General features: G+C 40.7%; 1 protein-coding gene across 1 annotated transcript; it reads left to right on the top strand.

Moving 5' to 3' along the window:
- The first annotated feature begins 5,592 nt into the window (after positions 1-5,592).
- ADSS2 (adenylosuccinate synthase 2) lies at positions 5,593-49,647 on the top strand. The gene is made up of 13 exons (XM_076334222.1): positions 5,593-5,819; positions 22,511-22,613; positions 28,442-28,510; positions 29,259-29,309; positions 31,556-31,622; positions 35,402-35,509; positions 35,802-35,883; positions 37,649-37,775; positions 40,613-40,767; positions 41,191-41,315; positions 42,379-42,476; positions 47,961-48,110; positions 48,862-49,647. The coding sequence occupies exons 1-13, from the start codon at positions 5,652-5,654 to the stop codon at positions 48,912-48,914; spliced, it is 1,356 nt and encodes a 451-aa protein (XP_076190337.1). The 5' UTR covers positions 5,593-5,651; the 3' UTR covers positions 48,915-49,647.
- Positions 49,648-65,508: the final 15,861 nt, after the last annotated feature.

The raw sequence follows: 65,508 nt of genomic DNA, 5'->3' as shown, positions 1-65,508 counted from the left end.
ATAATGACTTCTTTTCCTCCTAAGCTAAGCTGACAGCATTCTGGAGAGTTTGAAGTGCTACAGATGCCAATCATGTCTGGCACAGTGATTCTTAGACTTTTTTTGACTATGGCACTATGAACACCCAATATTTTTTGTGAGCCACTGTACATCTTAACATCAAATTAAACCAGGAAAATGCTCTAAAGATGCTGTAAATAATCAGGAAGTAAAATTAACTTACCTTTTATTGAATGTTTTAATGAGATTAATGTGACAAATTTCAACATTTTATTGTTTAACGCAGTTCTGTAGGACACCTGCAGATTAGCTAACCATGGCCCACAGACCACTTTTCTGCAACCACTGTTCTACTGCAGGTAAGACCTCAGTGTAAAATATCCGAGTATTACATCATTGTCACAGGCAGAACCAATTTTAACAGAAGACTCATACCACGGACCATGTGCCTTGACATTTTCATTGCCAAGGGCTATTTCTTCAATCTATACTTTTCCTGAAACTCAGAAATTGCTTACAGTAGTAGGAAAAGCAGTATTAGAAAAGTATTAACATCATTCAGTAGTCCCTCAACATAATTAAGTAGTATTAATAAGCAGAAAGAAATAGCACTCTATGACCCATCAGCCGTGCTGAGCATTAGCTAATAGTTCAGTTGGCCTTCTTGCTTGTTACAGCATTTTCCCTTCATGCTCACCCTTGATTTTTCGAACTACTGAAGTTCTTACCTAAATTCTCCTCTAAACTACTTTGTCTGTCAATTTTTTTAAAATACATAATCAGAATATGTGGGATACTTCATCAGAATAATTGAAAACATACAGATGTAACAATTCCACATCTCTTCAACACATCTGAATGAAATGCAGATCTCTCACTGCTTCCATTCAGTGTTCATCTATTAAAAATTCCTGTCTGAGTCTCTTGCAATTTATTGGAAGGCAGGAAATGCAGTCATATGAAAAGCCTGAATGTACACAAATTAGAGTGAAATTTGTGATAAATGTAACAGCCTCAGTTCTTCATATCCAGTCAGTAACATTGAATAATTCAGAAGACAAAACGACCTAAACTTTATCAGTGTACACTTCTACCATGGGTTCAGTTTTACAAAGTTAATCCCATATACCAGCTTGCTAATGCCAGAAAACGCAGCCACATTCCTTCATTCCTTGAACATAAACTCTTGCCACTTTGTGCCACCTCTAAATGCCCACCTGACCTCTCACAGAGCAGATTCAGCTTGCTCAAATAGCAAAAAAAGTTAATATAGTCCATACACGTTAGAGGGAAAAAACAATACTGTAACATTGCATGCTCTTGCTGGTTTTCTTGCTTATAGTAAATGAACCAAAATAAGTGCAATTGGGAGTTTCTGCACAGTTTTATTCTAAACACTTATACTACAGCAAATGCCTGTTTTTGACAAGGGGCACTAGACACCAGTTGTGTTTGTACTTTGGCCAAGAGCTACCATGTTTTAGAACTATACTATAAATACAGTTAGTGAATCATGTCAATAAAGAGTATTTAATATGTTTTACAGTATTAGAATGAAAGCCTCCATTTAGTTTGCAAAGAAAAGGGTGTGGAGGAATGACGGACCCATAATACCATATATTAAATAAAAGCTCTAAACCTTGCAGTACCAATCAGTATTGATTAGCTTGATCTTCATTAAATACTTACAGATTTTCTGGAAGTGAAGAGTTCATAGTTTTCTTCACTGGTTCTACACCTACCAAGAAAACATACCAAAACATAAATCTCAAAACTCTTCTACACCTAATAAAAATAGCAGAACAATGGATTCGTGTGCCTGAGACCTCTTTGGAAAGTGGCATTACAGTGATACCACATTGCTAGGACACTACCGTGACAGGCTCAAATTTATTTTGAGATTCGAGGGAATATTTGTGTTGGCAATGGCGAGGTGTTAATATGATTCGTTAAAGACAACAAAAAAAGTTTTTACAAATATATTAATGACAAGAAGAGAGCCAAGGAGAATCTCCATCCTTTATTGGATGCGGGGGGAAACATTGTCACTGAGGATGAGGAAAAGGCTGAGGTACTCAATGCCTTCTTTGCCTCAGTCTTTAACAGGCAGACCAGTTATCCTCAGGGTACTCGGCCCCCTGAGCTGGAAGACAGGGATGGCGAGCAGGATGAACCCCCCATAATCCAAGAGGAAGCAGTCAACGACCTGCTACGGCACCTGGATGCTCGCAAGTCTATGGGGCCAGATGGGATCCACCCGAGAGTGCTGAGGGAGCTGGCGGAGGAGCTCGCCAAGCTGCTCTCCATCATCTATCAGCAGTCCTGGTTAACGGGGGAGGTCCCGGATGACTGGAGGCTTGCCAATGTGACACCCATCTACAAGAAGGGCCAGAAGGAGGATCCGGGGAACTACAGGCCTGTCAGCCTGACCTCGGTGCCAGGGAAGATTATGGAGTGGTTCATCTTGAGGGCGCTCACAAGGCATGAGCGGGACAACCAGGGGATCAGGCCCAGCCAGCACGGATTCATGAGAGGCAGGTCCTGCTTGACCAACCTGATCTCCTTCTATGACCAGGTGACCCGCCTAGTGGATGAGGGAAAGGCTGTGGATGTGGTCTACCTGGACTTCAGTAAGGCCTTTGACACCGTCTCCCACAGCATTCTCCTGGAGAAGCTGGCGGCTCACGGCTTAGACAGGTGGACTCTGCGCTGGGTCAAAAACTGGCTGGACGGCCGGGCCCAGAGAGTTGTGGTGAATGGAGTTACATCCAGTTGGCAGCCAGTCACAAGCAGTGTTCCCCAGGGCTCAGTTTTGGGGCCGGTCTTGTTCAATATCTTTATTGATGATCTGGATGAGGGGATTGAGTGCACCCTCAGTAAGTTTGCAGACGACACCAAGTTGGGCGGGAGTGTTGATCTGCTCGAGGGTAGGAAGGCTCTGCAGAGGGACCTGGACAGGCTGGATCGATGGGCCCAGGCCAATTGTATGAGGTTCAACAAGGCTAAGTGTTGGGTCCTGCACTTGGGCCACAACAACCCCATGCAGCGCTACAGGCTTGGGGAAGAGTGGCTGGAAAGCTGCCTGTCGGAAAAGGACCTGGGGGTGCTGGTCGACAGCCGGCTGAACATGAGCCGGCAGTGTGCCCAGGCGGCCAAGAAGGCCAATGGCATCCTGGCCTGTATCAGAACTAGTGTGGCCAGCAGGAGTAGGGAAGTGATCGTGCCCCTGTACTCGGCACTGGTGAGGCCGCACCTCGAATACTGTGTTCAGTTTTGGGCCCCTCACTACAAGAAGGACATTGAGGTGCTGGAGCGTGTCCAGAGAAGGGCAACGAGGCTGGTGAGGGGTCTGGAGAACAAGTCTTATGAGGAGCGGCTGAGGGAACTGGGGTTGTTTAGCCTGCAGAAGAGGAGGCTGAGGGGAGACCTCATCACTCTCTACAACTACCTGAAAGGAGGTTGTAGCGAGGTGGGTGTCGGTCTCTTCTCCCAGGTAACTAGCGATAGGACGAGAGGAAATGGCCTCAAGTTGCGCCAGGGCAGGTTTAGATTGGACGTGAGGAAAAATTTCTTTACTGAAAGAGTGGTTAAACATTGGAACAGGCTGCCCAGGGAAGTGGTTGAGTCACCATCCCTGGACGTATTTAAAAGACGTGTAGATGCAGCACTTAGGGACATGGTTTAGCGGGCATGGTGGTGTTGGGTTGACGGTTGGACTCGATGATCTTAGAGGTCTCTTCCAACCTTAATGATTCTATGATTCTATGATTCAGCTATACTGGAAAATCATATGCTGAAACATTAATCTAGACCATTGTTTGGGAAGTCACGAGATGATCTACAGCCTCAGAAGTGGGTGCACTAAAACAAAGTTTGCCATTGTGTCAGCAAGACTGGAGAAATTAAATTGACTTCAGCAACTCCTTGTGGCTTTTAGTGACTTCCCACAAGCTCTGTGCAGTGATACAGAAATCATGGCTATGGCTTTTTTTAGCACAAGCAGACAAAAATATTAATATTATGGACTATACGGAGTGTTTAAAGAACTATTTGCTCTTTGAAGTGTATACACACGATTGCCTCATATAATTCGCAATTGCTCAACATCTTTGTACTGAACTGACTACTTTGTCATTGCATCTCTTTGCACTGACATTCAGGATTTAGATATTTTCAGTTGCTTTTTAAAAAAATGTTCTCTGTCAACTTCGTATTTAACTTTCTGTTACCTATCTCCTTAGCTTTACAAGACACAGTTAAACTTTTCTCCAGTGGCTTTTATAGATCCTCAAATTCTTGGTTAGAGTAAACCTGAAGGAGCGAAGAAACAACTAAAGTCAAACTCTACAACCTGCCAGACAGCTGCAGACTGTGACTGCTCAGTGACTCAGGTTTTTGAATAGCTGTCTTAGCAATAATTACATCATTCAGATCTATGTCTTTTTAATAGCTAGTTTACAAAAAAAATAATCTTCCCCCAGGGGTGTTGATTCTGTGAAGCAGGAAAGAATGAAAACAGCCACTGAGGCATCAGTTCCACTTCTAAACCCTCAAGTATGCATCGTGAAAGCATTTCTCTGCTATGGGTTTTTTCCATTATTTTTTTTTCCTCATGAATAAGCTTGGGGCCATGTTCCGGTGTCTCTGGAGAAAATGGCCTCTTACATTTAACCCCTGGTTCTACAAAGACTAATTTACATTCTTATCATTAAGTCAGCAAAACTAACCACATAGGCAAAGCCATGATATACTGCAAACACACGTTTGCAGGTTTGACATCTGTGACAGGAGCCACAGGTACGCCTTGCCCACAGCAGATGTAACCCGAGGGGAAATGGGAAGCCACACCAGCACCGAGACCCCCAGGCTGGCAGGGACGAGAAGCACCCACTCTGGTTCAGCAGCTGTCTGGGGACACCTGTAGGACGTCAGGCCGCGGGCTGCTGCGTCCCAGAGAGCCGGCTCTGGGGAACGGACACAGGATCTGCGGCCACCAAACCCGAGGCCGCTGCTTGAGTATATATCGAGCCCAGGCCAGATCCGACGCACAAAGGCCTCCCCCCACGGCTCCCCTTAGCGCCCCTGGCCCCCTCCTTCCACCTCCACAAGGCGCAGCCGCCATCCAGCCACAGCAGGACCAGCAGTGCCCGGTGGAACGCCGCGGCCGCTCCTCCGCAGCCGGCCCCTTACCGACACGGTCTCGCGCCGCCGCGGGGGCGCATGGGGCAACCGACGAGGAACCGTCCTGCCACAGGTGCGGCCCCCGAGGACTACGCGCCCCAGTATGCACCGCGCCCGGCTCCGCGCGGCGCCCTGCGCGGGGGAGGCCGCGCAGCGCGCTGGGTAATGTAGTCCGGGCTGCAAGGCGCGGGGGAGCGGCGCAAGGGCAAGGGAGGAAAAAAGCCGCCGGGAGCGGCGACGGCAGCTCCGGTTTTCCGCGGGGGAGCGGGGCGAGGCGGGGCTCCGCCTGAGGGCAGGGGTCTGCCTGGAGGGGAGCGGCGGGGGCGGCCGCGCTGGCGGGGCCGGTAGGCGGCGGCACCTTGACGCGGCAGCGGCACTACCGCCCGCCTGCGAGGAGGAGGCGGGGGGAGCGGAGCCGCCGCGCGCTGCCGCATGTGCTTGGAGCGGAGCCGGAGCGGGCAGCGCGAGCCATGGCGGAGCATGGCGCCCCGGCGCCCGCCATCCCCAACGGCGAGTGCGCCGCTCGCCTCCCCGGCAACAAGGTGACCGTCGTGCTGGGGGCCCAGTGGGGCGACGAGGGCAAAGGCAAGGTGGTGGACCTGCTGGCGCAGGACGCCGACATCGTCTGCAGGTGCCAGGTGAGGAGGCAGCCGGGGCGCGGGGGAGGCCGCGGGTGTCACCTTGAGGCGGGCGTCCCTGCCACCGGCCGCCCGCCCCGCCGCCCGGCTCCCCGCGGGCACTTGTTCTCTCCCCCGAGCGCCCGCCTCAGCGCAGGGCCGGGCGGCGGTGCTCGGTGAGGCGGCGGCGCTCCCGCCGCGCAGGGCGCGCTGCGGCGGCTGCGGGGCAGCGAAGCCTTCCCCGGCGGGGCAGGAGCCCCTGGCGAGAGCCCCCCGGCCGGGCTCTGCAGCCCTCCCGCTCCTCCTTTGTCCCAGTCCCGGCGCCGGGGGGAGGAGGAGGAGGAGGAGGATGGCGTCCTCCTCGCCGCCGAGAGCTGGCCTCCAGCAGGAGGAACGCGCCCGGGGTCGCGTCCTCCCCCTCAGGCCCGCCGCTGCAGCGCTCTTTGTCTGGGGGGCGCCGGGAAGGGGCCGCGCTCGGCGGTTCCCGCAGCATCGCTGCTGGGAGTGGGGCGAGGATCTCTCCCGAGCGGCGGCGTGGCCTAAGCCGCACCGCCTGTGAGCGTGCTCGCCTTCCCCTCTCGGAGGGGTAATGCTGGCCTCCGGCGCGAAACCAACAGTTAGTTACAGGATGCACGTGAGGGTATGCATGTAGTCCGCAACAACTTAGTGGTCTTCAGGTAAAACTAGCTTTTAAAAGACTCGCCTGCCCTTGCTTCAAGATTATTGCTGTGTCAAAGAAATCCCAGTTTTCTCTGTTTAATTTTTTTCTTTTTCTTCTCTGTTGCTATATGGAAGCTTTATTCCAGCAAAAGAGCAAAAAAAGTGAGTCTAGCCTGCAAGCAAAGCACTCTTAAATGCCTACGTTAAAACAACACAGATCTAAGGAGGTAGTGTAGTAATTCTGTAGAGCACAACATAATGAACTAAAGCTATGTATGATTTTTTTCTTGAAGTTAAGAGATACAGCAGCTTAAAATGACTACAGCATGTGCAGACATCATGTAAGTGTTGTTATCTGTATGCTTTTGTTGAATGCACAAATTAAATTTGCTCTTAAATAAATATATTTTGGAAGAGTGTACCATTTCCCGAAGAGTACGAACACTTGAAGCATTGCATTATCTAACGAGAACTGCACATAAAACTGATGTTTTCAAAGCCAAGTCAGTTGCAAAGCTGATAAATCAAAAACTTGAACTTCAGAGAGTTTAATTTTGAAGAAGCATATTCTTAAATAGCTGTTTTCACAAATGAATTACTTCTCCCCCCCTTTTTTTTTTTTAATAATAAAATCTGATGTGATGCTGTGGCATGGTTGCCTGGCTTTGTGGGTTATAGAACACAGTGACTCAGTTCGTCCTTTACAACTTTGTCCTTGAAACTTGAAGGGCATCTAGGTGAGTGTGTATGTTTAATGCTAAGAAGTTTTGGTGGGGGCAGAGAGGCAGACAGTGAATTTTTGTGTGCATGTGTTTTAATGTATTTGTTACTTCTTTCGAATCAGCTGGGTAAAGGATCAAGAAAAGGAAAAAATTATGATGCTATCTCAGGCTTGAATTTCATGGCCACTTCTGCCATTTCTAACAGCTTGTTGCTCTTGCTGAAGGAAGGAATTTTTCTTCCTTCTTTCTTCCCTTTCCTGTTGATGGCTGTGCTGTCTGGGTCTCCTCCCATGCACTGACTCTGGCAATTGAACACTGCTGTAAGTTGATTTAACTCGCCAAAATGGCAGGAAACTATTTTTCATTGGATTTACTTTCTACCATTTTAGTAAATAAAACTGAATTTAATTGGCTCAGAGGACCTTGATGAAAAGAGGAGCACAGGACAGGGTAAGCACAAAGAACAATTTCTCAGAACGAGAGGGGAAAATAGGCATATTCTCTTTCAGTGGTACTGAGCTATTAAATCATCTTGCGATGTATGCAAGCATATTCTTGATGTTTTTGTTACTGGTGGTAAATTAGAGTGTGACCCTTGTGCTTTTTGTAGTGGTACAAGTCCAGAAAGAAAGATCGTAACACACTTAGTGTGCCCCTTGCTAATACCAGCTTTCTGTAATCGGAGCTTCTGATTCTTATTTCACTGTCACAGTCTTATTCATTCTAGGATGGTTCTTTCTGTTCATCATGCCGCAGAGTTGCTAGAATGCCTGTGGATGAGATCAAATATTTCTAGCGTGTTCTTGTGAAAAATTTATTAGTACAACTGTTTTCTTGGAGGACTTGGGAAGTTGTTGTAGCAGGTCTAAGATGTCTTGGAAACTTGCGTTATATTTGCAGTGAAACACTCTTGTGTGGCTTTCATATCACTGTCCCTGGTTCTGTGCAAATGCAGAACATAAGAATGGTCCTGTCCCAGAAGCGAGAACTGACTATCGCTTACTTTTACAATGCCTGTAAAGGCATTGCAGGAAGTTGTACTCTAAAATCTATGGCCATACCTTCTTGTCTCCTAGGTAGCAGGTGTGCTAATGACTTCAGTCACTTTTTTGACTAGCTGACTATGGCATCTGGAATGAGGTTCTTACTTAGGTATGATTAGCTGAACGAGTGTGTCAGGAAATAAGTTGTATTATGGCTCTACAGTGTCTAAATACCACCCTCCAAAGTATTTTATCTTAGATTTAGAGGTTGTTGAAAGGAATCTTGTGCTCAGAGCAAGAGAATGGTATTTTCTTTTCAGGAGACAGATTCACATTTATCAGAAGTAGTATTATGGTTTCAAAAACAACTGTTTGAAGAGACTAAAATTAAAATACATCCAGGGGCTGCATGTATGTAGTTGCTAATGCAACTGCACTGGCAACTGTGATAGTTTCGTGAGGACGCTGCTAGTACAGAGGGTTCAGATGCAGTTAATACAAACGTATCTGCATGACAGGCAAAGTACGTACTTGTTGTTCCACTGTTAAATTTGAATTGGTCTTCATTTACCTCTAGGACGTATCTGGTAAAATGATACTATTGATAAAACAAATGCATTGGTGAGACTTTTGCACTTAAACCTACATCTGGTCTTCAGTGGCTTACAGAGCAAAGTCTGTTTACCTGCTATCACATAAATCGTAGTCCAGACAGTAAAATAGAGCAAGAATTGGTTTGAGATTCAGGAGTAGTTGCCAGAAAAACTTTTGTGTTTTTTGATTGACATGGTTTCCTCTTAGCAAGCAGCTAGCCTTGCTGCTGTCAAACCTGGCAATTTTTAAAAGTATACATTGTATTTTTGTCAATTGCACAGGTAATGGCAAGTTAAAGGAAAACATTTCTTGTTCTGATTAAGGGACTTCCTACCATTGCAGAATGCAACCAAATTAGAGAATTTAATTACCAGAGTCTAATTTGTCAGTGGATATAGGAATGGCAAATTAATGCAAGCAAATTATTTTAGATAATCATTTTATCAAAACAAACAGTACCAAAATATGCTATGTATCTCTTATATTAACACCATCCCCTCCACCCAATCTACCAGTGTATGCAGTACAGCAAAAAAATGTAATGTCTGCACTACATGAGTCTGTTCTCATTTATTAATTTCATCAGCAAATTTTTGGTCAGTTCCTGTTCTTACTATTGGAGGTAGCTGATTTATTCAGGGTGAATAAATTCAATTTATTCACACACAGGTAAATAAGATTTCTAAGTCTTCAAATTATTTTTAAGCCATGCTCCCTGTGCTAAATAATCCTATTTTCCTGCTTCTTCAGTTCTATTGTACATCTTGTTACTACTTCAAAACAGTATTGCAGCTTCTTACCAAATCTTCTTAGCTGATTTCAGTATGGTCTGCCCGTGACTTACCATTACTGCTCTGCCTGCTGTGGGGTCACACGATTCCTACTCCTGAACTGCTAATACATGGTAATTGCAATGTGGGGATTTGTTGTACTCCCTCTTCCTCTTCCTCCCCCCAAACAAGAGTGTGTAGAGTGATGCACCGCTGATCACTTGATATGTGGCAATTACAGTGCAACAATTAGTAGAGAATTTTTCAGTGTGCAGATTCTTGTGGTTAAGCAGTTGCCACTGATCAGCTGATAACTGCTGACTGAAGTCCTCAGACCAATGCTGCCTAATGCCTCCATATCACCAGTCTGTATGTAGCCACTTTTTTTTAAAAAAAAAACTGGAATTTTCTTATCTTCCATTCACCAAGCCCACTTTTTTTTTCTTTTTCTAAATATTCTCATTTGAAAAGGTGTTTTAGTCTAGAGCTTTTGCAGGCCATGCAGAATTAGGAATAGCAGAATCAGTAGCTGTAGCTATTGGTGCTTTTTTAGCTGCTCAGGCATTTGATACGAGATGTCTAGCTAGAGCTCTCGGTTTTTTTAAGTGCTGGGTGCACTTTTGGACCTTGTAGTGGTTGGCGGCATGCCAATAATGTGCTCTGGTGAGGAAAGAGAGGTCAGTAAAATGAGTTCTTTGGCCTGCCCCATCAGTGAGTCATATGCTTTACAGACCTGCTTTAGAGCATCACTGACAGGTGATCTCTTGTTATTGTAAACAATCACACAATGTCTAAGTTATTTTGAACAGAAGAACAGTTGAAATCTGATTTTCCAGTTCATAAAGTTTGTACAATTAACAAAGGAGATCTTAATAGCACTAAAGAGCAAATTACACCTTGATCTACTGATTTCTTATTGTTTTTTCAATCGTACTGTTACTACAAAAGCTTACTGTGTTTGGTTGATTAAGATGCAGTACTCTATAGCAGCTTATTAAGATTTCAAATACGGTTTTTTATTTCTACTGTACTACCTCACACATTTGGAAGATGTTCTCTGTAAATATTCCCAAAGTCACTTTTTGTTTTGTTCATATCCCTTCTTAAATATTCTTGTGAAATGTAGCAAACATTGGTGGGGTGTTTTGTGCACTGAAGCAACGTAGTGCTGGACCGATCTGTGCTTTCAACATTTTTCTTGTTTCTTATCTGCCTGCCTTACTTGATCTTTTATCTCTTAGGGAGAGATTGGTCTTTATTCTGGACTTAGGTAGGGAACAGGATTCATTATCCAACGTATGTAGGCATTGCAACGGTATAAGGTTCTGCAGATCAGGTGAAACTAAGCCAAAACCAGCTCTAAAGAGTCTTTCTGAATATTGCCTTTCAATAGCAGTTCCTCAGAGCAAGTTCTATCAGTATAGAGAAATGTATGGAGTTTTTTGAGATTAATAGACTTAAGTAAAATTAATGTTTTCTTTTATTTGTTAGGAGAAAACAGGTGAATGTGTAAAACATAATGTACTTATTCTGTCATATTCTGCCTCAAACCACGCTCTTGATCTTGTTCGGATGCAACAATTCTTGTACTACACATTCAAAAATTTTTAGAGTCTAGCCAAAGTTTTAGAAACTTTTATTAAGTGTGTAACATGATGGCTTATTGAACTAGGTTTAGGTCTTACAAACATGAATGGATTGTCAAGGAAGAAAATTGCTAGCTGCTGGATGTTGTTCATACTGAAATCCAGGAGTAGGTTATACAGTAGAGTTTGTTAGCTGCTAATGCATTGAGGGCAGAGGGGGGAGAAAGCAAGAAATTAATCACAAAATCTGGGATGTGAGAGAATGAATTAGTTATCAAAACCTTGCTTTTTTTTTTTTTTTTAAAGGGGATGATTTGCAATCTGAAGTTCAATATAGATTTCTGGCAATATGTATTGAAATGAGAAGCAAATAGCCTAGTAATTGCAAAGCTATGTCTAGTTAGCGTGCATCATAGGGGTTCAGATATGTCTCTTCACTAGACTGATCAACTTTTTAAGGGTGTGTTCAGCATTCCCAGAATCTGATTGTGGCAAGAAGGAGCCTTTCTTATGTTTCTTGTAAGTAATGGTAGTATCCAGCTTTCTTGATGTATTTTTGACTTTTCATCTAAGAGTTAAATGAAAATGTTTACAACTATATGATGCCAAAGCAACATTGACTTGCTTCTTGCCCAACTTGGCAGTCACTTGTATAGCTAGCTCAGAAACAACAGTGGTTGCCCTGAGCTAAAAGTGAATGCTGGAATGTGGTAGCAATAAAAGTAAACTGCAGAAAAAATTATGCACACACACATCTGATGGGGAGGGTTGAAAGGAGTGTATGGCTTCTTCCTTAACGTAGCATGAGATAACATCTCTTTAAACTAGACAACTAATTTCTATTCTAGAGGATATATCTTGAAAGACTTCTTTGCTCTACCCTGAGGCATCATATTTTTGAGATAGACAACTTGGCATGATCACGTCATAAGAAAAGGCAGTGATTGTCATAGTAGACTTTTTGGGTAGATCTCTTAAATGTATATGTCAGTATTTCAGAGCTGCTTTAAATACTTTTGTATTTAGTATCAGTACAGAGAGCCATTCATAATATGCTTTTAATAGTAATTTCAGTCTGTTTTTCTAATAAATCTTTTTTTCCTATGCACCTCCACTGTTAGGTAAAGTTGCAGTAGCATGAACCAGTCTTAGCAGTTATGAGAGTACTGCTGTAGGTGAGGCATCAGGGTTTGAACTGCTCTCTTGTCTTGATGTGTTCAAAACGGATTTAACTGTTCTGGTTATTATACTAACGTCTAGTCTGCCCTTGATTAATGAAGATATGCTCTGAAAATAAAATGCGTATTTTCAACTTATGTAGATCTAAAATGAAGAAAGATATGCTGCTGTTCCTCCAACTTAGTTTCAAATGTATTATATTTTTTATGTGTTCCTGCAGTGATTTCTTACTTGCGTGTTCTACTTATGTATGTACGCATGCCTCATACTTAAGCGTACACTTCCTTGGCTAGCACACATGGCACACATTTACTCTTGCTCTTTGTGCTCTACACAAAGGTTTTAAAAAGCAGAGAATGTCTTATTGTCTTCCCCCTCCCCCCCCCCCCCCCCCCCCCCCCCCCCGAGGAGTAGTGTTTTTTACTTTCAGTTTATGAACAAGCAATTCTGTTTTCCTTTTTGGTTTTGCTTGATTATCCAAGTGGGTACATTAATGTTTCCGATTAGACTGTTCGCACTTTTTTTCAAAAAAAGGAAGGGAAAAGCCCAAAGTTTGAAGCTAGAATGAATTTAAGATGAAGAGCAAGGGTTTTTCAGTGAATGATGGATGTATTAAGTGCGTACACTTTTTCTGGAAGAGGCCCATGTACCAGGAAAATGGAAGAACTGCAAATCCTTCTCCCTTAAACTGGAAGGACAAGCGGTCAAGTCCTTTGCATACTTTTCAGGTAAATCAGTGAGATTGGCTGCAAACCCAGGAGCATGGAACTTTTCTGAGCAAACTCACCAGAGGAAAAAGTTCTGGTTCAGGATTTGTCTATAAGCATTTGAGTATGACTTTGTGTCATTTTCAGAGTCTTTTTGGAAAATGAGATTCCATTCTCTATCGTTGGCTTCACTTGGCTTCACATGAGCTCTTAGGTTAGCAGGCATTGCATATAAAACATACTGGAGCTTGTAACTCCCAGGTTGATTTTTTTTTTTTTTTTTAAATTAAAATTTTTACATCCTTGGTAAACATTAATATTGTTGAAGTATATTTATGGAAAGCCAAATAAGTTATTCTTGAATAAATGAATTCTTAGGAAACATTCTGGTTGTACCTTCATATTTAGCAAAACCCAAAACAAAACCCCAGGCGGTGCTTATTTCAACTTCAGTGTTCTGTTAGCTGAGTTTTGGTAGTGGCTGGTTAAGCACTGGTAAACCTGAAGTCTTACCTGATAAACTTTCTTGCACTATTTTAATTCAGCAAGAAAATAATCTTTTTGTCTAAAAAGAGCATCTCTCTTTAATGCTGACAATAAAGATCATGATGCAAAAAGGTTGGTGAAGTAGTCATCAATTAGACTTTCTGAAGACAAGCATAACTCATTACTATTTTGTCAAATTAACTTCATTAAATTATCAAGACTCTGCCATAACTCCAAAAAAGATTGGTTCTTATTTGTCCAGTGAATCAGCTCAATACATGAATGTTCCTTGGGGGCTTTTGACTAGTACAGCAATGCAATTCCAGAAGAAAAATTGCTGTTAAATATTATTATGAATGCTCCTTCTCTATGCTTTATACATGATTTGGAAGCTGTTCTGCATGGACAGAATGTAATAAGCTAAAGAGCTCTTGTGCTAAGGGAAGGTTCAAAGTGAGAAGACTTGTCTTGCTTCGAGGTTGTTCATACATTCTTTTGATTTTACCAGTTTGGCTCCAGAATACACCTTTCTAAGAGTTACGCTTCTAAAAACTGTTTCAGTCTTCAGAGCTGTAAGGAAAAAAAAAAATCATAGAACTGTAGTCAGGTACTTGCATTAATATTGTTGCTAGTTCTACTCAGTTCTTTACCCAAAATACTTTAGCTGGCAGTTAAGATATTTAAAAGCTATAGAATGCAAGAGAAAATAAGCCATTTTGCATACATAGAGGAAGTATTGACATTATTTACCTTAAAATTACCGTAGATGTTCTATTAGAAATACTGTTCATTTAATATATTTAAAATGTAGTCCTCTGATACTATTGATTAGTCTTCAATATGTTTTCCAGTGATACCACAATACTGTACCATGGTCCAGACAGTAACTGGTGTGTTTGTGTTGTGTGCATGAGTGTATTGTTTGTGGTAACTATTGCCTTCCAGTGCTTTGATAGTGTTTTTTGGCTAGCAGGAGTCACTTGTTTGATTTATTGAAATTTCAAGCTTCTTTCCAGTAAAATGTCACCTAGCAGATAATGACTTTTTTCCTTCCAAATTGTATTTTCAGGCACTCAATACTATTGCAAAAAGGGTGTTTCCTAAGAACGTTTATCAAATGGCCCCCAGATGTACAATACTTGCAGCTGCCTTTGCTATCTTATGTCCCCTCTGTGCCTGTGTAGCTGATTCTGTTCACATTTGCCAGGACAGGTACGTTTTAGAATAGTAACTTGTTTTGTATGTAGTACTGACCAACCTATTTAAATTGAATATATGGATGCAGATTCTTGGGTGTGGTGCTTACACTGAGAAGGGTCTTTAGGCTACTTAATTTTCTCTAGCAAGCTGAAGAAAAAACCCTATTTTTTTGTTGTTTGCTTTAAAAAAAATAATCTTTGAGCAGTTTACCACTGTAAAAGGAATATTTCATAGGGAATGTTTTTTGGAATGAGGCTTCTAGAAAGCGGGTAAATATGGGGTTTTGTTACGAGGATTGCTGTCATTGTACCAGCACTTGTGTGATAATTTATCTATTAGTATGCACCTTTCTGTCAGAGTCCTGTATACTTAGCTGTTCTACATGTTGAATAGCTTGGATATTTCAAGATTACCAGCTAGTGGTTAGGCATCATATGCTTTTTCAAGGAAGTGATTTAAGCATACGGCACCAGTAAAATTGGAATAATATCTTTTTAAAAAGTGTATGCATTTAGTTATCTTACAACAACAGGTTTTGCTTAAAATATTATAGATTGGGTAATGATCTTGTGCCTGATCTTACTTTCACTATTCTACTTAGTGACTTAAAATACTCTAAAATAATAGTATAATTTAATAGTGTCAGGATCATGAAAGGAGAAAAACAGGCTACTGTGTCTTAATTGGATTTTAAATTGTTCATCCTTCAGAGCATCAAACTAGAAAGTCCCTAAACTAAATCCATATACTGAAATGCATAGCTTCATGCTTGTTGTTCATGATGTCTTTCACACTGTGTCTCCAAATAAATGGAAAGAAATTTTTTCGTTCCAATCCGACTGGCACCCTTTTGAGCTGGATATGTGCAGAAGTTTAAAAAAAAAAACCAACCACAACAACACAATAACCAAACCACCCCCCCAAAACAGACCAACAACTCTTTATTTAAAGAGTACTAGGAAGCTTTCATGGCTGAGGTGTTTTGTTTTGTTTCTTTTTGCACCAAGGCTATGATTAAAATAGCTGTTTCTAAGATGCCCAACTTCATAATTCCATGAATTGTTTGAACTGGTATTGTTGGGGAAAAATAGGTGTTTGGTTCTCCCTTCACTTTGAGCAAGCTCGTGTTTTTCCCCTGTTATCAGCACAAATGTTCAGTGTCACCTGGCGGCAGTTACTCCTTCAGCATTGCTGGCAGCAGTGTAGGCAGCAACTGGTAATCTGAAAACTGGAGACTGGGTCCAACCATGAAACCAACCACCCTAACTTTCCTGTGTTGTTTCAAAGTCTTGAGTGACAACAGTGGGCCTAGGTATTGACTACAAGGCAAAGTCAAAAGTTAAGGAAGGACAACATTGTATTTGTATTACTTTGTATTACAAAGTTCATGCTCCTGGCAGTTGAAAAGTTGGAGAAATTCAATTAGAGACACAATTTAACATTGTAATTTGGTAAAGCTGTGGGCTGCTGAAAGGGCTGATCCCGTGGTCAGGGAAGAGTAGTTAAGTAGAGGAGAGAACTGTTTCAAATACTGCATTGAAAGATACGAAGAGGAAAAAATAGTGCAAGGAAAGGAGAAAGGACAAACAAACTGAATGTGTTTAACTTTTTTTAATCTATCTCAAAATACAGTGCTAAGAAGATTTCTGAAAATCCAATTTTGGAAACTTCAGACTATGCTAAAACTGCAGTGCTGTGCCTTGATAGAGATGCACAAATAAATGGTGCTATATCTAAGCAAAGTATGCTTGGGACTTCAGGAGTAGTAAGCCTGTGTTAGCCTCTTGATAGGAGTATAGTGTGTTGTTGCTGGTTCTTATTGCTCTTTGTTTTGGGTAGCTGCTTTTTTGCTAGATGGAGAATCTCTTTTATGTTCTGTTCTTTAGCAAAGCATGTGCCTATTTTTCCTATATACTCAGTTTTCTGTGATCAAATGAGCCCAAGTCCAGAGGCTGTTTTCTAATGTAAAGAAAACCAAAAGAGAAATGGTTTGGCCTTTTTTTTTTTTTTTTAAATAGTGCTCTTTCTTCTAAGTGAGCTTTATTAGAACTTAAGGGAGAAGATGTTTATATTCTTACCTAGATAGCCTAGTAATAACCTAATCTAGAGAGATAGTTCAGTGTTAAATAAACAAAAGTTAAGCATTATGCGTATTAAATTTATGAAGTGCTTAGTCTCTGGTGTAATATTAACGAGCTGATTTTTTTTCCTAATAATTTCCAACAATATACTTCAGTTCACAGTATTTGAATGCTAGGTGATGCAGCCTTTTGGGCAATAAACACCTGTTTTTCTGTTGTGTTTGTTGTCTGACTTTGTGTCCTTGGTGTGTTTCAGGGATGATGCTGTACTAAGAAAATTTTCAGGTAACTAGCAGATACCTTTTGGCATGACTTCCAGAATGAAAAGACTTAAAATAAAAAATGTTGGGATATTCAAGATTGTGTCTATTGAAATGAGACACTCATGGCATGTAAAGATTCTGCTGTATGTATCCAAACTTGAAGGATGTGCGCAGGAGTATACTTAAGTATGCAAAAAATTAATCTCCTCTGTGGTAATTGTACGTTTAAGAAAATAAATATACACAGTTGTTGGTAGGATAAAAATCAGAATTAATTTTCAGTGATTAATGTTTAGAGTATTATGAATTTTTTGTTATTTTTAAAGTTATAATTTTTTTCTTAATAGCTGTTTAAACTGACAGAGACATGAGGTTTAGGGAGGAGAGAGGAAGAAGGTTCTTAAATGAGTTTTAAGAGAGACAGTCTTATTTAGGTTCAAAATTTTGATTCTGCTGTTCTGGCAGATGATCGGAGGGTTTACAATACTGTATCTGATATTGTAACATCCTGTGAGATGCAGCAGTGAAAAAAGAAAAATTTTCACAAAAATGTTTTTAGGAAGCACTTAAAGAAACACATAGGGGTTTTTTGTGTGTGTGGTTGGTTTGTTTTGTTTTTTTTTTCCTTCTTAAAAATGTTAGATGAGTGGGGTTAGATGACTTAGAGCATGGAAACCATGGAAGCAGAGGGAGAGAACACAAAACTTTATGAAGAAGGTTCAGTGGGTTTGTGTTTAGCAGGGACTTGGACCTTGAAAGCTCTCTTCTGGTCCCACCTATACTGCCTATCCTTTTTGGTCTTCTGCAAGTTTAGCTTACCGAAAAATTGCTAAAAGGATCTTTCTTTTTTTCTTAAAGGGGCTCTTACTTGTCTTTTGCATTAGGTATTTGTGTCTTTGCTGTCTTTCAGAAAGCCTCTTCTGCATAATTTTGGAATAAAATACTGCATTGCAATACTAAGCAAGTAAAGTCTTGAGTCTGTTAGACGTTCCTGACTATGTCATGCTATTTTGTCTTACTGATTACCTTTCTTTTTAATTTTTTTATTTTTTTAATTTTTTTTTTAATCCGCATGATATTATTTCCTCTTACTCTGGCAAAGCCAGCTCTGCCTTGGCTGCCTGACCTCCTCCATAGCCTGCATTCTGACTTCTGGAGGGGCTTCCTCTGCTACCATTCTGCAGAATGGGAAGAAAGCATCCCAGTGAAGAAGTTCCTTGTTCAGAGTGCCACTGGTGCCTTCTTGTACCTCTCATGTATAAGAAGTCATCTTTTCCCCCCCTCGATCCTTTTATGCGATCCATCTATTTGTAGCTGAATCCGGAGTTGCATTGCCCTAATGAGTGAGTATGTTGGCTATGGTACGCTTCTTGGCTCAGCTGAAGGACATCTTGCTGTTGTGCAGGGAGAAAGGGAAAAGGAGCCACTGCTACGTGCATGTAGTGTATTCCAGACTGAGCAAGAGCATCTTTTGGTCTTGCCGTGCACTTGGCGTCTTTGTTTCTGTTGGCCCAAGGTAGGTGTTCCAGTTTTCACATGGCTGGGAGAGAACTCTTGTAGTTTGGGTACCTAGAAGGTTACCGAGATATGGTAGACCGATTACTATATTTAGTTAACTAGGCAGTATTGCCAGCCTCAAGAAATGACTTGTATATCTTAATTTCCCTCTGGCAAAAGCTTTATACAATGCATTGAAGATCATTTGAGCATGAACTTTGTTTAACTAATAGTGAAAATAAATTCCACAGTTAGTTCTCCATTAATAATGTTTAAACATTTGAATCAAAGGAGTGTTAGCTTGAATGACCTAACTGGTCCCATTTGGTTTAGTGTGATGAGGGAGGAGGAGCGAGAAATCCAGATGGAAAGCACTGAAGCCGGGAGTGACTTCATCAGTTTATACCTTGAATTATGCCCAGAGGCAATAGTTGCCTACATTACGAAGATGTTGGCATTATCAATTTCTGGAGGAGGAAAAAAAAACCCAACAAAACAAACCCCATAACCTAAAAACAACCCACCCCTCCACCCTAGCACCACTAGAACTCTGAGTTCAGGTTTCTGTAATTAGAATTGTTTACCAAACCCATGTTGTGCAATGTCTGAGCACACAACATGTGTACGCTTTACTGCTAGTTCACTGTAAGTGTACAGTGTGAACCATTCTTTTAATATATTACAATTCCTAACTGTGTAACTATACACTTGCACTTCTGCAGTTAGGGTAGAGCTTACCTGTAAATCAACAGCAGAATTTTGAAAACGGAATTAATGAAATGCTGTTGTTTTAATGCTCTCCTAAAATATGGTTTGAAATTAAAAATATTTTTCAAAATGACACATTTTGACAGAATGACATCCAAAGCGGGATAGGGACTGACTTAATGTTCTACCAGACGGCTGCTATCAATAGCACTTTCGGGATTGAATCTTTTCATGTTGTAGGCATCATAGTATTATAAACAAGTAAATTCTGAGATTCAAATTTCACTCTAATCTGAAAACAAGCACTTGGAAACCTTGAGGTATTAGTATGGCCTATGAGTGCGTTCAGAGGGCAATTGCTCACGCACAATGTCAAGTTTTCTACTTTAGTCTCTAGCAAAATCCCTTGAAGTGTAACTGCTCACACTAAACATGCAGAAGTATATACAACTAGCTTGCTTCTAGATGAAGTATGAGCTGTGTTGTGCATGTTTTTCAAGGTTTAAAAGGTAAAATGCCATTTTTATTCTATCAGCCATGGGGTATTTTTCAGTGAGCACAGAACCAACACATCTTGGCATCATTCAGCAGTGCAAGGGGGAGAAATCTTGACACCACCAAGACCCAGCAGCTATGTTCTCATGATTAACAGAGTCTGAGTCTGCGTGCTGTACACCTTACTCAAGCAGATGGGACTGCTGAACTTTAAGTTACCATGTCTGAATGGCACCAGTAACTTGGCAAACTTTAAGAGACTAAGAATTTATTGTTAATCATGACCTAGCCTCTACAATGGCCAATTTCTCTTTATTGGACATTTATGATGCTAGAAAACCTCTTTTTTTTTTTTTTAAATAAATTGAGAAGCAAAACATGAAATTAAGTCATCCAGTTAGTAGGGGATTTCAAATGAATAGTCATTCACTAATCTTAGTGTTGCTTATGGGTTAGTCCAGTTTATTTATGCTGCTGTGGGAGAGTTTGGACTCGTCTTCCCATTTGTAAATGGGAAGTACTTCAGTGTTGTACTTAGACCTATTTATTGAATTTTCATTTAACGCGCTTCAGTGCTCATGTTAAATTTGTCTAGACTGATATTACTAGTGGATGTAATAGAAAGGAATAATTTGAAGGAATCTGATGAGGAAGAAGATAACTACCACTTTCAGCAGATGTACTTGACTGTAAATGCTACTTTAGTACACAACTGTTCTTTCTTCCCTAAGAATGGTTTTCTACTCAGTATTTGAGAACCTAAGCAAAACCTATGTCTTTTCTTACTAAAAAAAGCTTGTATATTTTATGTATAGTTCGTAGAACTTAATAGTTCGTAGAATATTACCTACTTTTGGAGTAACTTGCAGTAGCTCAGGAGTATCATCATTGCATTTCAAAAATAGTTGTAAATGATCTACCAGCTAATGTCGCTAGTTAAAATGCTTTTAAATCAAAGATACAACTGTAGAGTTGGTAGTCTGCTAAATAATCTTTCTTAACAGCTACTGTTGAATAGAAAGGATGGGAGGAGGAGGAGGAAGGTTATTCCTGAACATTTATTATTTTCTTAAAGCAAGGCTTTCAAGTTTATTCTTTTATTTATGCATTCAATATGTTTCACATGTACTGTGAATTGAAAATTTGACATTCTCTGATTAAGTCAGATCAGTTGCAGTGAAAACCATCTGCATCCAGAAATATTTACAACTTCTTCAAGGTACTGTTCACTACATGGAAAAACTCTACATTATATTACTAAATCATTTAAACTTTTCTTAAATTCAGACATTTCCTTTGTTGGATGAAGGTTTGTAAGTCTTCCCTCTGTTTCCAAAGGAGGTGGAACGGCTGTAAATCCTCAAATAAATAATGCTGAAATTATGAGAATTTTCATTGCTAACTTCACTGAGATTAGGCTTTTACCTGTGGCAGGTGTGTTTATATACTGGCACAAATGTTTGATATCTAAGAATATTCTTTATTTGTAATGTCAGATACATGGCTTTATGTATTGCATTCATGCTTTGTAAATGTTGTAGTAGTGAGTAGCTGTTGAGTCCATTGCTTAGAAAAGATCTTCTGTGATATATTATTCTGAAATATTTCAGATGTAGAATTCCATAGATTAATATTTCATATAGTTTCTTTTTTCTTCTTCTTTTCATATAATGCCTTTCTTCAGTTTGTCTTGTGCTGAAAGAAGGCTTAGATTAAAAGTCTTTCCTTTAAGGCTTTCCTTCTATGGAGCAGTTTGCTTATTTCCGGTGCAAGTTGCCTGTAAAGGATGTTCCTGTAGTTATGACAAACAGAACCATTTTGTATGTAACCTTGTCTTGCACAAATGACTCAGTCACAAGAGAGCGTAAGCTTATTTTCAAAAGTACAATGAACAAGAACTGGGGATGTTTGGTAACTATTTTGTAATCTTTTTAGTTTCATAAGCCTATCTTGACCCTCTTTAAGACTTGGTCGCAGGCTTCTTTTTGTATTTTAGACATACTTCACAGTTTAATAAATCTCTTAATACTCTCTTTGTGGTAATGAAAAAAGCTACAAATGTTGAGTGTTAGTTTGATGTAAATGGTTTCCTGTAACTTATGAAACCACAATCTCTTGGTTGCCTCTAGATTCACTCCTTAACAGCACGTTTCAGATATAAATGACTTGTACTATCACAGACCTCTCTTTTTGCTGAGGAGGTATAGAATGAACAAGTTAACTTTGGTTACTATTCATAGAAAAACACTCAAAAGAGTGGACCCAAAATTCAGAACAACAAGCCTGCACGTTGCCAAACAGCTAGACTTATCTTTCCCAATAACTATATGGTTTTATATACTCAGTTTAACTGGTGATTTTTTTTTTCTTTGCTAAGATTGCAGTTCCACTTTTTAATACTTACTCTCCATAACTGTAATAGGAACTTAGTAAAACTGATGATGGCTTTTAGAATTGTTTGCGTGTTCTAGAATATTTATGCTCCTGTCCAATAATTTTTAGAAACATTTTAATCTTATTCCAAGCTCTTGTACCTTTGATGAACCAAAATACTGTCCAAAGTCTATATGACAATACTGATGTTGAAATTGTAGAGTTTGACAAAACAAGTTTGGCTGATTTCCTGGAAGAAGATCATCTCTGAAAGATCTTTTGTCAGTAACAGAAATGAAAGCTGCAGAATTGGAGCTGGAATCAGTTTATTCCATCTCTATACTATGTGATCATTTGTCTTTAGTATCAAAACTATTAACACTTTTTTTTTTTCCTTTCCCCCCTCAGGGAGGCAATAATGCAGGGCATACAGTTGTTGTCGATTCTGTGGAGTATGACTTTCATCTTCTGCCAAGTGGGATCATCAATCCAAAAGTCACTGCATTCATTGGTAAGTGGGACTTCTCTAAAATGAGATGGTAACCACCCGATCCCTATCCCTGAGTGAGCTGTGAGATATGCGAAAAGATTTCAGTTGTCATCCAGGTGGGCACATTGTCACCTGGCTGCTCCAATGCTGGGATAATGGGGCCAGTAGCCTGGAATTAGAGGGTAGGGAAGCCAAGCAGCTGGGATCCCTTTCTAGGGAAGGGGGCATTGACAAAGTGATTCCAAAAGGGGCAGAAGCCCTCAGTCTCTGGAGGCGACTCCTGTCAGGCGTGAAGGAAAGGTATCCCTTCAAGGAAGATGTTATATGTCACCCAGGCAAGTGGACCACCATGGAGAGAGGTATCCAGTACCTGAGGGAATTAGCCGTGCTGGATTTACGATGACCTGGACAACAAGCAGTTATCCAAAGGTCTAGATGAAGTCAAGTGCACGCGACCCACGTGGCGGAAGTTTGTACGGAGTGCACCATCATTGTATGCCAACTCATTGGCAGTAATGACCTGGAAAGACAGAGAGGGACAAATGGGGGATGAATTGGCTGGCCAACTCCAGCAATATGAAGAAAGTCTCTCGTCCTCCCTGTGGACCTGCATCTCGGCTGTGGTGAAACTGTTCTGGGAGTTCCAGCAGCTCAAAGAGGATATGTTCTACTCCCCACCTGTATGGACCAGTATTTCAGCCCTTAGGAGTCAGCATTCCTCTGCTCAAGAGAGAGGATACAGTGGGTACACACCATGGGCCTCCCTGTGGTTTTACCTACATGACCATGGAGAGGACATCAGGAAGTGGGATGGAAAATCTACCTCGACCCTAGAGGCACGGGTACGTGAGTTGCAAGGAAAAACAATCACAAAAGGGGGTTCTTCCAGGAAAATTGCTGCTCCAATTTCCAGTGGGCAGTTCCCCAGACAGAGTCGAAGGGCTGATCTTACTTCTGATCTTAATGAAGGGACTTCTGATTCGTATTTATAACAAGTGAGTAACAAATACTGTGACCAGGACTAGAGGGGCCCTGCCTCCAGCCAGGTGGAGGAAAGGGACAACCGGGTTTACTGGACTGTGTGGATTTGATGGCCTGGCACATCAGACCCACAGGAGTATAAGGTTCTAGTGGACACCAGTGCACAGTGTACCCTAATGCCATCAAGCTACAAAGGGGCAGATCCCATCTGTATTTCTGGGGTGACGGGGGGATCCCAACAGCTAACTGTATTGGAAGACGAAGTGAGCCTAACTGGGAATGAGTGGCAGAAGCACCCCATTGTGACTGGCCCAGAGGCTCCGTGCATCCTTGGCATAGACTACCTCAGGAGAGGGTATTTCAAGGACCCAGAAGAGTACCAGTGGGTTTTTGGTATAGCTGCCTTGGAGACAGAGGAAATTAAACAGCTGTCCAACCCTGCCTGGTCTCTTGGAGGACCCTTCTGTTGTGAGGTTGCTGAAGGTCAAAGAACAACAGGTGCCAATCGCTACCACAACAGTGCACCGGTGGCAATATCGCACCAACCAAGACTCCCTGATTCCCATCCATGAGCTGATTTGTCGACTGGAGAGCCAAGGAGTGATCAGCAAGACTCGCTCACCCTTTAACAGTCCCATATGACCAGTGCAAAAGTCTAATGGGGAGTGGAGACTAACGGTAGACTATCGTGGCCTGAACGAAGTCACGCCACCACTGAGTGCTGCCGTGCCGGACATGCTAGAACTTCAATACGAACTGGAGTCAAAGGCAGCCAAGTGGTATGGCACAATTGATATCGCTAATGCATTTTTCTCAATCCCTTTGGCAGTAGAGTGCAGGCCACAGTTTGCTTTCACTTGGAGGGGCGTCCAGTACACCTGGAACCGACTGCCCCAGGGGTGGAAACACAGCCCCACCATTTGCCATGGACTGATCCAGACTGCACTGGAACAGGGTGAAGCTCCAGATGACCTGCAATATATTGATGACATCATTGTGTGGGGCAACACAGCAGGAGAAGTTTTTGAGAAAGGGAAGAAAATAATCCAAATCCTTCTGAAGGCCGGTTTTGCCATAAAACAAAGTAAGGTCAAGGGACGTGCACAGGAGATCCAGTTTTTAGGAATAAAATGGCGAGACGGACGTCATCAGATCCCAATGGATGTGATCAACAAACTAACAGCCATGTCTCCACCAACTACCAAAAAGGAAACCCAAGCTTTCTTAGGCGTTGTGGGTTTTTGGAGAGTGCATATTCCAAGTTACAGTCTGATCATAAACCCTCTCTATCAAGTGACCCGGAAGAAGAACGATTTCAAGTGGGGCCCTGAGCAATGACAAGCCAAGCAGTTAAAGCCTCTCTGGTATGGAAGACGATGGTTGAAATACAAATATGGGGAGGCCTGGCAGATTGATTATATCACACTCCCACAAAGCCGCCAAGGCAAGCGCCCTGTGCTTACAATGGTGGAGGCAACCACCAGATGGCTGGAAACATATCCCGTGCCCCATGCCACCGCCCGGAACACTATCCTGGGCCTTGGAAAGCAAGTCCTATGGCGACATGGCACCCCAGAAAGGAGTGAGTGAGTCAGACAAGGGGACTCATTTCTGAAACAACCTCATAGACACCTGGGCCAAAGAGCATGGCACTGAGTGGGTGTATCACATCCCCTATCATGCACCAGTCTCCGGAAAAATCGAATGATACAATGGACTGTTGAAGACTACACGGAGAGCAATGGGTGCTGGGATGTTCAAACATTGGGATACACAATTAGCAAAAGCCACCTGGTTAGTCAACACTAGGGATCTGCCAATTGAGCTGGCCCTGCCCGGTCAAAACTTTTATGTACTGTAGAAGGGGATAAAGTCCTGTAGTGCTGGGGACTGCAGTCTGGGTTATTCCTGCTTCAGGGAAAGGTAAACCCATCTGTGGGGTTGCTTTTGCTCAAGGACCTGGGTGCACTTGGTGGGTGATGCAGGAGGATGGGGAAGTCCGATGTGTACCTCAAGGGGATTTGATTTTGGGTGAGAATAGCCAATGAATTAAATTGTATGATGTTAATTGCTATATAATACTGTATATCATCACTTCTGTGGTTGCTATATGCCATATGAATGGTATTACAGTAAAAATCACCTGGATTAATCAAGAATGAACTTTGAAGCTGAGCAAAGTGCAGCGATGATATAACCGGACAAGCGCAGCAATAATGGAACCAAAACTGGCTTCAGCATGCAACAGTCCAACACCACTCACCATCTCTTCTGCCCTGAAGGACTGTAATGACAGATGGAGCCCAAAGTCATGGACTAAATGAACTCAACGAACGTTTTATAGGGATGGCCCCTAGACTAAAGGAATGGTATCTGTGTGTATATATCCCAAGACAGGAAAGGTGGTGGTGATTAATTGGACTGTATAGGAAAGTGTAGGACCTGGGCATGACATAGATGGTATAGAATAAGGGGTGGATACTGTCCTGGTTTCGGCTAGGATAGAGTTAGTTTTCTTCCTAGCAGCTGGTATAGTGCTGTGTTTTGGATTTAGTATGAGAATGATGTTTTAGTTGTTCCTAGGTAGTGCTCACACTAGTCAAGGACTTGTCAGCTTCCCAGGCTTTACCGACTGAGAAGGCTGGAGGTGCACAAGAAGCTGGGAGGGGGCACAGCCAGGACAGCTGACCCGAACCGGCCAAAGGGATATTCCATACCGTGTGACGTCATGCTCAGTACATAAACTAAGGGGAGTTGGTTGGGGGGCGGTGACTGCGGCTCAGGAACTGGCTGGGCATCGGTTGGTGGGTGGTGAGTAATCGTATTGTGCATTGCTATCACTTATTTTGTATATATTTTTAATAATAATAATTATTATTAATCATTATTTTCCCTTCCTTTTCTGTTCAATTAAACTGTCTTTATCTCAACCCACAAATTTTACTTTTTTGTTTTTTCCAATTCTTTCCGCCATCCCACTGGGGGGGTGGGGTCGGGAGTGAGAGAACGGCTGTGTGGTGTTTAGCTGCCTGCTGGGTTAAATCACAACAAGCCCTTAAAATTTCCTTCTAAAAATGAAGGTAAATATAAAACATGTCTACACAGCATTATAACTATGCATATGCTTGTGTGCTGTTTCACAAATCAGGTGAGTCTCTGGGTCACTAAAGGCTATGACCTATCAACACTTCCATCCTGCTTTTTTTGATACCCAGAACTCCTGTCCCTTACACAGTGTACTTCTCTAAATCAGGACTCTGTTGCCATGCTCTTCCTATCACTTCTTCCTGCATATCTCATTGCTTTGAGCCTGTAGTCTTGCCTCTCAGCTTGGTATGTGTGCTGAGAGAAAGTGGTCACTGACAGTTTGCTAAACAGCATAGCAACTAAAGAGCCTCTGTCACTAGTTACTTGATTCGTAAACAGTACTTGCTGAATTCTTGGGTCCAGCTTGTAGTGACTGTATACTTGCAGTCAGCATTAACTCTTTACTTGATGGGAATTGCTGGTTAATTGCCTCTTTTCAGCTGTTATAATGTGACTTGGTAGTTGGGATAGCTTTGGATCAACTTGCCTTGCCTAATGCTTCTACAGAAATTGAGCCAATGGGCATGGAAATAGATTCCCTCTGATGAAGGGGAGGTTGGGATGTTAACTGCTTCTAGTTTTGAGGGCTGTGGCAGATGATACTACTTTTATTCTCCTTTGATGTGTTACTGTATTACGTTTCTTTAAAAGTTTATTGCTTGAAAACAGTAAAAAAGGATGCCCATTTGCCATGTTTTGTTTGGTGGACTCAGGGTTGAGTAGGAAAGACCCCATCCTTTAAAAACACAGTAGGCAGGAGAGAGCTTTTTACAAATCCTCTTGTCTGTATCTGCTATCTGTTGGTCTTGTCTGTTCTGAAGTTTGTTGTTCTAGCTTCTTTTAGGTCTGCCTTGTGTTTAAAATCTTTTTTGGAAAAAAAAATTATCTGGCTTAGGATTCCACTGAAAGGGCTTATAGGTTCAAAAAAAGGGCAAAAATTATTGGAGTATTATGAGAGATTATTACTATTGATTAGGACTGTACCATGAAGGTCATATTGAAGAAGTATACTTTGTATTTTGCTGTTTAGAATGCTTTTATCTATATGAAATTAGGTTATATGCAAATAGTTTCAAATGGCAGGTCCCTTCATTCTTTAGCTAGATGTTATCATAGTGATAGCTTTGCATTTACTGAGTTTGGTATGACCTTAAGATGGTTCAGTTTTGCTATATGGAAATGCTCCTTCTTAGGCACTCAGTGATGCTGGTTAATTGTATGAGCTAGTAGTCTCTTTCTGAGCAATGTGACAGCTGTAGGAAAGCCAGCTTGCTTTTGATAGAGCTTTGTCCTCTGTTATTTTTGCTCATCTGTTAACAACCCCAACTCTATTTACGGAATATTTTGTGTCTGTTTACAGCAGAAGAGTGCCGGAGGGGATGCTAGTGTTTATAATGATGATAGAAATGTGCTAAGCTTTTGAAAAACAATGGGGTTATTAAAATGAAGTACAAAGAGGGAAGTTAATTTTAGATATGAGGAAGAGGAAGCTGCATTCTGGACTGTCCCACAATGCTGTTACTGTTTGTTCTGATCTAAACTGAAAGTTTGTTGAGTTTATTAAAATGATTCAATGCATGTAGTTAGAAACACATACTTTAGGTGTAAATCAGTCTTTTACAGACAAATTCCTAAGAATAGAAATTGCAATGTCTTGAAAGTTTAAAAACTTAAATAAAATACTCTATATACAATACATGAAGTGTCTTTGAATTGTTTGGAATATTTTTTCCATGCTCAAAGTAACTCATTAAATTTTGTGTAATGGTTGTTTTCTTTAGGAAATGGTGTTGTAATTCATTTGCCAGGACTCTTTGAAGAAGCTGAAAAAAACTTAAAGAAAGGAAAAGGTGAGAAAATTTTAAGATACTACTCTTAAAATAGTTCGCAGGACTCTCCTCAAAAGATTCAGGTAGATGCCGCCTCTGTAGAGGTTACATACAATGTGTTTTTCCAGAACTCCATTTAGCTGCTAGTTTCTGACAGGAGTCTTGCTAGAAGTCCCAGGGCCCTCATGGGAAGACAGACAAAAGGAGTCTCTGTACAGTTTCAGAAGAGGACATGTTCTAAATATGAATTATCTGCAGACATTTTTCTTTGCTTAAAGCAGTGAATTTAAGAAGTGAAACAACTTGTTTAAGTGTGTTACCTGTTCATAGTTGTTTTACCTCTTACAATATTAGTGTACAGTTTGATGTGTGTTAATGTAAACAAATGCTGTGGTAATCACTTCTTGATTCAGAACTCAGTTTTTGGATACTTTCTGTTATGTCTGTGGCCATGCTTGGCAGCAGTCTACTTATAAGTGAGGTAAATCAATGGTCTAGATTATTCAAAACCAAAAAGCTACTAATTGATTGCTGAAATTGAGGAACTAGTAGAATAGCTAGAATTCTTCCTCAGAATAAGCCTGACTTTCTCAGCTTTATAGGCTGATGCCAAGTTTTAATTATTGAGATCTACTTTTATTCCTCTGGAACATTATCGCTCAATCTTTAAATAGATTGACTGAAGTCTAAACATGAAAAGTATTTATACATCAGAATACAAAAATGCTATACAAAACATAATTTGAACTATTTCATTTTGTCTTTTAAGGGCTAGAAGGCTGGGAAAAAAGACTAATAATTTCTGACAGGGCTCATATTGGTAAGTTCCTGTTTGTGGTTTGGTTTTTTGTTGATTTTTTTTGTTAATCTTTGTTTTCTCTGAACTTTTCATGGCAGTAAAAGCGTGACGATTTTTAGCCATCTCTTTTTATAGGTATGTACTCTTCTTTGGATTAAGTGTCCATATGCTGCTTTGGTTTATTGAAGATCCTAGAAAAAAAATGACCACTCAGGACCCTCCCAGGTTTATATTCTAGTGACTCTTTAATCCTATTCCATAAGCATAACCTAGTGAGGAAAGCAGGTTCACTTTCCAAACCAAAGATTAGAGGTGCAAAGCAGTCAAAAAGCAGTTGAGAAGTTAATTGACTGAAGGATTCATTTCACCCTGTGGTGTAAAAGCAGTGTGGCTTATAGCAACTTTTCTGCTGGGAAACTATGTGACTGGGCATGACTTCCAAACGAACAGGCTCCCTATGAAGTAAATTGCCACATACTTCAGAAAGGAGACTTTATGGGAAGGACTCTATAGGGGTGGAGAGAATGGCTGCCCTTTTCGCAGGGATCTCATCAGTCAAGCGTTGATTCCAGCCTATGTTCCAGACAACTCTGGAGTTTGGAGCCTGGAGTAAAATAGTGTTTAGAGTCTAAATCGCCAACACAGAGCTTCAGAGGCTCTTCCTGTATCAGTCCTAGGACATCTTTATTACATAAATTCATCCTTTAAATTAGATCTTTAGATATTGTAACATAATAGTTACGTAACTGCATGTATTAGGAAATGGGCTTATTGCTGCTCTGGTAGTCATCTTCTGAAGATGCAAACATTTTAGGACTTTATCAGATAAGAGCTTGTAACACCGGAAAAAAGGTTTTGCTTTTGGTTCTGCTATTTTTTTTTTTTTTTTAAAACTATCTGGAATAGCTTAGTGAGTAAACATGTTATTTCAGAATAAATACGTTTTTACTTTAGAGTAACTACTGAGTTTGATGTAGCTGAGTAACTGTTCCTAAGTTACTAAAATCCCTTTTGAGAGTAGAATCACTGTCGGTGAATTACTTGGAAATGACTAGATTATTAGAAAAACTGTTCTGCGATGATTATATTGCAATGGCAGTACTGTGAAGTTTTCATAGCTAAATGGGTCCTGAGTAGAAAGGACTGGTTATTGACTGTCACTCATAATCATTCAACCTCATAATATAAATGAACTTTCAGAATGCTTCTGTTTAGAAAGTTTTGATGACAGTCTGGAGATCTGTTACCATGATAAATATGCCTTCTCTAAAATGGGTATTGGCGATCTGTGAATGATTAATCTGTAACAAAAGATCAACCAAAAATAGGTTCAAGCTGCTGGGGATAATCTAATCCTTTAAATTAGGGGGATGTGTGGAAATAAGCGCAAAGATAAATTGGTAAGGCAAACAAGGAAAACCACTCTTGTTCTAGAGAGACTAGAGTACATATTAAATTAGTCTGTTTCTTGCAAGTTTTCAGTCTTTCTTGTGTAATGTATAGATTAGTCGTTTAACTTTCGGGAGATAGTACTTAAGAAAAATAAGCTGGCTTCTGTTAACCTGCAAACTGTTGCACCGCTGTTTGTATTTGACATGAGTCTTGTCAGATTTTTTTTTTTTTTTTTTGCTTTTATGGTAGACAAAGAATTGGTGCAAGGAATACTTTGCATAATCTTTGTCAATAATATGTAATGCTTTAAAAAAAATAATCAGGGCTTGTGGAGATGACTTCTGTTTACATAACAGACGGTGGGAGCTTTTGTATTTCCAAATGTATTTTAATTGATGTTGTCTAAAACGTAAAAATAAAATGGTTTAAGAAATCTTTAGAATGAATGGGAATGTTTACTTAAAGTTCCCACCTTAAATTTCAGCAGTATGATGTTTTTTACTATAACCTGTTTTCCAGGATTTTTTTCAACTGCATGTTTTCTTTGCTTGTTGTCCATACATTCTTTTGGGCCACTAGAAAGCTGAAATGTCTTAGTTATTCTGTGGGAGGTGTATACACAGTCTGCAAGTATTCTACAAAATAAACACTTAAAAAAAAGTCTCTGAAAAACCTCAGAACTTTTTTCCTGTGGAAAAATGTAGCTTGTAAAAGAGGAGAAAAAACTGTTTGTCATTTTATTTGCTTCTCTTCAGTGTGTATATTTTTGTTTTCAACATTGATAAACAGGGCTAGGGTTGGTTTGAAGAAATCATTACTGATATGGTAATATGTTTCACACAAATTTTCTACTTAAGTTATTTTTATTTTCTTAGTATTTGATTTCCACCAAGCTGCTGATGGCATCCAAGAACAGCAGAGACAAGAACAAGCGGGAAAGAAGTAGGTAGTTTTATTTTTGTCAAACATAGGATGACTTAGTACAAACATATGACTTAATACATTGGATTTCTGTTACTGTTTGTCATCGAGTTTAAAAAAGTATTCATTATCCTTGTAACGTTTCAATGTGGAGTATGCAGGGATCATTTCTTACACTTTTGTCCTCCAGTGGCTAGCAAAAGATTACATGCTTAATGAAAAGGTTATATCTTGATATTTTTGCCTTATGAAAAAGCTCCTAGTTCCTAATTTGCTTTATAAAAAGGGTTCCTGCTTCTTAATGTTTTAATTGTTTACTGGAGGTATTAGTTTCTGTAAAAATATATTTCTGTTTATGAAGATTGAAGGACCCCTTTGTCATCTCCAAATAACTGAAAGGTCTGATATGACTAATTTTGGTATATCATGATGCTTCATTGTCAGAAGCGCATGTAAATTTTTCACATTGTCTACTACATCCTGCTACTGACTTTCTGAAGCTTTTGAAACTTCTAGAAACTAGCTGCTATGTTTCTAACTTGTGATTTCCAAGTAGCTCGCTAGTTCTTGGGGATGGGGAAGAAGCTGGCAGAATTAACTGTGACATGTCTACAGCTGGAAAGTGTTGCAGCACTATAGACTTCTGAGATACCAGTAAACTTAATCTCTCTTCTTGGAAGTTTGTCTGTGTGGAGGAAAAGCAATTCAGTCTTCCTTACTGAGACCTGTAAAAGGTATCATCCATGACAATAACCTTTAAGAGAGTTTCTGATTTGGGCATATCTTGCTTCACACAGGTTGCTATTGAGTGATAACTTGTCAATTATTCTTACACTGGGTCATTTTCACACTTGACTGTGCTGTACCAGCTGTCTCATTACCTGTTGTTTTAGGAATTAAAAAGTAAACAGGAAGAACATACATACATATATATATATGGAAGACTAGACATATATTTTTTTATGAGCCAGTATGTGTATATCAGCTATTCTTGAATGTTTATGGAGTGCAAGCTAAAATTTTTATATAAAAATATTTGAGATTCAAAACACTGTCAGTCACTCAGCTACTTGTGAGAAGGAACCACTTTATTAGTTAGTGTTAAAGATTGTAAGGGAAAGCCCAAGGAAGAAATAACCACTTTTCTCCAATTAATTTGTTTTAAAGAAACGCAGGAAAAAAAGTTACTTTCAAAGCTAAAAAAAAGTTACATTCAAAGCTAAAAAACTGAAGTCACTCTTAAAAGTGCTGTATTTCTTCTTTCTGCGGGGTTCTTGAAATTCTGCAACAATCATACGGTTTTCAAGCTTGTTAAAACTGCTGATGGATAGAAAGTACTAAGCTATCTATTTCCTCCTAAATTTTAAGGCTAAGTGACTGTAATGGGGGAAGTACTACTACAGGCTGGCTAAGAACAGGCTATCATAAACTGATTATCAAAAGACTGTTTCCTGTTTGTTGAGGGTGGGATGGGGAATTGAAATAGCCTGCTAGCATGTCTAACTGTAGATTTGACTGCCTAGCATATTTGGTATTAAAATTCTTTTGGGTCTAACACTGCAAAGTTGATCATTATAAATAGTAAGTTTATTTTTTATTTTAACTGAATGCTTTTATCTGTTCAAATGTAGCTCAAAAACAGTCACAAGTAAGGCTCATGTAGCTTCCCTTGCAGAAAGGTTATAGAAAAGGTAATCTAATATAGTATATTATGCTTATACAATTGTTTTAACTTCTATAAATACAACCTTCCGACCACTTAACTCTTTTATAAATTGGCATGTCTTAATGAAACAAAATAAATGGAAACCAACTCCTCCTCAAAAAAATTCTCTGTGGAATGTATGAATTGGGGTGGAGGCTAGAGTCAGTTATTTAAGCCACAATGTCCTGGTCTGGTTAAATGATACTGTGTGATGCAAAGTTGATTAGAATGTCTAATTCTGTCTAGAGGCAAACATATCACTCCCTGAGATTACTCAGTATTGAGTATAATTTGTTTTTTTCCAAGATTATTGTTTTGAATCTACTCCAAACTACAAATGACCTAACTAAAATGAATTACATACTGATTATGAACTGTGTTTCAGTTCATTCACGTATCAATTGGTACCCTTTAACATAAAGTTTAGTTACGACGTGTGTGTACCTTCTACTTGAAATGGAGTCCCTCTTGAACTGAGTTATGGTATGGTACTATCCTGGTTTCGGCTGGGATAGAGTTAATTTTCTCCTGAGTAGCTGGCATAGTGCTGTGTTTTGGATTTAGGATGAGAATAGTGTTGATAACACACCGATGTGTTAGTTGTTGCTAAGTAGTGCTTACACTAAGTGAAGGACTTTTCAGCTTCCCATGCTCTACCGACTGAGAAGGCTGGAGGTGCACAAGGAGCTGGGAGGGGGCACAGCCAGGACAGCTGACCCAAACTGGCCACAGGGACATTCCATACCATGTGACGTCATGCTCAGTACATCAACTGGGGGAAAGCTGGCCAGGGGGGGCCGCTGCTTGGGGGACTGGCTGGGCATCGGTCGGTGGGTGGTGAGCAATTGCATCATGCATCACTTGCTTTGTATATTCTTTTATTTTTATTATTAGTACTACTATTACTATTTTATTTTATTTCAATTATTAAACTGTTGTTATCTCAACCCACGAGTTTTCTCACTTTTCCAATTCTCTTCCTCATCCCACCAGGGGGGAGAGTGAGCCAGTGGCTGTGTGGTGCTCAGTTGCTGGCTGGGGTTAAACCACAACAGATACCTTCAAGGCAGGTTGAAGAAATCTGGGCCACTCTGCACATGCAGAATTTATAATTGAAGTAGATAAGGATTTGTGTGTCTGCTCAGGGGGGAAAAAAAAAACCCCAAACAAAAAACAACAAAAACCCAAACCAGTTAAAACTAAGTTCAAAACTAAGCTTAGCAATGTACAGCACACTTCTGAAAATGCTGTGCACCTGTTCACTTCTTAAAAAGTGACTTAATCTTTTGAGAGCGATGGGGATGATGTTTGATAATCTGCCTGTGATGAGTGCAGTTTGGCTCCATTTTGGTAACTACTTAGCAAGACTCTGGCAGAAAACACTTTCTGAACTAGCTGTACTTCTCTGACAGTGAAGTCAGTGCAAGCAAGTTGTATCTTATGATGTCACTGACTTAAGCTGAAAAAGGCTTTTCAGGCAGAGTGAGTAGGTAAGGGTAAGAAAAAGAACAGGTTTTCAGAATCAGCTACAGTGGAAAATCTATTCCTGAACCCTTTCTAACGTACAGCATTTTGAGTATCCTTGTCACTCTTAGATGCTCAGCAGTGTTTTCTGTTTTCCTGGCTCCAACTGAGGCATTTAGAATTAAATGAAATATTTATTACATACAAACTTGAAATCCATACTGTTTGTGCTGTTGCTTTATGGAGGACTTTCTTTAGGTCTTCAGGACAGTTTTTTAAGAAGGTGTTTAGTTAGTTTCAGTTCATAGTTCTGAAGGATGTCTTGGCATTGAGTTCCTTAAGTATAAAAGTTGGGAATCGTGTACAAATAAATACATAAGAGTTCACTAAAGTATGAAAAGGTATTGGTTTAAAAACAAGTATGTAGAAGATTAATATATTAATGTCTATAAACAGTGATATTCTGAAACTATGTTGCATACTAAAAGTACCTCGTGTTTTAAATGCTTAAAACAAGGTTCTAAATGCTTGCAATTAACAGCACTTCATTTTATGCCAAGGATGTATTAGCTTTAAAGAAAAAACCCTTAGTTTTATATCAAGAATAACTCCTGTTATTATCTTTTGAAAGTTTGGGAACTACCAAAAAAGGAATTGGTCCAGTATATTCTTCAAAAGCAGCTCGAAGTGGACTCAGAATGTGTGATCTTGTTTCTGATTTTGATGAATTTTCTGAGAGGTAATTTCTGTATTTTAATGCACAGTTGTAAACACAGTTTTCGGTTTCTGGGTAGTAACCTGTGTAAGCATTTACATCTGGTTGCTGTTACTTTTTTTAATTTTTTTTTTTAATATGGGAATAATTTTATTTATAATTTTATTAAATTATTTATAATTATTGAAATATTTTATTGTTTAAAATTTTTAAATCACCAAATAATTGCAGATATGTAACCAGTAAAACCTAAGGTTGGTGGGGGCGTGAGGAGGAAAACAAACAAAAACCTTAGTGAAGCTTTTTTGCCTTCCAGGTTCAAAGTGTTAGCCAATCAGTACAAAGCGATATATCCTACCTTAGAGATAGATATTGAAGGGGAATTGAAAAAGCTCAAGGTAAGCCTGCTTCTGCTGTTAAATGATATAATCACTGTGTGCAGTTACCGATATGTAAATCTCTTGGTGACTGACGCTTGTGTGAGGAGTTAAAACATAATACATATCATGGGAAATTGGTATGTATCAATTTTAAAGAGTCTGCTAGTGTCCTTAAAGACACTTTTGACCCCGCTTAATGCAGCATTTCAAAACTTGGTTTCAAGAGAAATATTGTAAACTTTAACGAAAAGGCTTGTATAGGGAGAATTATTTTTGACTTCCACTTGCTCAAACATACTGGCTAGGAGAAAAAAAACCAAGATTGTAGTTGGGGAAGGTATGTTTCATTGAAAGTAGAATATTAATTCATTGTGTCAAACTTAAGAACTGAACTAAATTATTATTTTAAGTAATAAACCTTAAGGAAAAAAAATACTGTCTAACAACATAGAAAAATGTAAGTTGATAGCAGCAGAACTAAGGAAGCCTGATTGCCAGCTTGGTTAATTATGAATTCTGATCTGATGTTTTCCCTGCAGTTGGGAGAGTTGTGAGATTTCTCACTGGTATTAATTCTCTTATGCCAAATAGTGCGATTTTTGAGGTGCACCCAAGTTCTCACTTGAAAAAATTGTCAGGTGTCTTACCCAGCCTTTTGTTCATGCATTTTATAGAAACTTAACTGCATGAGATTTTTTTTTTTACCCCTTAGAAAACTTCAACCAAATTCGACAAATTGTTTAAAACCATTGTGTGGAACAGGGGAGGGCGTGCACAGTTACATGTTTAATTCTTTCAGAAAATCAGGCCAAAGAAATCATCCTTCTTGTATCTTTAGTTGCCACTAAACTCAGTTTACCAGCTCTAGAATGGAGTATATGGGAGTTCTTAGCATTTCTGTTTGTCTTACTTTAAGTAATATCTGTTACGCATGTTGAGTTGTAGTATTTTTATCAATATGTAGACCTAAAAATCAGTTACAGTTGAGTGTTGTATAATGCTTTATAGTTTACTTAATACACATTAGGATTACAGAATATCTGAAACTCATTGTTAGGGTGGAAACGTATTATGTATTTGTAGCTTGACAAAAATTACTTGGACTTCATGTTTGTTTTATGCTAATGCCCTTGATTAAATTCTGAAAGACAAAGTGTTATATATCATGTGAAGTGAATCATTAGAATGAGAACTTCATATGTTCTCATGGAGGAAAAAGGCTATGTACCAAGTGTTAACCTGAACATTACTGGCTTTGACATCCAGCTACTCAGTGGCGTTCAGGCACTTGACCTTAATTCCAATAAATAACTTTTTACTTTTACTTACAAACATACTTGTATATATATCACAAATTAATGCTGCTTTACAGTTCTGTGCATTTGTTGGCTTCACATGGCCAGAAGTGGAACCCCCCACATGCTGGTCTTGGGGGGGAAATTTTGAACACTTGGAAATGAAATACTGAATACAGTAAAGTATTGTGATTATGCTTAAGCTTGAATATTTCTAAAGCATTTTAAAAGTTTGGATTTTATTTCTTCCCCCCCCCCCCCCCCCCCTTCTTTCTTTCCCCCTAGAAAGAGCATACATGTCTATTGTCTGAGTCTAATGTTCTTCCTTCCCTTGTTCACATATTATGGCATATTTAGCATTTGTTTATGTTTGCCTTTCCTTTTCAAAAGGAATAAGAGCATTGTTGCGAGGGAGCAATAGCACTTGTACTCTGGCTGGCTTTATCATAATGAAATTATACTATACAATAGTCTTTTGTATTATTCAGGGCTGCATGGAAAAAATAAAACCAATGGTAAAGGATGGTGTTTATTTCATGTATGAGGCTTTACATGGACCACCAAAGAAGATCTTAGTAGAAGGTGCAAATGCAGCACTGCTGGACATAGATTTTGGTAGGTATAACCTTTTTGAGACGCACGTTGCTATATACTTATGTTGTGAAAGAGGAACACTAAATATAAGCTCTTCTGTGCTTAGCTGTTCTAATGGCAGAAGTGTTTTGTATTTTGGAAGAATAGTACTCTCTATGACTAGCAAATAATTAGAGGGGGGAAAAGAGTTTTTAATTAAATTCTTTCAAAAAGCTTTAGACTCTCCCAAGATTAATTATTTGAATGACAGTAAAGATCAGGTGATTTTTCTTAAATAGAGTGTAGCTATTACTTCACTGTCTATGAATTTCATATGAAATAACTCACAGTTGTATACATCTATGGAAAACACCTGAGAAGAAAAATGGAGAGCTTTGAGAGGCAAAGTATATATGCAAAATACTGATTTTTGAAGAATCAGCTTGCATTTTTTTTAAACCCTTTATATAACACCTAGTTTTCCCCTGTTTCACGATGTAAGGAAAGATGTTGGGAATCTGGATTGCTAAGGAGGCAAGAGTGAAAAGATTATCCCAATGAATTTGAAATTATAAATGATGCAGTTTTTCTTAAAACACTAATTTTGCTAATAAAATTAGAAACTTCTTGATAGAAGCAGCTTTTTTTTTAAATGAGATTATGATGTTTGTTATCATTATATTGTAAGGACAGATAAATTATTATACCTCTGTATAGGCATAAGCAGCCTATATGATTGGCTCCTGCATTTTGTCACATTTTTCTTCAGTCTCACTAGCCTTGTAACTGCATCGTTTTTATTGATGGCAAGATGCTTAAGCCTGAAATTGAAGCCTGTAAGGACTACTGTCAAACAAATACAACAAAGTACGCGCTCTGCTTTCCACTGGTAGGAGTTCTGATATTGGGCGTTTTCAAACATTGAGTTTGAAAGCCTCTTCTTTTAAGAGGAAGATGTGTCTAAGACTAGTCACTATAAGCATAAGCACCAAGTTTTCCCGTGATAATCTGAATATTGGAAGAAACTGCCTTTTTTAACAAGTGGGGAAAAAAAAAAAAGGAAAGTCTTTAAATACGCTTGTCACAGGGAAATGTTTGATACAAACCTGAGATACTTGCAGAAAACTTGGGGGGTGTTGTTTTTTGTAAGTAGTGAGGATTTTAAATTTCATATAAGTATAGGAAATGCAAATAGTTTGAAACTCATCAGGTATGTCTATAATATGTACAGAGTTGTTTGTGTCACTCAGATTTTTTTTCTCCTGCCTGTGCTGTGAGACCCACACACAGAGAGAATATCTGCTCTCCTTAGGTAGATACCATCAGTGGATTGGACACTTGGGTTAAAAATAGACAAGTCCTAGTCAAAAGATTTGACAATGTCAAATTTGATTATTGAGCTTTCTGAATGAGGCTATTTTCCGTGCCTCGGTGCACAGAAGTCTTAATACTGAAGTGAGTTTTATGAACGTGTGTCTGTTCGCAGTGAAGACGGTAAGTCCCCAGCCTTGCAGTCCATCCCGCTTTTCTGGAGCATGCAATGAAGCTCGCATGTGCGTGTGTCTGGGAGTGGGGGCGTGTGTGTGTGTGGTCTTCTGTGTTTTTAAACACCGAGTGAGGATAAACCAATGTCAATATACCAGGCTGGGAGCTGAAAATGAGTAAGAAGTGTCTCATTGACTCTGTTTGTAACATCCACAAGCTATATTTACCTGTCAGTAAAGAAAAGCTCAACTACTGTGTCCGAAGAAAGATAAAGACTAATTAGTGCTTGCAAACTGCTGTTACCTATCACCTGTAAGCCTGGGTTTTTCTCTTGAGAGATTTAAGCAAAAGAAGCAAGACGTACCTGAAGCTAGTCTGCAAAACCTCACTGAAGAGACTCTGAAAGATTTTTTACTTTTTAAAGTTGTCTGTATTGCTTTCAATTCCTTTTGTCTTGGCTGTTCCTCTCTTACCTATCTCTGACTTTTACACCAAAAGAAAAAAAAAAAGTCTGAAGCATGAGGTAGAAGTCTCTCGCTTATATGTAGTTACTGTGTGGCTGAAGCATTTGTTCACAATTCAAATCAACTAAGGACTGGCATGGTCTCTTTCATCTTCCATTACTTTAAAAAAAAAAAAAAGTGTAAACCTAAGGATTTTGAGATGTTTAACTATTTTACGTGTCCAGGCTGCTTTTTAAGAAGACTGAATATTTAACTAGAGACAAACTCTCACCACTAATGAACTAGACTATATTCCCAAAGTCTGTTTTTTTTTTTCCTTTTCTTTAATTTTCTTTAATTGTGGAAATAATTTTTTTCATTTGATTATGTAAGCAAAATTGTTCTTTCCAGAATTCTACGTTTCTTTGCAATTTCTTACCCTTATAATGTGCTGACCAGTTTGTAGAGCTTGGGTTTTGGGGTTTTTTTAATCTCCCAAAATGAAAAATGGTAAACCTGTATTTTCTAACCTTTTAATACCATTTTCTGAAGAGTCTTCCTTCAAATTTTCACATTGTTCTACTAGTGAGTATATTTTATATAAGATAGCAAGGCATGGTTTTCTGGTGTCTTATTCCAATTTTTGAGTTGTATGATCATTCAGAATTGTTATGTTGTCAACTTTTGCCTCTGTATCAGTCGAAGTAAGTGGTAAGATTTCTACCTTTTTCAATAAAGAAGGATCAGACAATGTAAATACAAAGCTAAGAGCTCATTAAATATGTTCTTGACCGCAAAATAAATTTACTGTGCGTTTTGTTTTGTTTTTTAGTGTTGTAAAACCTAGGTAAGTGCAATGCAAGTACTATTCCTCACCAGGGTAGATTTTTTTTTTTTAATAGTTTAAAAGCAGTGTTTTAATAAGTTTTTAAACCCAATTTTTTTTAATAGGCACATATCCTTTTGTGACTTCATCAAACTGCACAGTTGGAGGTGTGTGTACAGGTCTGGGCATGCCACCACAGAATGTCGGGGAAGTGTACGGAGTTGTGAAAGCATATACAACGAGAGTTGGAATTGGTGCCTTTCCTACAGAACAAAATAATGTGAGTATTATCAGCCCTAGATGTGACCTGTAACTGGGTGAAATAACTTGGTGTGTCTGTCATATGTTAAATCAGTGTTACTTGTTAAATGCAAGTAGCTGGCGGTATGTTTGGATATCTCATTCTTCTGATTCTAGATTGAGCTTACAGGACTGCCAAATCTGATTGTCAGTTTCTCAGACCTTCCTATGGAATAGAAGGCTAGAGCAGGAACAAATTTTGAGAGATTTGCTCAAATAGCGTTCTCTTGAATTAGAAATAGCATTTTGTATTTCTATTTTCATCTCAATGGACAACTTTGTGAAAAATTGGGGGAAGAACTTTTAAGGTAATTTACAATATCGTAAAATGCTGTTAAGTATACACCTGCATCATGTATTGCAAATAAAAAAAGGCTCATGTAATAGTATTACTCTTTGTTAGGAAATTGGAGAATTGCTGCAAATGAGAGGTAAAGAGTTTGGTGTTACCACTGGTAGAAAGAGAAGATGTGGCTGGCTGGACCTTGTGTTACTCCGATATGCCTACATGATTAATGGATTTACTGCGTGAGTTATTTTGACAGCTTTGCTGGCAACTTGACATAAAATCATGAAATGCTACAGATTACTGTAAACTGTACATATACTAGTTAGTAACATTCAGACTGTTCGTATTGATTTGTTGATTGTTTTGATATTTTGATAAATTAACTGTCACTTATTTTTCCTATCATTAAATGTTTTTATATTTGACATTTTCATACTTGTAAATTTTTGTTTCCTTTACTTGTAGCACATCGTTATTTCTCATTTAAAATGATCCAAGAAGCACTTATGTATCTTAGTACTTGATGCTTTGAGCTATCCCAACCCCTGCCATCCCACCAAACCAAATCAAATGCATTACAAGGGCCTTAAAACCTGATACAGTTTGTGGGGTTTTGTTTTGTTAGTTTGTTTTCAAAATAAGACAGATGGGAACCCATCAGTATCTTCAGCAGTATGTGTAAATGTAGAAAATTTGGATATGACTTTGGGATTTTAATTAAAATAAAAAATAGGTGTCTGAAACAAAACTGGTATAAAATTTCTAGTAGATCAAATTGTGTAAATATATGCTTTACTTAAATTTTCCTGGTTTTCTTGTCCTTTGTGGTTTTTATTTAAAATAGGATGCAGCCAGGTATTTACAGAGCCAGTGTTTGATTATTTTGCTGCCTTCGCTGTAGGACAGGAACATTTGGCAGAGGACGGGAACAGACAGCAACAGGCATCATGCTATGAAACCATCTCAAGTGAATGGTCATAAAGTATCTTGGCAGCACCCTGACCAATTAAAATTCTAACACTTAAAGCTATAGACCAGTCACTTTAATTGGACAATACCTGTTCTTTGAATTTTGCCATTTTTTTACAGTACTAGATCTAAGGACGCAACAAAAAGGCTGTTTGAGTTTTCTTCTTTTTAAAGTCACACCAGATAAATAGATTAGTGCCATACGAGATATTTTTCTAAGGAAAGATAATTAATTGCAATGTGCAGGAATCAATTTTTCTTTTGGTATTTTTACAATGTGATGAGAGTTGAGAGTTGTTGAACTTGTTTAATCAGCGTGATGTTTCTTTATAGATTGGCGCTTACCAAATTGGATATCTTGGATGTATTTCCAGAAATCAAAGTTGGTGTTGCATACAAACTAGATGGTGAAATCATACCTCATTTTCCTGGTAAGACTGCTTGTTTAACTATTTTAGATTTTAGTGAAATGTAGTCTGATACTTAAATGCGTTTGGCTTGTAAAATTTATGACAGGAATGTGTTACTTCAGCATCAAGCCATTAATGTCTTCCCAGATGCACCAGAGACACCCTGTACCACACCTGTACCCACACTGTAAAGACACCTTTACCAAATACTGTCCTTTTCTACTAGAAAGATGCAAAGTGCTATATAAAGCTTCTTAAACGTAAATGTTGTTACTGCTTTATCCCTTTCCTTTAATACAGCCTGCATTACCTTCAGTCTAAATTGGAAGCTTGTTTCACACTCCAAACCCAGTGTCTTATTCCCACTACTGTATTCATCCCCTCTTCTAGCAGGACAAGTCTTCATTTAAGCATGCGGTGAACCGCATGAGAACTGATCCAGTTGAAAAGCCAGGTTTTTCTCTCCCTTTGTTATTTTTCTAACAGTTCAGTTCCCTTTAATGGTTCACAGAGCAGCCAAAAACCTGTCAAACCTACGCAATGGAAAAGAGGGAAAAGGGGTGGGGGAGGAAATGGGCAATTAGTTTAGGTGAAAGCAAAACCATTTTCTAATGCAGGACCATCATACATCAGCTCAGCATGGTAGAAACTATACCTCCTCAGGAGGACAGCGGTCATTTTAGTGATCACTTTTACCTGAAAAGTGTATCAGCATGTTAAAATAATCAAATATCACAAAACATTGTTTTCATGGGTAATGTATCTTTTTCAGTTTGCTATAGTAGAGAGACTCCAGAAAAAGGAAGAACATTAGCCGGTACTAAAGATTGGACTTCCTGATTTTCTAATGTGCGCATAGATGCCCATTTCCATTCTAACTTTTACCTCAGGGTTTGAGGTTTGGTCACATGTTACAATTTTTCATATGATATCATCAGCAGAGAACTTTTTGTGAATGAGGAGATCAACTGTAGTAATCAGATACAACTCTCAGCAGGACTTACGTAGTGTAAAGATGTAATTATGTATAAAGGAATAAGTGATGATCTGCCGGCAGTCCTTGAAAATAGCACATATCTGTTAGGGAAATTCATAAGGAGTTAACAAAAAAAAAAAAAAATCTGTTTCTCCATGTGCTTGGGGGACTTCTCTAATTGATTTGCCCTCCAGTATCCAAACGAAAGTGCCAGTTACAATCTGAATGCATACTGCATGACATGGCACGCACTTTTATTCAGGAAATTTAGTACTCATCTTGCACTAAACCAGGGAATGCTTTTCTCTTTTTAAGATGCAGATATTCCCTGATTGATACCCTTATCAAAATATTAAGGAAATTTGTATGTACTTTAGGTGGCCTTTGAACATAATGGAGTTTGCACGTTTGGATTGAGAACTACTCAGTAAATGCTTCATCTGTAGCCCTGTTATCTAACCTGGGGGCTGTTTGGACTGTCTTGTGCTCAAGCCAGGAGGACCTTCTCTGGCAGTCTATCATTAAAGATGGCATGAACAGGCAGACATGTTTTCCAGTACTAAGACTTCAGTGATTACTTTTTTTTTCCCCTTCATTGTGTCTCTCAGATGGGACCAGAATCTTTTTACAACTCCTGAGGGCAGACTTTGATCCCTGTATATGCCCAGGTAACAGATAGCTGACGTTTGGTCATATCAGCACAACGTGGTTCACCTGCCTAACTGTATTTTTCTTTACTGTATGAAAAATCAAGAATCCCGGTAGAAATTTAGTAGAAGCTGTTGTCTTTGCTGTTGACATGCTGTCTTCCTTAAGTGTCAGGAAGGAGTTTGAGCTGAACTTCTGCTAAGCTGGAGGATGCTGTCTCTCACAGTGCCTCTGTGTTCCACACCTCTCTCTTTGCTATACTTCCCAACATTTGGCAGCATTTTCAGCACATATGCTGCAGGTTACTTATTACCCCTGTCCCTGGCATAAAAACCTAAAGGTAACTTTCTTCCCACCTTGTGTTTTGCAGACCATTAGATTATTTCTGATGTCTACATCTCTGCATGCTGTGTACTTGTATAATTTATTTATTTTTTTTAACTTGCCACTTTGACATTTTGAATTTAATTTAGAAGAGATCTAGTCTGGGAATCTCTCACTGGCAGGGTATTTCTTTCTCTCTCCCCTCCCTACCCTCCCACTCTCTTGGAGATGTTAGTGATTTACCCTTCTTGTCAAATGACTGTCTCTAATTTAGAAGCACACACAGTGCCCACCATCTCAGGAAAAACACGCCATATTTCATATATTGTTCCTTTTTCCAGCTGGATCAGAGAATCCTACGAGTCTCACTCAGTTTTTTTAGCTTAGATTTCTGTGGGCATTTCATAATCTCCTGTTAAGAAAGAACTGAAAATGTCTTGTAAATTTACAGCTGACTTCAGTTGGTATCATTGAGGCTGTAGTCTTTTGCTATGGAGCTGGCCAGTATCTCCATTTCTGTTCAGTCATAGGAGTTTATGAAAGAAAGATAGAACTGCCTGCTAGCTCTGAGCTGATCTGTTTAAAAGGAATGTGGAAGCCATGGTCTAGTCCTGCTAATGCCTCCTGTCCAAGTTCAGGCATCAGTTGATCTCAGCACAGACACAACCTCTAGCTCAGGAGACTTTGAAAACACAGATCCTTAGGAAATTGGGAGATTATTTTGGAGAAGCTTTACTTCATGCTTGCTTTTTTTTCTTGTGCTCTTTCCCTGGGCATCTGCTGTAGGTTAAAGAGCTAGGACACTGTGCTAGATGCATCTTTGGTCTGACTTACATGACTGTTTTTATGTTCAGTTTCTGGAAATTGCTGGAGGATCTTTCTCTTACAGTGGTGCCAAGATCCCAAATTTCAGCTATTCTTTCTGAGTTGGAAGTAACATCACATCATTCCCTCTCCAAATTATAGTACCAGACTACCAGAGATCATTATATCTGCTCTCTCTGTTATCTAATTCAGCTGTTAATAAGGAATATTCCAGAAAGCCTAAAAGATAAAACCCCTAAGGGAAGAGCTGAGAGAAATCTAGATGGTGACTACATCTGTTACTACACTGAGCTCAGTTTATGGCTTATCTTTACCACACATCATCTTTTATCACACCTGCTGGAGAGTGAAATGAGAGAATAATTTGAAACATCGAGAAATTTATCCCTTCTTTTTCTTCCTCTCTTTTGGGGAAGTAAGGAATTGAACTAATACAGAGTAATGGAAGATTGTTGAAAAGGTTAGACCGTTGAATTCTAAGTGCTTTCAGCTTTCATAGAATCATTAAGGTTGGAAGAGACCTCTAAGATCGAGTCCAACCGTCAACCCAACACCACCATGCCCACTAAACCATGTCCCTAAGCGCCTCATCTACTCGTCTTTTAAATACCTCCAGGGATGGGGACTCCACCACTTCCCTGGGCAGCCTGTTCCAATGTTTCACCGCTCTTTCAGTAAAAAAATTTTTCCTTACATCCAATCTAAACCTCCCCTGGCGCAACTTGAGGCCATTTCCTCTCGTCCTATCGCTTGTTACTTGGGAGAAGAGACTGACACCCACCTCACTACAACCTCCTTTCAGGTAGTTGTAGAGAGCGATAAGGTCTCCCCTCAGCCTCCTTTTCTCCAGGCTAAACAACCCCAGTTCCCTCAGCCGCTCCTCATAAGACTTGTTCTCCAGACCCCTCACCAGCCTCGTTGCCCTTCTTTGGACTTGCTCCAGCACCTCGACGTCCTTCTTGTAGTGAGGGGCCCAAAACTGAACACAGTATTCGAGGTGCGGCCTCACCAGTGCCGAGTACAGGGGGACGATCACTTCCCTACTCCTGCTGGCCACACTGTTTCTGATACAGCCAGGATGCTCTTGGCCTTCTTGGCCGCCTGGGCACACTGCTGGCTCGTGTTCAGCTGGCTGTCAATCAGCACCCCCAGGTCCTTTTCCAACAGGCAAAGGACCTTTCTCCCAGCTAGCCTCATCAGAGAGGCTTCAAAGTAAAAATGCCTGTGGACCTCCAAGATTAGGTGTTCAGTCACTTTCCCTCTTCAAAAAGAGGGAGGCTAGCCTCTTATTCTAGACCATCTGCAATGCCCAGAGATTAGTTTGTGGTTTTGCACTTTGAATATAGCTATTCTATTTTACAGATCACCTGGACAGCAGACAACACCTCAGTTGTTACTGCTGATGACCTTAAAGAAAGTCCTTATCCTCAGCCTCTGCAACCCAACATCCTTAATGTGTCTGTCTGTCCTGATTACAAGTATTGATTCGGGATCATTTGCCTTAACCTGTGAACACCTCAGTCCAAAAATTGTGCATTTCTTCACTGTTGTAGGCTTTGAAGTCAGTAGAGCATCGTCCTCTTCACCTTACCTAAAATGCCTAGTTCATAAAGGCTGTCCTTACAACATTGCTACGATTGAACTCTTACCTGCACCAGGACAAATCATTCAATATGCTGAGCCTGAGTTTGTTTACTACACACACGCTGGAGGGCATTAGCTATGGCTTTGTATTTGCACCTCTACTGTGCCTCTTGCGCCTAAAACCCTTTCCCAGGTTGACTAGCTGTCTTTGCAGGTGTGACTTGATCAGAGACATGGAGCCTACATAACATTAATTACAGTGCCTTTGACAGAACCCTGTCTTTTTCAGGAGGGGAAGAATGCCTGACACCTCCCTTTTTTTTTTTTTTTTTTTTTTTAATCAATGTATTTTCACCATTTTCAGGTTTAACGCTTTAGTTTCGCTGCCCAGGTCATTCCAAGACTAATGTTCAGATAGTTACTGGAATGATTCAATTCCAGAACAATGCACTTAGCATCTTGTCCAGTACTTGAAATCATCACAGGATTCAGAGTTAATGGACAACATTGTAGCAAGTTACTAAATTAAGGACAAGATGGAATATACTCATTGCTTCTATTCTGGGAAGTAATTGGAACAGTTACAGTTCATACATCGTGTGGGACTCCATAGTGGTTGACAAATTCATTGTAGAGTTTTGGGGCATCAGAAGTCTATTATGTATAAACTACATCTTATGACTATGTTTAGTAAAAAGTACACTCCTATGCCATTTTAAAATATGTTTTAACTGCCTGATACATACAAGCTGGTGCCTAATTTTGCTTTCACATCACCAAATTCCCTCATGAAGGGGGAGTTGGATCTTGGTATTTGTTCAGCAAAAAAAAAAAGTCAACATTTTGGGGAATTACTCTTCCTGAAAAGTTGTTTTCTGAACTGAAAAGACTGTGGTTTAGCAAAATGTATGCATGTGACTGTGAGTACTGGAATTCCTAAAGTCTAAGTCCTGATAGTTACTGGATTTTTTTTTTCCTCTGCTTATATTAACAAAAAAGGACACTTCAGCACCTTCAGTGCTGGTATTATCTTATCAGTAAACCTCTTTGTATGGGAAAAGAATAAAAAGCTTTACAGTTATGTGTTTAGTGCTAGAGAATATATAATCTTTGTAGGCATAATATTTTTGTTCCTGTTTGCTTCTCAGCCAACCAGGAAGTCTTAAATAAAGTAGAGGTTCAGTATGAGACACTCCCAGGATGGGATACGGACATATCAAATGCAAGGACGTTTGATGAGCTGCCTGTAAATGCACAAAATTATGTTCGCTTTATAGAAATGGAGTTGGGCGTTCCTGGTAAGTAAAACAGATTTTGTTGTTGTTTTTTGTTTTTTTTCCTGCTCCATGAAACCTGTCTTGTATTTTGCCTTAATGAACATTCAGAATATTGAATACTAGTTTGTAGCTGTGCTTATTCTGATGTACCTGGTGATACTTGTAATTATTGTTTTACTTCTTTTTAGCTGTTGAATTGAAAATCTTCAAAAGCTTTAATATGCATTCTTTCTTTGGCTTATACTACAGTTCTTGTTCAGCTGAGATTTTTATAACTTGCTTAAGTGTTTTTGAGATTGGTTATAAATAGGGGTTTAGTTCTGCTGCCATTATGAAGTCAGTGGGACTACTGGTATATTAACGTGATTAAATATATGGGACAGAGGTCCTAAACTAACAAATTTCTCTATGCCCCCTAATAAAGATGATCCTGTGGTTCCATCCAAAGCTGGGAATTAGGAGATGATGCAAATCTTTACTGTTCTGACAGTTTCTACGTATCTCTTTCCTATGATGTGGAAAACTGATTTATTCATTATGGCAGCTTCAAGACTGTTCCTGCTTTTCTAAGTTACCAATGCATTCTTACTTGGAGAACAATAGACATAGTTATCGTTTCTTAACATACTAATAGTATGTGCTGTGTTTTTCTTCAGACTACGGTACTTAAAATCTTAAGCGCTTAAGAAGATAAGGTTGTATCTTATCTTAAGATACAATCCGATCTTGCTTTGTATTACTTAAAATAAAAGTTTGCTTTTCTCTCCTGCAGTTAAATGGATTGGAGTAGGGAAATCCAGGGAATCAATGATCCAGCTGTTTTAAAGATTTCAGATGCATGGAAGAAAGCACACTCCTCAAAAGACTGCTCATTCTTAAATGCATTAGTAGCCCGCAAAGCAAAGATGTTGGAAAGATAGATTTTTTTTGCATGGAAAGAAATGCTAGAGTTGATACCCCCAAATCAATCGCTACACCTGAAAGGGACTTTAACATGAACCTGTATCAGTTCTTGTTCAACTGCAATTTCCAGGACACTTGTCACTGTTGTTCAAGGTGCCATCAGATTTTTTTCCTTTACCTAATATTTACTTCATAATGTAATTCCTGTTTGAAAATCTAAGGTAGCATTATTTTCATGACTGTTTGTCTTTGTTATCCTCTCTCTGCTTTTGGCGGTGTTACTTCCCTGAAATTTTAGACAGTAAAAATAATGCAGTTTTGCACAGATAGTTTTACATCCTCATTATTTGTATTCCTAAAGCTGTTGTATTCTTAATGGCTGCTCTTGTGAGTGATTAAAGAGAGGGATTCTGATTTTATAATGCTATAAATGCTGTCTAAATTATTGTGTGATCTGTTTTTTAAAAAAAGATGTGATGCCAAGTTGTTAAAAATGTCCAGGTTTTTTTAGCTGTGTAACACAGAAAACTTACTGTTTGTAACTCACAGAGGACACTCAAGTGTTTACCAGGAAGTGTGCCCAGAAAGTTAGAAAACTGATATTGTAAAAAGTTCCTTTGCGATTATTAAAGAACCGTTCTGATTTTGAGTTAAATGTTTTATAATGTTACTCTTTTTTTTTTTTCTGGTATTTGAAAAACCCTGCACTTCTCTACTTCCAAGGCGTGTATCTCAAACTGTTTCCCTAATTAAATGAGGTTATATTTATATTTGGTGAGAAATCTAACATTTTGATGCCCTTTTAAATTCCTTTCTACATAGCCAATAGAAGATCTTTCTCTGGAGAACTGGCAAAGCACAGACACTTTTGTAGTTATAAATTGAAGACGCTTTAGAAATAACATTTGAAGTACTCAACATATTTAGATGTAGGGAAAATAACAAGTATTCACCTCATGACATCTGACATTTTGGCTTATTAGTGTTGGGAAATGTTTTCAAATTATTTTAATTTATAACCATTATTATATATTCCAAAGAATCTGATTTCTCCTCAGCATTAAAACCCAAACAACTTCATACTCGTTTTTTTTCTGGAGGGGATGAGGGTCTAGTTTTGCTGTCAGCCTTGCAGTCCAGGAAAGAACCATACCATCCCTCCCTAGCTAAGGGACACCTTGAGTTAAAAATCTTTTCCTAATTCCCTGATGAAGAGGAGGAGGGATATAACTGTGTGAAACACAAATTCCAATGTTCATTTAGAAGGAAAAAAACAATATTACTATTCTATTATTATTCTAGGTGATGGAGGGAATTGACCGTGTAATGTGAACAATAGGTAATACTAAGTATTCTCGTCTTCCTGTAGCTGTAGGAGGCACCAGAGGGATTTGTGCTGCCAGTGAAACTACCAGCCAAGGGCTGGGGGCCTAGCTGGTTCAAGGAGTGAGTAAATAAATAAATAAACGAGGGGCATGCTTTCCTTCTACAGTGAGTGAATAAATGAGGGCTTACTATGTAGCTGTGTTTCACTTCTGCCAAGGAGAGACCTTCAAGTTCAGGCCTGTTTCAATTCTTCCACTGTTGTAACTCCACTGCACAAACTACTCTTGTTTTTTAGTTGAGGAATTCATATTCCCAGATGCAGCAGGATTTCTAAGCAATACAGCTATAGCCTAAAATGATACAAAGTATTTGTGCAGTTAAAGAAACAAACCAGGATTGTCTTGGATGCAAGAGTGATTTATGTTCTTTTGCCTTCTTTTAAGTTCAGCTGAGATTTTTCTTTGATTCTTCCACTCAAGTGCAGGCCTGGAAAGTTGAAAACATCCTCCTACCAGTACTTGTCCAGATAATACGTGGTCCAGGATCTGTTGGTGTATTTCCTCTCACGACCTGGAACGAAGAATTTTTCTCTTTAAATTTCACGTGGTTAAACTTGGCATCTGTAAAGCTTATTGTGTTGTCCCTGAATGCCAGTTTCACATAAGCTTTGCTAGAGTCAATTCTTGGACTGGTGCACAAACACTCCTGGTGTCAAAGAATGGTTATAGAATGGTTATATTCTACCAAATTCTCCCCTCCCCCAGTGCTACTCGTGTACGTATGGGGAAATAGGCTGGGATGTGTTATCACCAGCCTGAATATTGTGGATAAAAATGTTAAAAGTTATGGAGATCGTTTCAAGTGCTGTATGCTCTGCTCTTGAAACCATGCTATGTTCAACTATGGAAGCAAGGAGGAAAAAGAGAAGAACAGCCTAATACTCTACGACCAGCAGTGTGTTTAGCAGGGGCAAAGTTACATGTCTTTGAAGGCACTTGTCGTTTTTTCTCTAGCCAAAAGTCACTGTTCTGCTTTTTTTCCCCCTTCATTAGTCAGTAGCCCTTTGGCTTCAAAGGAGTTGCCACACTCCTTGGCAAAAGGATTTTGGTTGTCTGTCACAGGCTAATAGTAAGCTGTAATAAAAGGAAAAACCTTTGTACTTCAATGACAAGCATGTATTTCTCAGGCCCTTCCTGTATACTTCCTTCCTCTGTCTCTTCTGTTGCTAGCACGTTAGGGGAGAGGATGGCAGCATAGGGTAGTAGCTGAAATTGATTCTCCTCCAAGTGTCCCCTCCCGCTAATGGGATGTTTTCAGGAGGCACGGATACCTGTTAGACCTGACAAGGCTGCTGACAGACAAGGTATTTTGATCTCACGCCATTCTTGCTGCCACTGAAATATTTATGAGGTTGGTTCTCCTAGGCTTGTGCTGTACTGCAGCATTTAATAGCCCTTACGTCCCTGCGGTTTAGTGAGCCTCCTTTACTAACTTAATAGGAGGGGAAGCAAGGGATACTTCTGCTGCTTAGCCTTTCCATTTGTATTCCATGTGTAATTGGGTTTTGGCATGTAGCTAATGGACAAAACCTTCAGATAAAGTGGCAGACAGATAATGTTGATGTAATGCATGACAGCTGCTTTCATCTATCATCCTCCTAGAAATCTACTTTCTAATAGAAGACTATAGTTTCCTTTTGTTGTCACAGCCAGCTTCCCTTAATGAAACATAATCAAAGGTTTGTCTGGTTTAGAAAAAGTAAAAGGCAAAGTAGCTGGGAATGAAGAATAAGGGACAACTCAATCTGGTGAGTTTTCTCCTGCCCATACTGTTCCTAGTCTCTGAAACAGTGAAACTTAATAAACCTAGTGGTATAGTAAATCAAGCACACTTCTGGTGCGTGACAGCTTTACCTACTTAAGGCAGACTGCTGTGCATACATACATACATACACACAGATGATGCATTATTTGCAGAGACTTAAAATTTTACACCATTCTTTGTTGGTCTGAGTGTTAAAACTCATTTGACATGTAATCTTTAAAATACCTTGCAATAAATACACATTCAAATATCTTCCATTTGACTTTAAACAGATAATGTTGAGTTAAATCCTTATGTTCTTCACTGCTGCTTTCGAACTACTAGATCGAGTGTTTCAAAGCAATGTATTTTCTTACACTGTGTTAGGTTTTTTTCAGTGATGAATCAATTTGTGCATACATTCAGGTACTTACTTTTTAGCTCTTTCAATACACGCTACTGGCATTATCTACAGTGTGTTTCAGTAACTATTTTTAGATAACAATCCGCACAAGTACAAATAGTTTGCCTTGTTCTCGTTCACTGGTTGCCTTCTGCATATTACAGAGGGAACTGGGATGCCTGAGTGTTGGTAGTGGAGAGGGTATGGCTTTGGGGGACAGATGGCAGCTCTTTTTTTGGAAGAAGTGACATGACTGTTGACTTCTTTCTCCGTGCAATTTAGGACTAGTTTGTTTACAGCAGAGCGAGCCCCCCTAGTTCATCTTCTGTGCCCCTCTCGACAGGAAAACCAGCATGGATTGAGTTATGGCAAGTCAAATGCTGCTTTGTATGAAGTTTGATTGTACCAGTCGCTGGTGGTCTTTTTCATTGTTTTTTGAAAATGCACCTACTTCCTGAGAGCTGAATTGCCAAAGTCAGGTTGGAATGGAGTTTCAGCTTCGTAGTTTACTGGAGCCGGTTGCAGTTTACTGAAAGGTCTAGGCAAAAAACATAAATCATTCTGTAATCTCATGCTGACATATGGTATGTAAATACCATGATCCACCCAAAGGGTAGCCAGCATTATAAATGTACTTTCTAATCTCCTGCTGAAATGAGCACTCAGTATAATGCAGCTGTAATCTAATAGATATTAACAGCCTGAGAATGTACAATAAGACCTTAATAATTCAGTATTGTTCAACTGGCTCCATCTGACTTGTAATTAGCACGATAAGGGTTGTGCCTCTTGCAGTCGAGCAACTAACTGCATTAGTTTAATATTACTAGAATTTTTAAAGCCTTGACTTCCCAACAGAAATAGCCTACGACATTTTAAAAATTAAACATTTTGAAGTTGATAAGCAATACAACAAATTTTCATGGGGGGAAAAAAAACCAGCTTTTTTTTTTTACAACAATTTCCATTCTAGATTTTCATATACATATTAAATTCAGGTCATGCAGCACTCCTGGTATGGCCAAAAACTTTTGGATGTAGTTTTGGTTTACTCTGCCTGGATTCTCTTGTTGTTCCTCTTTCAGGCCAAAGTCATTAAAAATTATTAGAAGTTGTTGCAACGTTGCCCACAATAGGCATAAAAGGGAGAGGCTTATTCCACAGGTCTTATGGGTTTACTTTGATGCACAAGTTTACCCTGGAGCTCCTCCGGGTGTATGTGCCTTGTGGACCCGTCCTAGTTGCCCGGGATAGAAACCACAGACGTCCTTTCCAGGACAAACAACTGAGCTGATGAAGCAAGCAAATAGAAGATAGTGAAGGTATAAGCAGGAGACTAGAGAGCAGGGATCCCGCCCAAGCTGTGGAAAAGCAATTTTTTTTATATGGCGGTTATGGAAAAGAAATATTTTTGTCCCAGTACAGAGCTTACAAGCGAATAAGGGAATGACGTTGGTAACAAGGCAAAATCGTGCATCTTTTGAAAAAATGTGAGTTTGTGCAGATCAGTGCACCTTTTTTCTTTCTTTTTTTTCTTTTTTTTTTAAATTTAAGAAATAAAAGCTGGGCAGACTTCCCCCCCCCCCCCCAAAGTACCCTTCTGAAATGCTAAGAGTCTTGAGCAGATTTTTTTATACAACTAACTGATAGCCTGGCCTGTGCGCATAATGTGTGCTGTGCGGTTCAAGAGGCTTACCCTGGTGGCAAGATGGGTGCAGGATCTATAGTTTCTTTGTGGAGTACAACATGTCAAACTCCTACAAACAATGATGTAAAATGTTTTTTTGTTTTGTAATGGAGCTGCTGATGGACCTAAAAGAACTTGCTTACATGGCTTGAATGTATTGATCTCCATTTTGGTAGCAAAATCCGCTATGGAATAGCATACCTATTAGGAATCCCCCAGGAAGAAAAGAACCAGCGTACGCATGTAAAAGTAAAGGTTCTACAAAACATTAAATTTTGCAGAGATACGGGAGTTTCTAGAATGAGTTGCACAATATTAGTGGCAGGTCTTGGAGTAGAAACAAATGCAGGAACCAGTTAACTTACTTAAACAGTATTTTATAATTCAGGACAACAGCGTGCTGTTCTGTGACTCAAAGCAGAATTTCTTTGCAGACTGATTCATTATATCAGTGGGTCTGATGGTCTGCTCGTTTGTCACTATTAAGTAATAATTTATTCTACCTCCCGAGGAATTAAATTTGGCTGCTGTGTATAAAACACTGACTCACTGGTATTTGGAAAACAAAGTAGATGTTTTCTGTATTTTGTTGCCCATCAGAGTCGGTGAATTATGTTTTGGCCACTCCATGGCAACTACTTCACTGGAGTGTGAATTAATACTGCAGCTCCAGGAGTTCGATGTTAAAATTGGTTCTCACCAGAGATCTTAGACTATTGTTTTGAATAGTATCATGACACAGCTGTCTTAGGAATTCCTTGAATACATGCACAGTTTGATTTTTTTCTAAAACTAAGACCATTGCATCTTCCACTTAGTTGTAGAGCATGATGTAAAAACTCCTTATCCAATTCAGTCTACAAAAGAATGTATTTTCATGCTTTAGATAATTTCAGTCAATCTTGGAAAATGTAGCTATACAACATACAAAAGTGACAACTCCAACACTCACACACAATATGAGCTGTTGAGAATCACTGTTATATTTACCAACATTTCCATATCCCTGTCAGCCAGTTCTGCACAACTGTTGTCCTCATCATAGTCAGCAGCACCAACAGAGATTCCTCTCCTCTCCCCGACTCCTCCCCGGGGGTGATTCTTCTTCTCCAGTTTTACCCTTAGCGTGGCTTCAGCAGGAAGCATTCCTCATCTTTGGGAAATGGGGGACGTTGCATCTTCCTTCCTCCAGCAGGAATCATGTATTCAGGTTGCCAACCCAGCTACCTGAGATAGCGCCAGTAGCGCCTGTGTCCTACCACAGAATTGATGAGCTTTATTCCAAACCTCAGTTGCTTACCTGTCTCCTGGTGTACACTTCAAAGGCCCTCATGTCAGAATTTATCTTCCATCCTGGATACATCCAGGAATATTTTTAAAATTTGCTATTTGAATGCCTAGATTACAGCTTTCTTTTGTAACGTTGCACAAGTCTCAGAAGCTTTTGAGACCTGATGTATTAAAAAACCTCATCATGCTGTGAACTAAAGTGGCTTTGGTCTTAACAGATGACTGATGTAAAGCTCAGTAGGAAGGAGAGAGCCTAAGACAGAGGTTAAATGGTTCACGTAGGGCCTGCAGGGAGTCTGTGACAGACAAGGGAAAGCAGTACCTCCAAATGCTACAACCATACAGTTAAAACTGCCGGACCGTCTGTAATCTACCTGCTTGTGCTAAATAATAATCATATATTAAAAAATATCCTAATCTTGTTTTTGAAGCTTTTTGAACTTAACACACTGAAAACGGATTCTTTTTCCAGGATGAAATCCATTCTGCTTTTGAAAACCAAGGAAGCCCATACTGATAAAGTTTATTTAACTAAGTGGTATTTCTGCTTACAGATTGGGTGAAGAGTGGGGCTGCAATGCGATCTTACCTTTCCTGGTTCACACAGTGGGGTTACAGACTTAGATAAATCCTGGAACGAAGCCCAGGAAAGGCAAAGCTTGCAGGCACAATCGTGGGGGCCATCTGCCTGAGCTCCCTTTCCCTTGCTGAGCTGGTGTGAGCAAGTCCCTCTACCTCACTAGGCCTGGCTTTTTGATGGTTCCTCCCTTCCTTGCTGGCATTGGAAGGGGAGTGCCCCTCGGCTTCAGGGCAAGGGGAGCAGTCCCACTGGTGTCAGGGTTGCGAGTGCATTTTTGAGTGCTGTTTGAGCCAATTTACTAGCAATGTTGCAGTTGACTACATACACAATAAAATGGGGTGGTGTCATACTGAAGGTGGGGACCTAAGGAGACTAAAAGCTAGACAGGGGAGGGGAAAAGCTAATCTATCAGCAAATCACTTGCAAACTTGTGCCCCTGCACACCCGAGCCACCATCCTGAGTGCTGCTGCACTTTGGTAAATTAGACTGTAGTGTCTGCTAGTCCTCAGGTTGCATTCTCCTCAAGTTACTCCTAGATCTGAGTGTAGGAGCATCTCCTGACAGTGGTGAAGTTTAAAGAAGAAAGTCAGGATGAGAAAACAAAAAAGAAGATCTGACACAGGAGGGAGTCCAGGGTTGGATCTTTAAGGGTATAAACCTTTTTCTGATGTTTTATTGGACATGCTCTCCAGTACATCTTACTTGCTGTAGACAGAAGGTAAAGCTTTCTTTAACCGTTCTGGAATTAGAAACGTAGGCGTAATTTGAGTCTGGATTTTTTTATGCACCCTTCTGTCATATGAGCTACGACCTACATCTTGGCACTGAAACAGGGAGACTTCAGGAAAGATGAGGTGGGGCAGGGAAGAAGGAAGAGCTTTGTTTGCTTCTGAGACACAGAACCCTGGAGCCAGAAGGGACCATGAGGGGCCTCAAGTCAGTGGGGCTGGGGATGGGAGGAGCGTCTATACCTTCACTGATCCAGACAGGCACTTGCCTAACCTTCTACCCTGAGACTTCACAGCCTCGCCAATGATCTGCTCCAGCATTTCATTCTTAGAAAGTTTCTCCTACCATCCACTTGGATCCCTCCTGCTGCAATTTAAGCTTGCTGTTTGGTGGTCTGTTTGCTATGGGCAGGGAGGACAGGTTATTCCCTTTTTCTCTGCAGCTATATTTGGGGTATTTGCTATGTCCTGGTTGTTTTTTCCTCAGGCTGATCAATTCTCTGAAGCTCTGCTTGGAGGTCATTTTTAGAGATCTCCAAGACTGTTTGTTCGGTTTTTTTTTTCTCTGTCACTGGGGAGTTGGGACCTGAAAGTGGTGACAGTTCGTTCACTGATGTTTGCAGTGCTGAGTGGAAGGGATAGATGACATCATGTCTTGCATCAGGAAATCTAGTTACAGATTCTGGTATGATATTTCCCATCTTTCCAATGGCATGGCTTTGCTGATTCATATTTTGGTCCATTTTGCATTTGCTCTATTGATATTTTTTTTGCTTACACGTAGAAACTTGCCCACAGCCTTACTGCATTGCAGCCTGTTTTTCTCAGACATTTCTCCAATTTGTTAAAATAATTTTGAACTCTTATCCTGTTTTCTAATGTACTTTCAGTTCCTTTCAGCTTTGTATCACCTGCACATTTACTAAGTACACTCTCTATCCCATCACTGACTTCACCAGTGAAAAATTTGAATTGTATGGGAGCAGGACCCGTTCACTGAATACATTTTGCTGTTTTGATGGTGAACTACTTTCCAGAGTCTGATTTTTTTCCCCTGACCAATTCCGCACCTACCCCAAAGCAGTTTTATCTAGACCACATTCCTTCCTTCATTTATGAAAACATCCTGCAAGTCTGAGCATGTCACCATTTGAGCTGATACCAGCAGCTTGCTAATGCTGTGAAGAAAATGTCCTGATCTTCACCTTGTGGTTGCTGAGCCTTGTGCCAAACCAGTTTGCCTTGCTAAATAGGCAGAAAATGAACCAGTGAAAAATAAGTGAAGAGGTGCCTGCGGGTTCAGCAGGCTGACTTGGCCCAGCGAAGAGTCCAGGGAGCAGCAGAGGTGCCGCCAGGGAGGGGATGACACTCACCCACAACGCATAACTTCACACTGAGCCAGTGTCAGGGCCTTGCCGAAGCCGGGAGGTGCTGTTTGCTGCTTCCCATGAGGAGAAAGGTTGAGTTTGCCTGTTGGATAAAGAATTGGGAGGCAAATACAAACAATGTTTTCATTAATTTCTAGCTAATTGTAACTTAATCATAACTAATGATTAAGTCTAAGGTGATCTTAGGTAATCTTCTTTAATCAGCTGATTTTTTGTGCCACATTTTTTATGTGAGAACACCCTGAACACACTTGTTCAGTCAACTGCAATTCATTAATTAATATGGATGAAAGCTCTGGGTACTGAATCACTGAAAAGCAATTCCAAAAAGGACATAAATGTCTCACACGTGTTCTCTCTCGCTCGCCTTGGTGTCAAGCTGCCTCCACAGCAGGATGGAAAGATGGGTTTTCTTCACGTTGACCACCCGGCTCGCTCCAGGCTCTGGCCATCCCTGCAGGAGCCCAGTTCAGCTCTCATCCAGAGACAGGCGATGACGGTCAGATTCAGTCCTGGCGTTTTGCAACCCTTCTGTCTTCCCGTTTTCTCCCCTCAGACAAAATTATGTCAACCCAGTAATCTTGGCACAGGTGGAGACTTGATCCTGGAAGAGCAGCCTGCAAGCCATGGGGCTGCACAGGAGACGAGAGGCAGAAAGTGATAGCGGCAGAGGGCACGTGCCTGAGCTGGCCTCAGGCTTCGCTGGGTTGGCAGTTTAGAAGAGAATGAGCAATTTACCAATTCAGCACAGTCAGTAAGTGAGAAAATTTGACGCAGCAAATAACGAAACCTGCAAAGTTATTTTTGTAGTCATTCTTGAGGACAGAGCTGGAATTTAAAAGCCCCTTGGCTGTGACACCAGTCCTGCTTAAGGCCATGATCTGTGCCCAGTAGCAGGTGAGTGGGATATTTCATTCCTTATTGTAAAAAATCCAACTCATTCCCATTATCTTTTTTTTTTTTAAATAAAGAAAAGGAAATGATTGAGAAGATTTCCCTCTTTCCTGTCGACTTATCCCCCCAGAAGTTTCCTAACGCTGCACTTGCATCGAAGCTCACGCAAAGCGTTTCCCTTTAGATGCTGCCCTCTGCAAAGGCCTTTCGGACGGAGGCAGCTGGAGAGCTGAAGTTTGCCAGCAAGCTGAAAGCGAGCACCTTTGCCACCTGAGAGCCACCGTCCCGGTCCAGCACCGGGTGGCTCGCCATTTGCCGGGAGACAAAGGGAGCCATGTCTGAGCCACGCTGAGGCCGGAAGAAACCTAACAATTCTTATTTACCGTATTGACAAAATCCTATCATTGCAATTAAGGGGATATGTAATTAACTGTGTCTTAATTATAGCAGCTGCCACTTCATCTGAATGCAGCAATTTGCAGAGAAACCGGGGGAGATGCTTTAAATTCGTGTGTGTAAACAGCGCAAGCACAAACAGTGCATCGTGTGTGACTCCTGGGGGTGCGATGCCCTGCCCTGGGGGGCATGGGGCGAAGGCTCAGGCTCGCTGGCTGCTGGCTTGCCTGGCTGGGGTGGCCTCTGGAAATCCCTCAGGGAGGCAGAGAGCTTTTGAAAACCCCGCTACGAACCTATCGCCCAAGGGTTTTCAAGTGTTTTGCTCCACCTCTGCTTGCCAAGCTGCAGGGCTGAACATTGCCCAACGCCACAAAGACCTCCTGACACAGAAACGTTTTTAAAGAGCTTCTTACTCCTGACTCCCGGCCTCTGTAGGAGCATGAGCTCCCGTTGCGCGTACTGAGATTTACTGGGTGAGATTAATTTTGCTTGGTCTCTTGCCATGCACTTTCATGGCTTCATCACTTTTGGCTGGCAGGAGCAAACCATGCAAAGCGATGGCGGTAGCGCACACTCTGCCAGCCTGTTTCCTTTCTGTCCCCTCACCGGCTGCGCTGCCGGGGAGCAGGCTGACTCCGTCCAGCCGCTACAGGTCTGCACGACGTTTTCAAAGTGCTTGCACCCTTTGCTGCTGCAGCCTTCCCGGCTTACGTGACTCATTTCCCGGGAGCTGCTGTGGGTTTCTGAGGCGGATGAGTTTTCCCTCCTGAAGTACCTGGAGGTGGTGGTGTTTGCGGATCCACCTGTTTCACCGCCTTTCCGACCTGCCTCAGCGGTTGCCTGCTCCTGCTTCTGGCCTGTAACCAGGACTTGGTGGCGGGCTGTACTGGTTTAAGGCAGTGAGTTGTGATGGGATGGACATGTTTTTTCCATACCTGGAGAGACAGCATGAGGGTCCCTGTTCTTCCAAGGTAAGAGCCATGGGTGCTTAGAAGGTAGGAAGAGGGTGCTGGTCCACTGAGACCTTCCAGCTCTGCTCCCCGACAGCAACTCCTCCTGGAGATCATGCTGAGGAGCCATGTTATCCCTCTGTGCCTCAGCTTACCCACCGGTAACGGGCTCAGAGAATTCACTTGATGTGGGCACGCAGCATCTGTGCCTCAGGTACAGCTCACAAATACTGAGCTAAGCCCAAAACACGCTTATTGCTGAGCTGCAGCTTGGAAGGAGCTGTGAGCCCCCCCGCCACTGCTAATAAATAGGATTGATGCTACAAAGGCTAAGGACTGCACCTGCTGAAGTTGGTAGACATCATTTGGGCTCCATAATTCAGCTGCATTGATTTGTCCCGTATGTTTCACATGTGAAAGAAAGCTGCTCTCTATCAAGCCAACACAGGAAGGATATCCTGCTCAGTACCGACAATGCTGCTCCGGTTTCCCAGCTGAAACCTAAACCATTTTGCGAGTATTTCAGTACCATGTGGCATCAAAAAAGACTGGCTTATTAATATGCACATCAAGAATTTGAAAAGATGGGATGACATCCCATTGCTATTTAAATGACGGCACGAGCTCCTGTGGACACTGGCGTGACCAGAATTTCATCAACCACCGCTACTCAGCTGTCACAACCTATCTTCACATCGCGCTGCAGGCCTCCGGATTGCAGTCAACGGCACCTTGAGGAAAAGAAAAACACAGTTAAAACTTGTTAAAACTTGTCCATATGAATCTCTTAAAAACCACTTAGTCCTAGTAGATTTACATGCTGAATGAAGCTTCATGGAAAACTTTTGAAGTACGCTTCTCTTTCTGTCTTCTTTGGGATGGAGCGCTACCCACATGGTGTTTTTAATACCAGTTATATTTGCACAAATACATGCGCTTTGTTTCATTGACCGTCATGTTTTGCCGCCCACATATTTAAAGGTAAAATAATAGAATATTCTGACTTGGTTATTTCCACGGCACTTCTCTGTGGTGTTACTGGCTGTGCTTTGGGTACGGTCTTAGCAGGAGAAATTAAATAAAAAAATAGCAGAAAACAAAGCAGCCTTTCAATTTATTTAACCGAAGTGGAGCGTCTAGGCAGCAGTGATGTAATTTTCACGGCTGCCGAGCACCTCAGCTTTCACCAATGTCATTTGTGGGCTCCAGTGTGGGTACCAGTCATCTAGCTTTTAGTAACAGGATTTGGAAACGCCACTCAAAGGTTCCCATTGCCGTCCAAGTGCCCTTAGCAACGAGCACAAAAGAAATGCAGAAAATATGAGACACCGGAAGAATGGTTTTTCTCCAAGTTCCTCGTTTGATAGGTGCAGGGTTTCGTCCCACCCTACTGACCCTACTGTCTTCACAGGATGCATAAAACGCTGTCAGCAGAGTCAGCTACTGAAGACCTCCCTCGACCCTGCCATAGGCTGAGTGAATTATGTTTGCTCTCCCACTCATAAACCCGTAGACACAAATCTGCGGTTGGTCACACTTAGGCAGTTTATATTCGAGCATCTGTTACACAGTTAAAAATGGTATTTTTTTTGACATCAAGGTGTTTGACAGCAGCAAATGTCCGGCACCCAGGAGGTGGTGTGGCAACGCTGCCCGTCTATGAAAGCCCTCGCTACCCTACCCCTGTTGTTTCAGCAGCTGAGATCCCTGGATTAGAGGGACTTGCTGGTTTTTGCTAACGCACCTCCCCTCTGACACACACCATCTCTGTTACCCAAATGCCAGCCCCTCTCTGCAGGAGGCAGGTGGGGGCCACCGGCTCTATCAAATCGCGGGGTGTGAACAAAGGGCCATGAGGAACTGGAATGAGCTCACCAAATCCATTCCATTTATTTGGGATTTGAGCCTAGGTCTTCTGGGTGAAAGTGAGTGCATTAACCCACTGTGGGAGTTAATTCCTTGCCTAGTCATTATTCAGGCATCATTAAAGTATGCATTGTGCTGGAGGTCAAATCAGATTACTCTAAAGATTTGGAATGGGAAAAATGCTGGGGGTTTTTCATCAGCCTAAGTGTTTGGTTATCTCAGTGTTTAGCTATTTATATTGTGCCTGTCACTGTGGCATGTCACTGTATAAACAAAGGGATGCTCTAAATCTCTTATTATTTTAATGGCATTAATGTTCTTCAGCTGGGGAAAAAAGAAAATAATTTCCCCCTGGAAGATAACAGAGTAAGTGGTTTAGCGTAAACAGCGGCTCTGGGAAAACTGCTCTTAGAGGCTCACCCAGGCAGAACGGTCCCGCAGCTCTGCCTCGGCCGGCACCAACAGCTGCCCAGTTGCACCTGGAGATGTTGCTACCCACGCCCTCTCCTAACGCCGGGGACAAGCCTCCCCTGCTGCAGGAAGGGCTACCCTGCAATAGCAAAAATGCGAAGGAGGATGACAGCCTGGATCTATTTAACACTGAAAGAGAGAAAGAGGAGCAGCACTGTGTGACTCTAAGTTGTCAAGCACGAGTGTAACATTGAGCAGAGCTCTCCTCTGCAGAGGTAAGCTGGGTGCCTTGTTCAAATCATATGCTCTGGCACCAGGGGAGAGAAGCAACACATGGGCTGGATCAAGGAGTATTCATTTCTTGGCGATTCACAAAGATACAACTTATAATTGCAGATCCAGACATATGCTGCCCTTATCACAGAAAAGAAAAATGCTAGGATAATAGCTACATGCTGGAGGGGGATCAGCAAGGCAGAAGCAGGAGTAAATGAGGGGTGCAAGAAGTCAGCTCCCACCCCGGAGAAACCTGTCTGGCTTTCTGGTTGTGGCAGCAAAGGGAGAGGAACTGGAAACTGGAAGCAACTTGAAAACCAGATCGAATTGGTCTGTAACTGTAAAATGGTTACAGTTTATGGTCCCCCTTGGGGACATATGATGACTGGGGAGGAAGTCTAAATACTGAGACTATTTTAGTGCTGAGATGGTGCTCGAAGAGTCTTGGTGTCTGGCACACTTGTGAGGAAGAGAGAGGAAGGGCGAGAGCACCAACTGGCCATATTGGGGATGACAGGCAAAAGGACCCTCCGAAGGCTGAAAGAGGCCTCCATAAATTTGAATCTGTGGGGTTTTCTTTAGCCTTGTTTCATGCAAAAATAAGGCCTAGATGATCACTCTGTTAGCTCCCTCCAGGTGACTCCCAAACTTTCTGACCAGCTTGATGAAGGTGATGTTCTCAAAGATGTTCAGTCCCTGCAGCTCAGTTCCTTTGTGCAAACAAGCACCTGAGAAGAAAACACAAACCCGGACCCGCAGGAGCTCAGGTGCAGCATTAGCCAGGTGCCATGAAGGAAAGGGGGTTTATGAGCACCACAGCTGCAGATCTGTGCCTCCTGCAGTGCAAAATGGAGAAATTGCTAAAGGGACCACATTGGACAAGGGGTAATCCAGGAGCAGGACACGCAGTTGTAGGGATCCAAGCTTCATACATTCATCTGCCCGCAGTACCTATTTGTAATTAATTTCAAATTTAATCTGAAATTTCCATGAGTTTCTCCATCCAGCGACTGAAACACGTCCGTGTGCTTTGAAATCCACAAGGTGATGTGTGTCCTGAGCACAGGACTCAACACAAGCCCCATACTCGAGGAGTTTAGGGGACATCAGGGATGTACTGAGCTGCACTGAAATGTACTGAGATGTACTGAGCTGCAGTGCCCGGTCAGCATGGGAGAACAGGACCGAGGGGTGCACAAACCTGAACGCAGGAGGAGCTCCCTCCTGACATCTTTGCCACTCTTCATGTGTGAGGCGCTGAGATAGACTGGAAGTCCTCTTGAGGCACTTCCAGCCCCACTGGCGATGAATCTGATACAGGGCTGAAACAGCGTATATCCAAAATGTCTTTGTTCCTGGCCAGTAATGCAGGGAGCAGAGACCACTAAACACCAGACAAGGATCCAAGCCATGTCATTCATGTTTCAACCTAGCACGCGGGGGGCTGGGTCTGCGCGTTAAAGGAGAGATACAAATTGCTGCCTCTGTTTCTAAATATCCTGGTTCAGGCCTTATCTTTGCCCTGCAGCAAGGGATCCTGGAAGCACAGCGTAAGATCAGCTTCCCAAGGAGGAAATTGGTGCATGGAGTCCCAGTGGTGAAAAACACTTTGTGCCGTGTCAGGGATGGTCCCGCTCTTGCATGCACCTGGATTTCACCCAAGGCAGACCTGTGCCCTCATTGGGAACAAGAACCATCTAGCAGCCATGTGCTTCTATACACTGAAACATGCAAAACCGGGGACAGTCATGTACTGGAGTGCCAGACGTTCAGGTACTGGGGCAGCCTGGAAAAGTGTCCTTTGTGGCTGCTTTTGCCTTCTCCCCAGATTCACCTGGACCAGCTCCTCGTTGCCTACCCCTTCATTGACCTAGTGGCCTTATACCTCTAGTACAACGCTTTTGCGGGATACCGGCAGGAGTCTCCTAGTCTAGCAACTTCTTCCCCATGGTATGTGATGGCATTCGGGGCTGACCTCCCACAGGTGGTGGGACGGGAGGCTTGTGAGCAAAATGCATCTCTTTGGGGCAGGACCCCTAACATGCAAATACCTGCTGATCAGCATGGCATTGTTTTTCCAGTAGCATGGACTCATTTTACAAGGCAAACTAGGATGATTGCACTCCTACGGTGTTGTGCCTGCCTGCTTTGCCTGCCTGCTCCAGCCTGGCAGGTTGACAGGGTCCTGAATTCGGCAATAGCCAGCCTGTAGCGACTGCAGGAGGGCAGGAATGGGAGGTGCTGCCCCATTCTCCTGTAGGGGTGAGACTGCCTGAGAGGGACCTAAATGCACTTGATGCTGGCTGGGTGTACCTGTGGGTATGTGAAAGCCAGGATCCTGCTGACAGTCTGCCCTGCACAATTGTTGGACCATTCATTTTTGTTTTCAATGTTAAAGAAATATTACAAAAGAATTACACTGAGGATTGCTAATTTAACCTTTGATGGAGCCCGTTTAACACCTCGTTGGAAGACTGTGATGCTTACTTCTTGTTCTCCAGCGGTAGCAGTATCCAG

This window comes from Aptenodytes patagonicus, chromosome 3 (genome assembly GCF_965638725.1).
Source record: "Aptenodytes patagonicus chromosome 3, bAptPat1.pri.cur, whole genome shotgun sequence".
NCBI classification, from domain to species: domain Eukaryota; kingdom Metazoa; phylum Chordata; class Aves; order Sphenisciformes; family Spheniscidae; genus Aptenodytes; species Aptenodytes patagonicus.
Note: the sequence above shows the minus strand (reverse complement) of the source record. Positions and strands in the feature narration are given on the sequence as shown.

Excerpts from the sequence above, each read along its gene's own strand:
- ADSS2 (XM_076334222.1), top strand. The coding sequence starts at position 5,652 with ATGGCGGAGCATGGCGCCCCGGCGCCCGCCATCCCCAACGGCGAGTGC. Across the intron at positions 31,623-35,401 it reads CAAGAACAAGCGGGAAAGAA|TTTGGGAACTACCAAAAAAG; the intron begins GTAGGTAGTTTT and ends ATCTTTTGAAAG. Across the intron at positions 42,477-47,960 it reads AATCATACCTCATTTTCCTG|CCAACCAGGAAGTCTTAAAT; the intron begins GTAAGACTGCTT and ends TTTGCTTCTCAG.